General features: G+C 38.6%; 2 protein-coding genes across 2 annotated transcripts in view; one reads left to right on the top strand and one right to left on the bottom strand.

Moving 5' to 3' along the window:
* RGS20 (regulator of G protein signaling 20) overlaps window positions 1–6,735 on the bottom strand; it is a 7,415-nt gene extending 680 nt beyond the window's left edge. The window contains exons 1-3 of the mRNA XM_070749162.1: window positions 6,590–6,735; window positions 1,407–1,475; window positions 513–747 (exon numbers count right to left, since the gene is read on the bottom strand). Of these exons, the coding sequence (XP_070605263.1) occupies window positions 513–747; window positions 1,407–1,475; window positions 6,590–6,735 (450 nt within the window). The remainder of the gene's footprint in view (window positions 1–512; window positions 748–1,406; window positions 1,476–6,589) is intronic.
* A 15,399-nt stretch (window positions 6,736–22,134) lies between these two features.
* ATP6V1H (ATPase H+ transporting V1 subunit H) lies at window positions 22,135–51,689 on the top strand. Its single transcript, XM_070747749.1, has 14 exons — window positions 22,135–22,515; window positions 26,771–26,893; window positions 28,526–28,628; window positions 30,498–30,587; window positions 31,933–32,046; window positions 32,136–32,240; window positions 33,715–33,756; window positions 36,055–36,152; window positions 36,755–36,947; window positions 41,226–41,404; window positions 44,658–44,783; window positions 46,472–46,573; window positions 48,021–48,134; window positions 51,358–51,689. Exons 2-14 carry the CDS (start codon window positions 26,790–26,792, stop codon window positions 51,416–51,418), a joined length of 1,431 nt encoding a protein of 476 aa, XP_070603850.1. The 5' UTR covers window positions 22,135–22,515; window positions 26,771–26,789; the 3' UTR covers window positions 51,419–51,689.
* The last annotated feature ends 20,400 nt before the right edge of the window (window positions 51,690–72,089 follow it).

Below are 72,089 nucleotides of genomic sequence, written 5' to 3'. Positions count from 1 at the left end.
CTGAGCAACAGCTGCCTTCAAATATCTGCCAGCGAAAACTGATCTCCGAACAGCCACCCATAACTGCACTGGGCTATGCAGCTGGACTTCATTAGCAATGGATAAATTAAATCTTTTGGAAACTTATTCTACGAGAGTGAACCATGTCAGTCTTCTAGAAAGATAAGTTCCAATTTTACACCTGTCCCCTACTTATGGACTTATCCCTATCATCCTCAGTGGTATGCTTAAAGACAATTTATTCTTTTATATATATATTCTAAGTTTTTTAACATTTTAGTATTGCAGTTTATTTCCCAAGAAGACCACTTCTTTAAATCACCTCATAAGAATAAATGTTTAAATGTTATACAATAAATCACTTTAAAACTATCAAACTTTAAAAATCTGAGCAATCTTGCAACAGTTTTAATCTTTAAAATATGCCATCTGAACAAGAACAGCTTGGAACAGTTCATGATATATCTTGGGTTGAATCATGTAAAATCAAGGGAATTACAATTGAAACAAACCTCTCTTGGAGAAAGAATAGAAACGTAATCTTCATATATTCGCCTGACTTTTTCTTCAATTACATTCTTGTTGGATTCCTGTTTTAAGTCCTCACAAGCCAGCCAGAAAAGCATGTTTTCTTCACTGTATTCTGACCGAAGGAATTCACTGAAAGCATTTCGACCTGAAGGTGTTGCCATCAGTTTGTCAAAGGAATGTCTCCAAGCAGTTGCTTCTTCTAAAGATGGCGTTGAGCTATACATAAAATAAATGAATGAAAAATAATAAACACTGTTACTACGGTATGGGAGGAAAATGTGGAATTTAAGAGGTTTGATGCATTACTAAATCTGAAATTTGAAGCAATTTACTTAAAAAAATACAAAAAATGCACAAAGGTGGTGAATGATACCTTGTTATTAATACTCTGTCAATAAAATACTCCATAAGTACTTTTTCTATCAGTTATCTTATAGTAGTATGTTTATTACTGAACTGATCAGTACAATTATCTACAATATATTTACTCAGCATAACCAGTACTTTCATGTTCTTTCTTATATGCTGCTATCCTGTAGCTGCAGTATTAAGGAGCAAAAGCAACTGTCTGGGATTTTTTTTCATTTTTTCATAAAGTAAAAATGGAAAAAGAAATTCTTGCATTAATTTTTCATATATTTTCATAGCACATGCTAACTAGATTCATTTTATAAGTGAACGTGTTGCATGACAGTGATCTCATGGCAACCAGAATATGCTAAACTGGTATGAGAAAGGTAATGACTTTATCCAATGTCATATTGTCTAAATATTGTTTAAATAAACTACAACTTCCATCATTCCCAATATACATGCTATCTAAGAGATACTAGTGCTTTAAATGCACTAAAATGACTTTACCAATTAATCCTTACCCTTGTTCACAGTATGGAATAATTTCTGGTCCAATTTCTGGTTGCCCGTCTTGATTTCTAACAGTAAGACTGTAATAAAACAGAGTTTGGTGAAACTGAAATAAAAAATTGCTATTTTAAATTTACTACTAGGGTTGATACCTAAATATAGATTATAATTTAATTCCCCCAGTATAAGAATTCCACCAGGATACCATGCAATTTCTTCTAAATTTGATGTGTTTAATTATAAGGCATCTCATTTTTAATATCTTAGAAAAATATTTGTTTATATAATATATCAGCTGGCTTGCTTTAGTTTAAAAATATGGGACAGAAGAGAAAATAATATTTTTAGCAAATGTGATTTCTTCTAGAAAATCTGTTGTATGAAGGAGGGTAAGAACGGTAAAATATTACACATAGATTTATCTGAAACAAATTAGCACTTTAATGTTCCGATGTCCAACTACTCAAGGTCGTTTATTCTTTTATTGTCATTTGCTCTTATGTCAGAAAGGTCCCTGTTTTATAATTTTAATAGACTGCTTCATATGCTTCGTAGTTTGAACTCATGAAAATCTGCAAAGAAGCTTTTGCATTGGAGAGAACTGCTCTACTTTGCATTGAAATAAATTTTATATTTGATTTAGAATTGGATAAATTTTCAATGGAATATACCTGTGATGGTGAACTTATGGCACGCAGGAATTCAAAAGCATGCAAATGTGAGTAGACTAATAGGTACCACTTTGGTGGGAAGGTAACAGTGTTCCATGCATCTATGGTAAATTTCCATGCTAGCTACATGCCCATGGTAAATCTTCAGAGAACGCTGGCTCAGAGATAGGGTCAGACATGACTGGACAGAAAAACCTTTACTTTTAATTATCTTATCATATTTTAGTTTTTCAAACTTGTAATGGATTTAAGTGAAGAAAACAGCATATGATGCTGGACATGTCTTTCACTGTTGGTCCATTCAGATTCCTTTCTCTTTTTTCTTTAAAACAATTCAATCAGGGAATTCAAACTTCAGGTCCTATTGCAACTGAGAATCTAATGGGTATTTATACACTTGATGGTTGGATAAAGGTTGATTTCCTATAGCATTTAGCATTTAGATTTATATACCACTTCACAGCGCCTTACAGCCCTATAACCAGTTTGCAGAGAGTAAGCATATTGCCTTCAACAATCTGGGTCCTCATTCTACTGATCTTGGAAGGGTGGAAGACTGAGTCAACCTTGAGCTTACTGAGATTCGATCTGCCAAACTGCTGGCAGCCAGTGATGAGCAGAGGTAGCTTGCAGCACTGCACTCTAATCACTGCGCAACTGAGGCTATAGTAGAAGTTATGACGCTTACTTCAAGCATTGTAAACTGATGGGTATCATCTGAGATGCTCTTAAATCCATCCACAAATACAGGTTAATGGAATAATGGAATTTTAAAAATGTAGAAACATTTCCTCAAGAGTTTAAAGGACCATATATCTACTCACTAGACCAGGGGTCGCAGCCTTAAACACTGAAAGAACCATTTGGACCCATTTTCTACAGAAAGGAAAACATCAGGAGCCACAAAACCTGGGTGGACATGGTCAACTCGACATCACTCATTCCCACCCAGTCACATGACTGTCTCCATCTGTCTCTGTGTCTCATGTCTCTCTCTTTCCTTCCTTCCTGCCCTCCCTCCCACTTTTTCTTTTTCCCTGTTGTGTCTCTCTCTTTCTTTCCCTCCCTCTTTCTCTCTTCCTTCTCTCTGTCTGTCTCTCTCTCTGTGTCTCTCTCTCTGACTCTCCCTCACTATTTCCATTTCCATTTCTCTTTCTCACTTTTCTCTCTTTCTTTTGCTTTCTCTGTCTCTCTCTTACTCTCTTTTCCCCTTTCTCTCTTTTTTATTTCATTCTGTCTCTCTTTTTTATTTCATTCTCTCTCTCTTTTTCTATGTCTCTATCTCTGCCTGCCTATCTCTCTCTCTTCTCCCTGTATATCTCTCTGTCTGTCTCTTCCCCTCTCTTTCTCTGTGTATCCCTCTCTCTCTCCCTCTCTTTCTTTCTCTCTTTAAATCTTTTTTCTCCCTGTCTCTCTTTCTCTCTCCCTTTCCCTCCTCTCTCTCCCCCTTCTCTCTCGGTGTGTCTCTCTTTCTCTCTCTCTCTTTGTCTCTTCCTCTTCCACTCTCACTTCTCCATTATCCAACTCCCACACCCAGGGAATAATTGTAAGGAAATTTGGCCACGTTTTCTGTCTTTGGAAAGACAAAAATAAACCTTGCATTGCAAAAGGAGTGACTGTCAGGTTGTTACATCACAGCACCATGAGATGGCCACCTTAGATCGCCGCATGCACTTCAGAGAAGCATCATCTCAATCAACAGTACACACACACAGGCACGCATATGCATCCTGTAACTGTGTCCAATGTGGCCAGGAAATATAGTCCCCAGGCACCCTGAAAGATGCTTGGCAGGCAAATTATAGGGAAACCTCCCCGCCATCACCAAGGTAGCATCTGTTGAATCCTTGCAAAACTGGGAAAAGGCAGAGAGGGGAGCAGACAGAGCTGCATTTATCTATCTGTCTTTCTGTCTCTCTCTCTCTGTCACTGCCCAACTGCAGCAAGAAATGGTGGGTGGTTAGTGCTGTGGACACATGACCTGCTCTCCACCACAAGACACTGGGCTGCCCCATGCTGCACCATAGCCAATGTCACTGCCATTGCCAGAGGCAAGTGGTGAGGGTCACATTGTGGTTCCGTATCGTAATGGGCTCCAGGAGGAGCAGGGGACCCCCATTTCTCCCATTCTCCCGGAAACTTCAGATCGTGCAGAATGCAGCTACGAGAGCAATCATGGGCTTTCCCAAATATGCCCATGTCACACCAACACTCCGCAGTCTGCATTGGTTGCCGATCAATTTCCGGGCACAATTCAAAGTTTTGGTTATGACCTATAAAGCCCTTCATGGCATCGAACCAGAATATCTCCGAGACCGCCTTCTGCTGCACGAATCCCAGCGACCGATTAGGTCCCACAGAGTGGGCCTTCTCCAGGTCCCGTCAACTAAACAATGTCGGTTGGCGGGCCCCAGGGGAGGAGCCTTCTCTGTGGCAGCCCCGACTCTCTGGAACCAGCTCCCCCCAGAGATTAGAACTGCCCCTACCCTCCTTGCCTTTCGTAAATTCCTCAAAACCCACCTTTGTCGTCAGGCATGGGGGAATTGAGATATCTCCCCCGGGCCTATATAATTTATGTATGGTATGTTTGTAGGTATGTCTGCTTAAAAATGGGGTTTTTTAACTATTTTAAATTTTAAATTGTATATTATTAGATTTGTTATGAATTGTTTTATTGTGTTGTGAGCCGCCCCGAGTCCACGAAAAGGGGCGGCATACAAATCTAATAAATAAATAAATAAATAAATTGTGAAACATGCTAACTTTCATTGTGCTGCGCATGGCAGGCAGGCCATGGAGGTGGCAGCAGCAGCGGCATTAAGAGCCATAGCAGAGGGGTGAAAAAGCTGCATGCAGCTTCAGAGGCAGGGTTGGGCTGCTGCCCGGACCCAGGAGGGGGCACGCAGTGGGTAGTGAAAATGGAGCTCCACCCCAGAGCATCTAATTTGCACTGAGAGATGTTGAAAGAAAATACAGGGCATCCTGCATAAGCCATGCCCACAGTTTGGTAGTAAAGATTTTCGTATCCCTTCACTGCATATATGGCATATATACATAGAATTAAATAGTATATTTTAGATGTTCAGTAGTAGTAAATAGATAAGGAAATTGTATCTCTTTGAGACAAGGAGAGGCCAGGCACCCTAACCCTAACCCAAACCCTTGACGTGAGAGACGTCAAGTTGGCCTTTAAGCCAGGCAAATGATCTTTAAGTGACCCCCGGTCACATGATCGTCAAGTCACTCCCACCTGGTCACATGGCCTGCATGCCACACCCACAAAACAATCCACACCCACAGTGTGGTAATAATTTTTTTTGCAGCCCTTTACTGTTCAGAGCCATAGATTGCCAACACTAGACTGTTATTCTCAGATTTATGGGAGAATTAACTGACCTTTTAAAGTTTTTCTGCAAATATGGAACCAGTGATAAAAACAACTTTCAAGACCATTGAGCAATCTAAGTATTATTATAAATATAATGTTCGCTGTTGATTCTGACATTCGGGCATTACATGGACTGGGCTATTCTTAACGTTGATATGAATAAAAGTTCTGACTTACAATTTATTGGCTAACACGTCTACGGAGAGGGGCGGCATATAAATCCAATAAATAAATAAATAAAATAAATCATAAATAAAATAAAATGGTCACTCAGAACTAAGACAATTATTCACAAAATATGTTAACTCAGACATATCAGCACATTAGTGATATGTCATTATGAGCCATGGTGACTCAGTAGTTAGAGTGCAGTACTACAGGCTACTTCTGCTGCCTGCCTGCAATTTGGCAGTTCAAATCTCACCAGGCTCAAGGTTGACTCAGCCTTCCATCCTTCTGAGGACGGTAAAATGTGGATCCAAATCGTTGGGGGCAATATGCTGACTCTGCAAACTGCTTAGAGAGGGCTGTAAAGCATTGTAAAGCGATGTAGAATTCTAGGTGCTATAGCTATTACTTTAGATTACTGATTCTATGTTAAAGAGATGTAGTGGTGCAGTGGTTAGAATGCAGTATTGCAGGCTAATTCTGCTGACTGCCAACTAACCCTAACCCTATACACATTGCATACACATTTATATTTATTGCAATAATTGCAGGGGTGAGAAGTTAGGATTCCTAATCTCTCACTTTCTGAGTTCAGTACCTATTGTGCTTAAAGAAAACAAAGTGATTTCACAATTCACATGCTATGAATAATCTGATTTAACCCTGAATCCTATTATTGGTCCATTTGGCCACTATATAGATCTAGAGTGTATTCGTCAATTAAATTATCCTGTTTGGAAAATTAAATGGGAAACACGTAATATATGAATAGCATCAATCTTGCATCTTTGTGCAACTCCACAAACAGCATGATTTTGTTTTCATCTACACACAGCTGTTGCCTAGCTTACTCTAGGTATCTTCCTTCCCTGCTAATCTGATTACCCAAGGGACCTATGTCTATGTTCCTATGGAAACTAGCCGTCATCCTCCCTCTGGCCGAATTGAATATATTTTAAAGACATACCAAGAGAAACTGCAACAGCAGCACCAACAGAAGCAGCAGGGATTGGAGCCACGAATCTCCACCCCAGACTGGGCAAGTAGAGAGTGTGGTATCTCCTGAGATGAAGAGGTCTGCCTTTTGCGCATTTCCACCTGCTCTGATCCCATGAGCTGCAAAATAGAATGTTAGGAAATAGATTAAACATGCCAGAAAAAAGCTGTATGCTGGGTTGTTGATAGCTGCCATGCTGCAATGGCAACCAATGGTTTTTCTAATTGCTGTTCGAAATGCAAAGAGATCTATGTCTTAACCTTATGTCTTAACCTAATCCTACGTAGCTTCTGCTCTGGCAGTCTCACACTATTTACCAGAGCTTACAAAACTTTCGCCAGACCCATCCTCGAATACAGCTCATCTGTTTCAAACCCATGCCGCATCTCGGACATTAACACCCTCAAAAATGTCCAAAGATACTTCACCAGAAGAGCGCTTCACTCCTCCACTCGAAACAGAATACCCTACAAAACTAGATTTATAATCCTGGGTCTAGAAAGCTTAGAACTATGAGTTAAGTATTGCCCACAATATCATATGTTGCAACGTCCTGCCTGTCAACGTCCTGCCTGTCAACGACTACTTCAGCTTCAACCACAACAACACAAGAGCACACAACAGATTCAAACTTAATATTAATCGCTCCAAATTTGACTGTAAAAAATACGACTAACCCTAACCCCCAACATTTTGCCCTTAGACTATCCACGGTTGACCTCACCAGATTCCTAAGAGGTCAGTAAGGAGTGTGCATAAGTGGACTGGTATGCCTTCCCTCCCCTATCCTATTGTCTCTCCTATATCTCCTATATCTTTCATTCTATTCATATATCCTTTCTCTATTCTTTCATTGATATATTTTATTCCTATATCTTATTCCTATATCCTTTATCTTTATTCCTATATTTTATTCCTATATCTGTTCTATTCTTTTTCTGATATATTTTACTACGAGTATATCCTCTATAACCTTCATTGTGCATTGGACAAAATAAAACAAACAAACAAACAAACAAACAAACAAACAAACAAACAAACAAACAAACAAACAAACAAACAGAAAACTATAGGCTTCCTCATGTCCCTGACAGCTGCTTTGTTGTTCAGCAAAAATCCTGTGCCTCAGACAGGAACAGGCCTTGTTGAATCTGAAAAGCATATTTTCAGGATTGGCAAGAAGATTAACCTAGTCATTGTTTCAAAAACCTTATTCAGCGTGTTTAACAAAGGAAAGCTATAATAAAGCAGATGGACTTGAATGATTTAAGGATCCACATTATTGGTTTTTCTGTTTTAGAACGTTTCTCTCCCCATCCCAGCCCATCCTGGTGTCTTTTCACATCCTTGAAATGTATTGAAAAAGGAGGTATTTTTTGTGGAAGTAAACAGATAACACTTTCTGTCCAGGTTGGGGTTCCTACCTTTCCCCACTTCTAGAACGTTCCTGGAAACTGGCGCAGGCACACGCACATTCATAGGATGGGCAGGTCATGTGACATTCAGCTTCTGCACATGCGCCAGAAGCCAAATCTTGTGTGAGATGCGCACATGAGTGAGATTTCAGCAATTTTCGCTGATATATTTGCTTCCATGCATGCGTCACCTCGAGGCTTGACTACTGTAACGCTCTCTACATGGGGCTACCCCTGAAAACTGTTCGTAAACTTCAGATTGTGCAGAATGCAGCTGTGAGAGCAATCATGGGCTTCCCTAGGTATGCCCATGTTACACCAACACTCCGCAGTCTGCATTGGTTGCCAATCAGTTTCCGGTCACAATTCAAAGTGTTAGTTATGACCTATAAAGCCCTTCATGGCATCGGACCAGAATATCTCCGGGAGCGCCTTCTGCCGCACGAATCCCAGCGACCAGTTAGGTCCCACAGAGTTGGCCTTCTCCGGGTCCCGTTGACTAAACAATGTCGTTTGGTGGGGCCCAGGGGAAGAGCCTTCTCTGTGGCGGCCCCGATCCTCTGGAACCAACTCCCACCAGAGATCAGAATTGCCTCCACCCTCTTCACCTTTTGTAAGCTCCTTAAAACCCACCTTTGTCATCAGGCATGGGGGAACTGAGATATTCCCTTCCCCCTAGGCCTATACAATTTATGCATGGTATGTTTGCGTGTATGTTTGGGGTTTTTTAAATAAATAAATAAACCAACTAAAATAATGATAATACAATGTCACAAACTGGTCATTATGGTCCCAATGGTTATTGATAAACTGGGTGCCAGCCATACCCAAAAATTTAATACTGCACTTAAAAAATTTGAGCATTAACAAAATTTCCATCTGTCAGTTACAAAATGCCATCCTGTTTAGATCCACACATATTAAACCAATATGTCATAACCCTGTATGTTCCCGGGAAGAACTTGATATGTACAAAGGCCAACACTTGCTAAAGAATTGAAAGCTGTAACTTCGCATTATTGCGTATACAATTCCTATTTTTATTTTTCTTTGTATTTAATACATTGATAAAACAATAAAAGCCATGAGATTAAAAAAATAGCTAATCTAACCACAAAGTGTTTATGTATTACAGTGGAACCCCGACATAAGAGCTGCTCTACTTAAGAGCAACTCGAGATAAGAGCTGGGAGGGGAGAGATATTTTTGTTCTACTTACAAGCCCAAATTCGAGATACAAGCGCCAAGGAGCTGTCTCCTGAAGCCAAACGCTAACTTCCGCGTTCGGCTTCAGGAGACAGCTGCGAAGCGGCGCGCGTGTTTTAAAAGGTTGCAGCCGGCCTGGGGGGCTCGGGGGGGTGCTTGCAGCTTTCTTTCTTGCTCTTTTTCTTTCTCTCTTTTACCTTCCCTTCCTCTATTTCTTCTTTTCTTTCTCCTTCCCACCTTCTTCCCTCCCTCCCTCCCTTCACTCATTCCTCTCTTACTCTCCCCTTTCATAAGTTTCCTTGCTTCCTTCCTCTGTTCCTGTCCCTTCCCCCTTTCTTTCTTTCTTTCTTTCTTTCTTGCTCTTTTTCTTTCTCTCTTTTACCTTCCCTTCCTCTATTTCTTCTTTTCTTTCTCCTTCCCACTTTCTTCCCTCCCTCCCTCCCTTCACTCATTCCTCTCTTACTCTCCCCTTTCGTAAGTTTCCTTGCTTCCTTCCTCTGTTCCTGTCCCTTCCCTCTTTCCTTCCTTCCTTCCCACCCTCCGTCCATTCATTCACCCATTCCTCTCTTGATCGCTTAAAGCCGGTCCCTGGTGCAAAAAGGGTTGGGGACCTCTGTCCTACAGGATTGGGTGGCAGAGAAGTTGAACATATGTAAATTTAAAAGTTTAAGAAAGTTTACAAGTTAAGTGAAAGAAACTTCATTATTCATTTATATGTACATGTACATTTCTTCATTAAAAACATGTCTTTCTGCATAATTTAGACTAACTTTGTGAGTTTTTTGAGGGCTGGAACCAATTAAAATTATTTACATTAATTCCTATGGGGAAAAGTCGTTCGAGATAAGAGCTGCTCGACTTAAGAGCCCAGGTCCGGAACGAATTAAACTCGTATCTCGAGGTACCACTGTATATGCAAGTATATATTGACTTTTAAAAGCACCCACTGATCTAAATTAAAGTATTTCTGAGAGTCCTTTATAAAAAAAATTTCTCCCTGCCTCTTGAGATCAAAAGGATCATCTTCACAGGAGTTTAGAAAATAATTATCCCAAACACTCATTTTCCCAAACCCAAATAATCCTTCATCCCTAAGGAGATAGCTAGGTAGAACATTAAAACAGTAGTAGCACTGAAAATCAGAACTATTCAGTTACTAAGTATTTAAATAAATATTTAAAAATAATCTTTCTGAACTGTAATTTCATCCAGACATTACTATCAGTTATCCATCCCGCAAACGCCTCTTTCCTAGTGTCTTTGCCCACATCAGCAATCACCTTAGTCAGCTTGCAAAACTGAGAAACAAAGAGGCTGATTTAATTAAAGAAAAAAGACTCCATCTCTTCAAGAAGAGGGTAGGTCCTAAATTTGGGGATTTATGAAATCAACCAGCCAGGCTCCTTTTTTAAAATTTTGCATTATATTATGCATATGTTCATGGACTCCTATGTACCTTAAAAATATGTATCGCTCTATTTCATTATTCGTCACTGAAGCTAGTTTCAAAATTATTTTAGGCTTTTACGCCGGCAATAAAAAGCTTGCTAACTTTTTGAAACTACTTGTAAAAACTCCAGCTCTTTTCGCTAGTTCGGAATTGCGCCCTCTGGCGTTAAACTGCAAAACAATTGGCTGACTGAAGGCGTGCACTATACCTTGCGTTCGTTTACTTTTTGCCTCTTAAAAAATAGTATATGCTCTCTGTTTTTTTAAGGATTGCGGTAATTTCCATCAATGAAAACCGAATTAATATATCGTATACCGAGATTCAGCGGGAACAGAGCTCACTGACGAGCAGAAATCAAAACTTCTGGTACTTTTGGAAGCAAAACTTCTTACAGGGCTAAGCACCCAGATTCTTGTCTGAGAGGGCAGACTGTATCTACTGCGGCAGGGGTTTTTTGGTGGGGTGGGGGCTTGGAAGACAAAAACAAGCGCACTTTCTCATCCACCCACCAACCCCTTTCGGATATTTCTTACGTACAAATACAGGTGTTTTTTCACCCGGTTTGTATTGTACAATTCTGTTCCAACCTGTGTTCGCTTTTTCCTCAATTCCGAATGAACCATATGAAGCTTTTTTGATGTGAACCTTGCCTGGCATTTTCCCCAGATTAACGTCCTCTTGGAGTTGGCATTGCAAAACTCCCCTCTCCCACCTTGCTTCCAACAAGTTTCCTAAGCAAACCAAAACAACCGCAAACGTCAACCTTGCAACACCACCTCCCCTACTTCCCCCGGCTTTCTAAGGGGAGAGACCTTCTGACTGAACATGCTGGTCTTCTTTCCCGCGTGGCTTCCCGCGTCCAATGGGTCTCTTTCTGAGTTTCATCAAGAATCTAGGAGTGGGAAGCTTTCGCATTCCTAGCTGGAAAAGTCAGAATCGTCCTTAAGCGTTGAGTCCCAGCGTGTTTGCACGCCAAGAGCAAAGGGGTGGACGCCATTCCGACTGCTTTCCGCAACCCGTGCTCTGGTGGTGCCTGAAGTACTTACCACAGCTTTCCTTCGATCTCCGGAGCCAGGTGGAAAGCCTCGGCTGGTCACTATCACTTGCACACTCGCGATAGATTTATTTCCCGACTCTTCCCGCTCAAAACCCCTCCGCCGTTTTCCCCTCAATTACCAAACTTCTCCAGTCCTTTCCCGTCTTCCGTATTTTTTTGCTGCCCGAAAGCGAAAAGATTCGCTAGTAACGTGGCGAGTTGAAGGCTTTGAGGAGCCCTTTACGGAGGAAGCGTCCCTTGCTGCCTTTCCGAGGTTCAGCACCTCGGACAGTTCCCGAAAAGGCGCTCAATTGAACGGGCGGTTGGCTTGCCCTTCTCCCGTCCCCCTCACCTCCGCCCTCCAGTGGCCGGCCCCATGAATTGGTGGAAACAGCCCGCAGCCATGTGAGTGTTTAAATGCTAGCTGGGTTAGTTGACAGGTGAAATAATAAACATCTGCTACAACACAGAAAGGGAAAACAAGCCTGAAGAGAAGGGCGGGAGAGGGAGCGACAGAGTTTCTGCTCAGGTCTCCCTCTGGGAAAATTATTAGAGGAATAAACAAGAGTGTTTGTTGGAAGAAAAAAAGATAAGAGTGGCCTAACCCGATGCCTTCCCAGTCATACAATCCTAATCCGGTGCCCTCCTAGACTTACAATCCTAGGTTTAGAAAGCTCAGAACTACGTCGCCTTAAACACGACCTAGACATAGCCCTTATAATCATCTGCTACAATGTCCTTCCTATCAATGACTACTTCAGCTTCAACCACAACAACACATGACCACACAACAGATACAAACTTAAAAGTAAACCGCTCTAAACTCGACTGCAGGAAATACAACTTTGGTAACCGAGCAGTTGATGCATGGAACTCACTACCAGACTCTTATCACTTAACCCTCCAAACTTTACTGGGTAGACTATCCACTGTTGACCTCTCTCGATTCCTAAGAGGTCAGTAAAGGGCATGCATAAGTGCACCAGAGTGCCTTCCGTCCCCCGTCCTAATGTTTATCTTTTACTAGTATCATGTATATAAATATTATTATATCTTTGTATACTACCAATACGTACTTGACAAATAAACAAACAAACAAACAAACAAACAAATAAGTAAATAAATAAGTAAATAAGTAAATAAGTAAATAAGTAAATAAGTAAATAAGTAAATAAGTAAATAAGTAAATAAATAAGTAAATAAATAAATAAATAAATAAATAAATAAGTGTGCTGAGCTACCACCGCTTTGCTTTCAGGCTAAGCCTGACTGATGGTATTGGTAGTCCAAAGCATCCAGCCAGCACTGGATAAGTCTGATGGAGGTTCACCATCCTTTAACAACTATATCTCCTTCAGTTGCAATGGGGAAGCTAGTTAAAGAAGCTGTTTGTGTTTTACTGAGAACATATTTCCTTCCTGAACCTTAGCGCTGAAAGAAACAATGGCACCACCACAGACTTTAAAGGATTTTCCACCTGATCAATCTAGACTAGAGGGATCAATCTCAGTCGAGGGCAGAAATGCCTAAAGGAAATTCTTTCCTTAGATTTCCCAGTGGTGAAGCGGTGGGATACAGAGCTTCTTGATGACTTCTGCTTCCTTCTTTTCTGTTTCACGCGGCCACTCCTTGCCCCTTCTGAAGAAAGCAGTGGTGCAACGTCCTCTCCCAGACACTGAAATTGTTCAGGTGCAGCAATAACCTTGGCCTCACTTCCTTCTGCTTCTCAGGAGCTCAATTCAGGACCCTTCTAGTTACCTGGAAAACAGAGAGCCTTCACATTCGACAGATGTGAGTCAGGTGGCTGTCTTGATTGCAGAATTCAGAGAGAGTCCCCAGCCATTCCCAGTTCTCTCCCCTACCACAAATCCTACTAAATTGCTGTAAGTGAGAACTTCTTAAGTGAAGAAATGGAGTTTTCTAGTTCAAGCAGGATTAATTTTTAAATGCTGTTCCCTTATAACAATAGCTTGGCATCAAAAGGAATGATAGAAACTCTAAGAATGTGAAGAATGCCCCTCCTAAAACTCAAATGATAAAAGCCCTGCTCGATCAGGGCTAGGCCCAGCCAGCCAGCATTTCATTGGTTGCGTCTAGCAAGTCTGTATTTCAGAGATCAACACAACCCCCCCTCTTATAATGTTGTTTCCATGCATCTTCTATGTAAAATGGACTATGTAAAATGGAATGTCGAATTCCACAGCTGAAACACAGCATAAACGTAACACGTATTTAACCAGGTTATGAAAGAGCCAGATAGTGTGTCCTGTGAATAAGACCCGGTTAATGAACCCAGATTATTAAACTTTAGGGAGTTCAGTCAGCCCAGAAGAGGATTTAACTAATTTAATATACATTGCTAAAAAAAATAAAGGGAACCCTTAAACAACACAATATAACTCCAAGTAAATCAAACTTCTGTGAAATCAAACTGTCCACTTAGGAAGCAACACTGGTTGACAATCAATTTCACATGCTGTTGTGCACATTCAACTTTGTACAGAACAAAGTATTCAATGAGAATATTTCATTCATATCTAGGGTGTGTCATTTGAGTGTTGCCTTTATTTTTTTGAGCAGTATATTTTATAACCCTTGCAAGTACCCTTGCACTTACACTGTGTGTAAAAGTAAGCAAAAACAGATCTGCAACATTGGCAGCTGTCCATTGCAAAACTTAATTTAGATAATTTTGCTCCTGCAAGAAAGAAAAAGAAGGAAAGAAAACATTAAGGAAGAAAAGAAGGGAGGGAGGGAGAGAGGGGGAGAGCATGGGAGGGAAGAGAGGAGAGGAGAAAAAGGAAGGAAGGAAGGAAGGAAGGAGGGAGGGAGGGAAGGAGGGGAGGGAGGGAGGGAGGAAGGAGGGAAGGAGGGAGGGGAGAGAGGAAGGAAGGCAGGAAGGAAGAAGGAAGGAAGGAAGGAAGGAAGGAAGGAGGGAGGGAGGGGAGGGGAGGGGAGGGAGGAAGGAAGGAAGGAGGGAGGGAGGGGAGGGGGGAAGGAAGGAAGGAAAGAAGGAAGGGTCTTCTACATTATTGTATTGTTTCATGCCCTGACAGTGCATCGAAGTGAGTAAATTATATAATGGAGAGTATTGCTGGATCAAGAGTACTGTGCAAGCATGGGCTATTGTACATATCCCTTGAGAACTACAGTAAAAACAAAATAACAAACTCAATTAGTACACTGTTTAGATGTAGCCATTTGGGAATATATTTAGTTGATAAAATTCTTCCTCTCCATTCTGACTTTTCATGGCCCTTGTAGCAATAAGAAATAGATGCTTTTTAAAAAGGTATTGTAGATATTGTTCTTCCAACTTATTTTTTCTGAAGAAATTAACAACCTACTTGGAGTTACAGGTGTGCATTATAAAACTATATTAACAAGACCTGAGCTACAGTGGAATATTAATAATGACACTTCTAATACCAGCCCTACTGTCAATGTGGAGGAAATTACTGGAAACTATTTCTAACATTTACAGAACAGATTAAACTACGTGACTATATATGACTACACTTCAGTTTTTGCTCTGAAATTATAGTCCAATGTACATATAAGTTATATAAATGTTTAAAATTCAATAGCATTTAGAAATGTTTAAAATTCAGACCTTCCTTCCTTCCTTTTCTCTATCCAAAAATATTTACTTATTTGTTAATCAAGGGAGGAAGAATCAGCTTTAAGATGGAATAAATAAAGAGAAAGTAATCTTTCCAGGAATTAGAAAATCATTTAAATTTTTTTGAAAGATTAAAAAGTTTTATAAACCAAATTTATTCTCTATTGTAATAAACAGCAAGAGATCATCTGCAGAAAACATTCCTAATGAGCTTTTCCACATAGAGATTGCTTAGAAAGTAGTAGACCCATCTGGTTCTATGGAGTCACCTTTCTTTAATATTTTTTAAATTTTATTTAACATCTTTACATCACAAATATACAATTTCATTTTTTCAATAATAATAGAATACTCTTATACATATTATCTGTTTCATTAAAACAATTGTTATTATTTTTATACCATCGAGACTGCTTTGCTTCCTACAACCCCTTCTCCTTCTTTTCCTCCCTCTACTCTTACTTTCCCTCCCTCCCATCTTTCTGAAGATCCCTTCTCTCTCCTTCTGCTGTTCTCTTCCCTTCTCTCCTATCTTCTTTTCTCCTATTTAGCTTCATCTCCCTTTCTTCTTTTCTCCAATTCCTTTTACTCTTTCTCTTGTTGTGTTTTTTTATTCAAATAAATCTCGGGATCGTCTTCCAGCAGTCTCGATTCACTATTTATTTAACACCTCTTTTCTAGTTCTTTCACATTTTTCACTTATTAACATATTCTATTTTTAATGTATATTTGTCTAGTATACTTTTTCTATATTTCCCTTCCTCTCCATTCTTCCATTTCAAGTATGTCATCTGGGTTTCTCTTTCATGTTATTTCCCCTCTAATCATTCATATATTTTCCAACCATTAATAAAATCTTCCCCATGTCTTTTAATACAACAATTCCTCTTTATCTTTTTGTCTAAGTGTTAATCTGTTATTTTCTGTGCAATCTAAAACATTTTTATTATCTATATTTCTTGGAGTCACTTGATGCAAGATTCTTATTCTGGTAGCAAAAGTTGATATGATTATGCAAACAAGAGCAGATCTACTATCATCTGCTCATTTACCTGCCCCATGTTTTGAGATTTGAAACCAGAAAAAAAAACAAATGTTATAGTATGAAGGAGGATAAGATTCACTAGGGACATCTGCCCAAAAGCTTTCTAAAACCTAGAACTAGTAGTGTACACATCATAATGTATACTAAAACACTGCCACTATCTTGAACTTGAAAAACATATTTTGCTCAAAGCATCAGCAAATGTTGAGAATTTTGAATTTTCTCTTCTGATGGGATGAAATTGGGAAAAAATATTGCCATGGAACCTTAGTAATAAGTGTTGAAAAGCTATTAAAGTTTGCCATCACACCTTAACATCCTAAAAATATAGTTCTTGATTTCTCAGACATATTTACCTATGGTTTTCCTAATTGAATCAATTTTCTGGGCTTGTATATAACACACTGAACAACAAATTAGCATATAATTGAGCTCATATATTACACCAATGTTGAAATGTGTTTGGTCTGTTTGTGATTCAGGGTGCCACATAGGAAAAGCTATTGAGCTAGATGGATAATCTGGATTGTGTTCATTTGCTTTAGTATGGTATATGAATTCTGATATATTATGACATAAAATATAATTATATTAATATTGATTATCCAAATGCAATGATTCATTATGTACGGTGATTTTATATTTTACAAATACAAAATCTCCAGCAGGTGTCACTATAAACTGAATGTTAAAAAAGATCATTACCGAAAGCTATATTTGTTTTAAAAGGTGGTGTTGCCCAAAAATGTTTTTTTTCCATAAGATACTTTAACTTTATCATCATCATCATCATCATCATCATCATCATCATCATCATCATCATCAAATAATTATAACCTAGAATGGGGCAATAGAGAAGAATTGATATGGAACACAAATTAGCATTTGAGCTAACAAACAGCCTTATACTATGATCCCCAACTCATTGAAAAAAAATGTAAAAGTATTCACATTTTCTCTAGAAAATATTTTAAAACTCAATCCATTTCACAGGGGAAAAAACTGAAGAAGGAATGCTTTGGAGAAAAGTTGGAAAATGGAATACGCATGTAAGTATATCTACCTTTCATACATACAGATGAAGCATAGCTACCTTTCATACATACTACTTCTAACAATAAACTCAGTTCACTTATATTGGTTCATTTATATTGGTATAAAGCAGGACACAAAAACCAATAAAATAAGTTTCCTATCTGGACCAGAGATATAATAGAACATTTCTACTGGTCTCTGCGTCAACTGATTATGATTTTTAGCAATTTTTCTGTTGAATCAATTGTGTAATTTATAATACAGTTTTGCAGTCATCTTTTTTTTTTTTATTACCGAAATTGATTAATTCCATCACCTCCATTTTATGAGTAAACTATTGGAAAAACTTCAAGGTCACAATAGCATTACTTTAATTAATTATGTTTCTTTCTTTGGAACTTTTTCTTTTCTTGAGAAATAGGGAAACTTTAGTATTCTCACCATGATTTTCTTCTGCAATTGTGTTCTGTGTTCTAAAGGAAATGTGTTTGGTGTTCTATGAACTCTCCATGTTGATAGCAAGGGTGGGTTCTGGTTTTTTTCATTGCTGGTTTGCATATGGCACACCATGAATATGCACAAATTGCGCGCCATGGGCACACAAGCAGTGGTCAAAACACAGCTTCTGTGTGTTCTGTCGGGCTCTCTGGTAGACTCCTCCCAAAAATTCACAGGTACAAATTTTAGACAAACACACGTTTGAAAATTCAAAAAAATGTTCTTTATAATGAAAATTCACTTAAACCAAGCCTTCTTTTGGTATAGCAAAGAACACTCATCTCTAAACAAACTGGTAATTTGTACAAGTCCCTTATCAGTTCTGTGATACTTAGCTTGCAGCTGTGAGGCAATTCACAGTCCTTCTTCTTTCACAAAGTTTCAAAGTGGGGGAAAAAAAGTTTAGTTTCAAAGTGGGGAAAAATCAGCACACAAAAGGTCAAAGTCAGTAAAGCAGTCACGAAACACAACGATCAGATAATTCTCCACAATGGCCAAACCCTCACTAATTACCACAGCCCCACCCAACCACAGGTGGCCTCATTTTCTTTGATAATAATCTTTCAGTTGTTGCTGCCTATGCATCGCTCTCCGCATGGGTGGCTGTATCATTAACTCTTGTTCTGAATCCAAGGAGGAGATAGATAATTGATCTCCTTCTGAGCTGTCTGCCACACTCTCCTCCTCCCTGTCACTCATGTCTTCTTGGTCAGAGGAGCCATCAGCAGATTTCACCGGGGGCAAAACAGGCCTGCAGCATGTGGATGTCTCCCCCACATCCACAGTCCTTGGGGCAGGAGCTGGGCCAGAGCTAACCACAACACTGTGCAAGCTCAGAAGCAAAAATCAGAATGGCGCCACCTGTGGTGCCACTGAAAGACCCAGTTTGGGGGCTTGACAGGCCTGGGTCACTGCTGGTTCTAGTGACCCAGGCCACCAAGTTACTATAGAATTGGTCCGAACTGGTCTGAACTGGTAAGAACCCATCTCTGATTGATAGGTCATAGAAAGGCAAATCTATGAATTTGTCATGTGTGACCATCTCAGCTGGCTTCTGACAAGCTTCTGACAAGCAAAGTCAATTGGTAAAGCTAGATTCACTTAATGACTGCATGATTTACTTAAAAACCATGGCAAAAAGGTTATAAATCAGGCATGATTCATTTAAAAGCTGCCTTGCTTACCAATGGAAATTCTGTTCTAGTTGGAATCGTAATGAATTTTAAATGTTGTTCACTTAAGAAAATTAAATATAGGATAATATAGCATTGATCTGCATTATTAGATTGTAGTACACATCAGTGCAGGCTACTGTTTCCTGAGGGCAGAAATACACAACATTGTTTTCTATCTTCTCCCCAGCCCAACAAGAAGGCAACAAGGCAACAGTCACCTTATTTATAGTCCTTGCTTGCTTGCAAATTCACTGTGGATACACCAAATTATGTCAAAAGTAAAGAGGAATTAATAGCCAACTCCTACAAAAGTTCATTAATGGAAACCACATTGTTCTCAAAGACCTGGCCATAAAAGGAAAACTTTCTCAGCAGAAATGGAAGGAATGGGGAAGCAGGGAAATATATAAATCAGGGGCTGTGGTAAGTCTAGTCTGTATAAAACACTGGTAGCAAAGTAGTGGAAGGAAATTCTGTCCTAGTTGTGTCAAAAGTGAAATTACGAAAGTGATCATTTTAGAAATCCAACCTCATTTCCACCCAGTTTATGAATATCATTCAAGCAATTTAAGGTTGCAGGCAGAAAAGTCCATAGTCCTGCATAGTCCTAAGAGCAATAATATTAATTATAAATAGCTTAAGCAAATAGCCTTATGTTAGTGGAAAAGTGATCCCATATAATGAGAAATCTATTTGGATGATGTGAGAAAGGACAGTCTTTTCAATGGCTGAGGGTATTTTTATTTAATAATAAAATACTTTTTTAAGTATTTTATTATTAAGCTAAATAAACAAAATCTTACAGACTAAATAAACAAAATCTTACAGACAACCCTCACTCTGTAAAAGACCTTGGAATACTCATATCAAATGACCTAAGTGCCAAAGCCCACTGCAACAACATCGCCAAAAAGGCTTCCAGAGTTGTTAACCTGAGTCCTATATAGCTTCTGTTCCGGCAATCTCACACTACTAAGCAGAGCATACAAAACTTTCACCAGACCCATTTTTGAATACAGCTCATCAGTCTGGAACCCACATCGCATTTCAGACATAAACACTCTAGAAAATGTCCAGAGATACTTTACCAGAGGAGCTTTTCACTCCTCCATTCGCAACTGTATACCTTATGAAACTAGGCTAACAATCTTTGGCTTAGAAAGTTTAGAACTACATTGTGATCTAAGCATATCCCATAAAATCATATGCTGAAAAATGTTCTCCCAGTCAACGACTACTTCAGCGTCAACCGCAACAACACACGAGCACACAACAGATACAAACTTAATGTAAACCGCTCCAAACTTGATTACCGGAAATACGACTTCAGCAACCGAGTAGTTGATGATGGAATTCATTACCAGACTCTGTAGTATCATCTCCTAACCCCCAAAACTTTACCCTTAGACTTTCCACTGTTGACCTCTCCCGATTCCTAAGAGGTCAGTAAGGGGTGTGCATAAATGCACCAGCGTGCCTTCCGTCCCCTGTCCTTACTGTTTCTTTATTTTCTACCTATTGTATGTATTTGAATATTAAGACATTTACTTGTACCTTGTATATTAATATTATATGACTAAATAAGTAAGTAAGTAAGTAAGTAAGTAAGTAAATAAATAAATCATACATACATACATACATACATACATACATACATACATACATACATACATACAGTGTTTTCCATTTCACATTATAGGGAAATTACATTGTGAGTTTTCAGCAATTTTGGTCAGAGGGAATCTCAAGAGTTGAAGAATGGAGACTTGCGCTTGTGTGTGACTAGGACCCCTCCCTTGTGAGTTGTAAATCCCATCACTACCAGTTCACATTCACGTGCGTATGTATGTATGTGTGCATGTGGTGGAGTCTGTTCACCGAATCCGGCCAAACTGGGAGCAACCCACCACTGGCTGACCCTGATTTACATGTAACAGGTAGATTTAGTAGGCTGTTAAGCTTGCCTTGAATAGTTCTTTGTTACCTTTCTATCCTACATAGTGTGAGCTATAAGCACTCAAATGCAGCTTGCTATAATTAAATTAATAGCAGGGAAGCATACTTTTCTCAGTGAGGCTTTCCTTTTTAACAAGAATAGATTAATTGGCTTCATACAACCGGCCTATTTAGACTGTAGAGATACATAATTTTTCCAGCATAAAGATGAGAATAGAAACAGGGTAAATATGATCTTAAATGGTAGTTAATTACATTCTTTTATGACATAGCCACTTCAGCCTGTTGGCAATTCTTTCATAATTGCATTTATGACAAATTAATGACCTTTAGTTTCATTCAGCTGTATAATCCAATAATTGCTGTCAGACTTTCAGATTTGATGTTGCACATGTATAATCCTTGTTAGCTCGGCTTGTGAAACTGAATGAGTGCATTTAAGCATATTTATTGTAAGAGAACTTACTTGGACAGTTTTTCCTGGAACTTTAATTCAACGAATAGCCAATGATGCCAGTCAGCCATGCTGGGACTGCTGGGAGGTTCGAATACTGCAATGCTCTCTACATGGGGCTCCCTCTGAAAAGTGTTTGGAATTGTGCAGAATGCGGCCGCGAGACCTATCATGGGCTTTCCCAGATATGCCCCTGTTTCATCAACACTCCGCCGCTTGCACTGGCTGTCGATCAGTTTCTGGTCACAATTCAAAGCCCTACATGGCATCGGACCAGAATAGAATTTCATGGGCCAACTGTTTTTGGACATGCAAGGAATTACAATAGGAAATTCAAAAGGAATTTTGAATGGGAATCTGTCTGTCTGTCTGTCTGTCTGTCTGTCTGTCTGTCTGTCTGTCTGTCTGTCTGTCTCTATCCATCCATCCATCCATCCATCCATCCATCCATCCATCCATCCATCCATCCATCCATCCATCCATCCATCCATCCATTTATCTATCTAACACCCAACTTCTTCCGGACTCTTTCAAATCCAAATGGAAGTCCAGTAAGGGAATAAATAAATTTGTAATTGTACTTAAAACTCGTACACTTTTAAAACCACCCCCACTTTCTTACTCTTTAAAAAATCTTTAATATAAATGAGAGATATACTGTATATCTATTCTATTCTGTTCTGTTCTATTCCAATGGATGCTGGGAGTTGTGGTTCACAATACTGTATACTGTAGCCCGAAAGAGGAGGGTTACGCCAATTTGCCTTGCGTGCCTAACGCGCGCCGATCTCGGAAGTGCTTTAGCGGAACTCGGGCCGCTCTCGGGGACTCTTGTCGGCATCCGTAGCTCGTTGAGCCGGGCTGTCAGCTGAACTCTGTCATATGACCGGGAGTGTCTCGGTTCTCCTTTCTCCGCTCGGAAAGGGGGGCTGACTGGGAACTGTTCGTCGTCGCGTCTGCTGATCCCGGGGCTTCCTTGGCTGATCCCGGCTTGGCGAGAAGAGGTGAGGCGTCCTATAGCTCTTCCTCCCCTCCAGGGCCGCCCCAGCGTGGCGGAGCAGAGTTGCTTTCCTTGCACCCGTACAAGGGAAGCTTAAGAGTCAGCGGGCAGCGGAAACGGCGAGAAGGCGGCTCTGCAGTCTTTCTATCTCGCTCGCACATACGCATTGCTCTGTGCTGTGAAACTCGGTAGAAGAAGGAAAAGCAAACGGCTTTTTCTCCTCGCTCCCATTGTAGCCGTCCCCAAAATGGCCCTGCAGAGACTCCCCAATTCAATGCCTTGCCTCAAGTGCCGACTCTTTATTTAGGCTTTCTTTTGGGAAGGTCACCCAAGGCGGCGATTCTTTGCCACCTTGCTGCTCTCAGAGGTGGCTTTTGTCCCCCCTCCCTTGCTCTATTTTTAGGAAGAATAATTTATGAATGTGATTTTCGTGATTTCTCTGCTTGCTTAATATTCAGACAGTGGCTCTCCCACAGAAAGAATTAGTTAAATGGGTCAGATGCTTTTGGCCAATATACTGGGTACATGTAATAAAGTCAAAATGGCTTGTTCCACATAGGCTGCTCAATAATAAAGGCAACACCTTAAAAAACACAGAATATAACTTCAAGTAAATCAAACTTCTGTGAAATCAAACTGTCCACTTAGGAAGCAGCACTGATTGACAGTCAATTTCACGTGCTGTTGTGCAAATGGAATAGTTGTGCAAATGAAATATTCAATGAGAATGTTTCATTCATTCAGCTCTAGGATGTGTTATTTGAGTGTTCCCTTTATTTTTTTGAGCAGTATATTTTAGTTTCCTGGATCTTTGTGTCCTCCAGTTTGCTGAATTGCTATTGTTCATTACATCAGTTTGTTAAATATAGGAGTGTACTTCTTGCATTTCTTGGGGAGACACAGATTTGTAGGACAATATAGCTGAGGTTGCCTAGATTCTTCTGAACAAATCATAGACCAGATCATTCCTGCAGCTGCTTTTCTCTGAATTAAACTTTGCTTTTGCTAGCATCCCTTTAACGAAAAAGACAGTAATACTGTAGTTGTTTCATCCAATAACAGATGTGTATTTGCAGGGGAAAGGAAGGAAGGATTAAACTGGTTTTTGCATGTGGTTAAATTACTCTAATACAGTTTCAGCTGGTTTGGTCAGGTAGAGTTGGCTAGTATTCATCAACATCCTGCCCCAGTCATGACTTGATGCAATGAAAACTAAATAGGTGTTTTGGCATCAGAAATTCAGAGTAGGCCAGAAACTGAGGAGAAAATGAAATGGTGAAGGTCATTGGGGTAATGATGTTTAGCTGTACTTCTGCTTTTTTATGTTAACCTTCACAGTTGATATTACATTGGGACATTAAATACAATTTGCCCCCTTTTTAAAAAATAAGCTGTGTTCCGTGATTAGTTTCACTTAATTTCGGAAAATCATTTGTAGAAAGTTTTAGTTTGAAATGCAAATTTTAAAATATGAAACAATATGAAGAGATCCAACAGCTGGTTTCCAGATGGAATTGGATTTGGAAATTGAGTTAAGATTCTTTTTTTTTTCATAAGGGATCTCTGTTTAATAAAAAACAGGAATTGTATTTTGGAAACATATGTGTAATGATCTGTAATAATGACATGGTATTCTTCACATTATTTGGTTTGTTGAAGTAAGTTATTACATGCAATTTACAGAAATTTAACCAAGAAAAATTAACCACAATAAAGTACATTATAAATAATAAAAACAATACCATCCCAATTTACAGCTATTAAAAACATAATTTAAACAAGCCATACTAATTATGTATCTAATTATTTCAGAGGGAGTGCATTTTTGTACAAATAGTTTAACTCCAATTGGAATTACTGTATGATAGAAAACAAAAATGGTTCTTATTAAAATGCTCAGAAAATTGGTGCCACTACATTAGGTCTGGTTTTCTTCCTATTGAATGAGATGGGACTCTATGCTCAAAAATAATATATTTTCTATAACAAACATTATAATATGAAGCTTTGTTAATTTAGGTTAATAATACAGCATGAATACAGGATGATTCATTTTATGAGGTGTGTAACATTTTTATAGTTATAAGAACTTTTGAAAGTAGCTCAAAAGTTGAATAATTGAATTAAATAGATTTTCTGGTTTGCTTTACCTCAGCCAAGTAATTGTTTAATTTTCATAATTTAAATAGTAAAAATATAAAATTCTTTGTTTGAAGCACATAACATGGCACTTTCCCTTTTAATATATTTAAATTCTATGGCATATATATTTTAATATAAATAACAAAACCTTTTCAAAAATTTTATTATGTATTACAGTATATTAAGTAAAACTAAAGCAGAGAAAGAGAGAGTTATGATTATGATTGCTGTAATTGTTTCAGAGACAGTTTAATAGATAAACAAATTAGCATAAATATTGTTATTTATTAAGTTTCTCAAATCAAGACATTACAGTAGATTGAGGGATCCTTGGTGCTCTCTGAGTTTGCGTGTTTTCTTGCAAATGTTTCATTATCCAAGCTAGGTAACAAATATAAATAAAGAGTGCTTTGCTTTCAGTTTATATTCTGGTGTCTTGCCTGTCAGTGTTGCGGGGGAGGTCTTAGAGCAGTGATGGGGAACCTTTTTTCCCCTCGGGTGCTAAAAGCACGTGTGCACACACACTAACACCTCTGTGTGAGTGCCTACACCCATAATTCAATGCCCAGGAGGGAGAAAATTGCCCCTCCTGCCTCTCTGGAGGCCTTCTGGAGGCCAGAAACAGACATTTCCCAACTTTTGGTTGTCCTGATAGGTCTGTTTCCCACTCTCGGCAGACTCTAGAGCAGGGATGGGCAATTAATTTTGTCATGAGGCCGCATGAGAAATTGGGATGGTTTTAGAGGGCCGGACTAATATAATTAACTCAGTTCTACCCAACACTGTATATATGCTATCTCTATTAAAGAAAGAAAGAAAGAAAGAAAGAAAGAAAGAGAGAGAGAGAGAGGGAGGAAGGGAGGAAGAAAGAAAGAAAGAAAGAAAGAAAGAAAGAAAGAAAGAAAGAAAGAAAGAATGAATGAATCTTTGGGGCAACCATGACCTTGAATAGCTGAGTCTACAAAAACTTAAGGTTAAGCAACCCAACACTTGGGCGAGCATCACCTGCAGAGACCTGCGCTCCTATTCCAAGGCAAAAAGTCCTCCCTCTCCTGGCCACCTTTTCACCTCTTCATCTGGTTCCTCCCCGCAGCTTCCTGCTTTGAAGAGAAGGGACCGGCCAGTGATTAAGTATACCGGGGAGTGCGGGAGGTTGGTGGATCGACGTCGTGGCAGAGCCGGCCGTTCCTCTCCTCCTCTCCCCTCCATGAAGCAGCGCCGCTTCTCTCTCTTGGTGGCTCCTGCAAACATGAAGTCGCCACGCCTTAAACAGGCTTCACGCTCTGGGAGTGAAGCTTCAGTCGTGCAAAGGGCCCGGGGGGTGGGGTTGGGGCAAGCGCTGCAGAAGGGACAAAGCAGCTCTGCCCCCAGGGACGCGGCAGGCCACCAGCACACCGAGGGGAGGTGGCATTGGTGGCGAGGAGGTGGGCGGTAGCTGGGAAACAGGTGGGAAAAGTTGGCCGGAGAAAAGTTCTCCCGGCCTTAAAACGCCCCCAAGTGGTCCCTGCGGTGCCCGAGCATCTGCAACTTCTGCCCAGGTGGCGACCTTCACAGACCAGTCACAGATAGCGGGCGGGCCAGCCACAGACAGCGGGCGGGCCGGATGCATCCCGCGGACCGCCCCTTGCCCAGGTCTGCTCTGGAGCCTGGGGAGGGCAAAAACACCCTCCACCATTCCCCTAAGACCCTCTGGAAGCTGAAGATGCCCTCCCAGAGCCTTCGTGCAAGCCAAAAATCAGCTGGCCAGTGTGTACATGTGTGCTGGACCTGAGATAGAGCAATGGCTTGCGTGCCAGCAGATATGGCTCTGTGTGCCACCTGTGGCACCCGTGCCATAGGTTCGCCATCACTGTCTTAGAGATTCTTTGATTGAGGCGGTTTACTGTTGTCTCTGGTAGTTTCCCGATTGGTGTATTATTGTTTACTTGTTTTTTGATTGTTGATTTGAAGAAAATATACTTCAGACCAACAATGAAGTAAACAATACCCCAATCTGCCAAAGAACCAATGAAATTCAGCTTTTCAGATCAAGGGAGGTAAACTACTTTCAGTGTTCGTGTATTGACTGAAACTCGTGTATTGACTGAAACTCATCTTTATTTTTGTTTCCTTAATAGATTTTAAATTACATTAATTATGGATATTCGGGGTGCTGTTGATGCTGCTGTCCCCACCAATATCATTGCTGCTAAAGCAGCTGAAGTTCGGGCTAATAAAGTAAATTGGCAGTTGTATCTACAGTAAGTTTTGAACTGGGCATAAATGGTTATAAGTGTCATATTTTTCTAAAATAGTTACATTATATGTAGATGTACTGGAAACTAGAGCACTGTTTAAGAGTTGGAAAAATCTTGAGTCAGTGGATATTGGGAAAAATGATTTGTCATTTATTAGTAATAAGATATTTCAATGTAGTATATATTATTGTGAACCACACTTCTGGTAACACATTAAAGAAATTGGCAGTTGTAGCTAAAACCAGGTTTTCAGAATAGCAGATTGTTCATTTACTTCATTTTAATCAATTATATATTCAGAAAGATATATAGTGTTTCTGGCTACCAATATTTTTTCGGCAGATAGCTATATCCTTTTTCAAAGCTTCTCATCCCACTATTTTCTTAGGTTAATATATTGTTGCTTCATAGCAAAACATGTTTCTAATATTGCCTTCATTCTTCTTGAAGATACTTAAAAGTTAAAGAAACGCTTATTGAGATAAATAGATGGACAATATTTTTTTATATCTGCTCACTTGTGCCATGGCTAAGACATGGATTGTGTCAATCTGTTTATTTAATTCTACCAAAATATTGGCTAGGCCAGTGATGGTGAACCTTTTTTTTAATCGGGTGCTGAAGGAGCGTGCGTGCATGCTATCGCTCATGCGCAAGTACTCATACCCATAATTCAGTGCATTAGGAGGACGAAAATAGCCCCCCTCTTGGAGGCCCTCTGGAAACAGCCTGTTTTCCAACTTCTGGTGGGCTCAGTAGGCTCGTGTTTTGCTCCCCCCCCCGGCTCCAAAGGCTTCCCCATCCTCCCCAGAGGCTCTCTGGAAACAAAAAATGCCCTCCCAGAGCCTCTGTGTGAGCCAAAATCAGCTGGCCAGCACACACATGCGTGTTGGAGCTGACCTAGGGCAACAGCTCACGTGCCAGCAGATATGGCTCCGCATGCCACCTGTGGCACCCATGACATAGGTTCGCCATCACTGGGCTTGGCTATATCCGTCCTGCCTCTGACTAATACTATTCCTTCTGGTATTTTTGTATCCTAAAGTAAGAATTTATATGATCTTTTGATAAAAGTGTCCAATCCAAATCATTTAATTTATTTTTGTCTGGTTATCAGTGTCTAGTCAGTTTATTTTATGTTTTAATATATTTGGCAATTAATAATTGTTTGTTTATATACCACAAAATTGATGTTGTATCTACAGAAGATAGACAGAACATGGTTTACATAAAGGACACATGTATATTTTTAAACAGTAAAAAAAGCACTCATTCTTGTCCAAGGATAAACAGTTATTGAAACTACCGTAAGTTTCTAAGAATGGAACGGAACAGAACAGAACAAACAGAACAGAACAGAATAGAATAGAATTCTTTATTGGCCAAGTGTGATTAATTACACAAGGAATTTGTCTTGGTGCATATAAGTGGTAAATACTTTTAAATACGAGATATAAAACTTTCCTTTATGAGGTGATATTTTGTCGCCAAGACTGCCAACTCAATTCATCATTTCCTATTTAAGTTTGGGAATATAAATGATTTTAGCAGCAATTATGGGAATTCTGGGACAAAAATAAACGAAGGCTACAAATCGGAAGTGCTAAAAAAATATTCTTTTTAAAATTTTTGCAGGGGGCTAATGATTTCAGGAGAAGACTGTGAATTCATTCAAAAATTTGAACAAAAACGCACTCCAGAAGAAAAGCAAGAATTAATACAAACAGAAGGCAATCAAGTAATACAGTTTCTTTGGAACAAATAATTATTCAGTGTTATGAACTGTTTGGGTTGTATTTTTTTTGTTTATTTGTTATTCTATTTTTGGGGGGTTTGGAAAGGTTTGTAGATCTGTTCTTATATGCTGTAGTCACAATTTTTCAAACATTAATAGTGACAAAGCTAAGTTATTTTGACAGTTTAAAAATAGTGTATGTCCCTGACAGTGTATGTCCCTGACAGATAATCCATATTGTTACCATGTTTCCCTGAAAATACATCTTACATTTTTTGGAACCCTGAAATAAGAGCCGCCCTGAGTCTATGGAGAGCGGCGGCATACAAATCTAATAATAAATAATAATAATTTTATTTTCTTTTATTATTTTATTTATGTAATTATTATACTATACTGTACTATGCTATACTATATTTTACTTTATTTATTTTATTATATTTTGTTATAATAATTCTAACAACTGTGCTACCATGGCTCTTAATTAAATAATTTTATTAAATATTATTTTATGTTAGAAACAAATTATCCCAACTCAAGGCAGCATTCTTGAGTTTGAAACTCTTCACTACGTCTATACTTTTTTTATATAAGACTATAATAATAATAATAATAATAATAATAATAATAATAATAATAATAATAATTTATTAGATTTGTATGCCACCCCTCTCCGAAGACTCGGGGCGGCTCACAACAAACGATAAAACAATATATATAGGCACAAATCTAATATTAAGGGGAAAAAACTAAAAACCCTATCATAATTAAAAACCAAACAGCACATACATACCAAACATAAATTATAATAAGCCTGGGGGAAAGGTGTCTCAAATCCCCCATGCCTGGCGGTATAAGTGGGTCTTAAGTAGTTTACGGAAGACAAGGAGGGTGGGAGCAGTTCTAATCTCCGGGGGGAGTTGATTCCAGAGGGCCGGGGCCGCCACAGAGAAGGCTCTTCCCCTGGGGCCCGCCAGACGACATTGTTTAGTCGACGGGACCCGGAAAAGGCCAACTCTGTGGGACCTTCTCGGCCGCTGGGATTCGTGCGGTAGCTTTTCTGAATCTGAAATGTAACGTTTTGTTCATCCCTTAAGTATACAGTTATTTCTTGCAAAGGAATCTAGAGGGATATTTTCTTTTCCCTTTCCCCCCACCTTAGTGAAACATTTATGAATATTCTAAAAAAGCTTATGGAGGGCAGCATAAGTGAGAGAATGTCAAAAATATTTCTTTGCATGCGTGTCCATGTATTCATAGCCCTATTAAATTATTTTATTATATTCTCCACCAGCAAAAATCCATACTGTTTGAAGAAATGTTCATGTTAATATAATTGTGTGTGTAGATGCAATCTTGTTTTTCTTAATGCTCAGCTGTCATAGGGACTGAGAAAGAGGCAAGCTTCCAGAGCAGTGGGTTACAAATAATTTTGTTTATTTTTTCCAGAGTTACTTTCGAAAATTAAGTTGCCCTTTTAGCATAATTCCATTTGGTTAATGTGATTTAACATACATAATTTACTTCAGGGGCAGATCTTTGCTATTCCTCATGTAAATCACAGCAAATATTAGTTTCTCTGAATCTGAATTAGAAGTAACAAAATATATGCAGCGTCTATTTTTCTATATTGAAGAGAAGAATGGATCTCTTGTTGCTCCTCCATATGAAATCCAATTGTTTTAGTGATAACTGAGTGAATGGAATTTTGCAATAATAATATGCTTGATGAAAGCATTCTAGCAAATCAATACATGTGAATATTCTGAACCAACAATTTAAGATAGTTTTCATGTTCACTGTACAGCCTATGCTTGCAGAAGTGCAAAGCAAAATGAGAATGAAAACGTCTAAAATATTTTTTTTCCCTAGTGTGCTAAAACATTCATAAGTCTGATGACTCATATCTCCAAGGAACAGACAGTTCAGTACATTTTAACTATGGTTGATGATATGCTGCAGGTACGTTCATTAACTATTTTCATGATTAACCAATTGATGTGCAGGTTTCTTATTGCAGTTTAGCTGGCTTTTTACTTTATCTCCTCTTTCCCAGTAATGCTGTGTAAATTACATTTCCTGTGAGTAGGATCCCTTAGAAAATACTTCAGTCATTTTTTACAATGTAGCGTTTATATCTTGAAATTTCTGAAAGCAAATAATGCATCAATTTATCTACTTACAAAATGCACCAGAGAAAGTTGAATCTGTTTGTTAAGCTGCTTCTCGGTAATCAGGAATTTCACCATCCTATATAATAAAGAGTAGTCAACCTATTATCCTTCAGATATTATGGACTATGGCCTGCTATCCCATCCAGCTGACAGTTTTGGCTAATATCTGTCAGAGCTGCTTCAGAATTATTTGGGTCTGGGAGCTTTGATTGGTGAAAAATACAGAGTATTGACTGCTAACTGGTACGCAGTGAAGGGCTATCAAAAATTTTATTACCACACGTGGGTGTGGCTTATGCAGACGCCCTGTTTTTTCTTTCAACATCTTTCAGTGCAAATTGGGTGCTCTGGGGTGGAGCTCCATTTTTGCTACCCCACTGCGTTCCCCCCCCCCCCGGTCCGGGCAGTAGCCCACCCCTGCTGGTATGCCATACTTACATTAAAAAAAAATTATTGCCAGTTGCTTTCTAGGCATAATATAACATCAAGGTTATCTGGAAATAGTAAATACTCTCAAACACACCTTTATTTTTGATACACGTGCCCAGAAATACTAAATTCCTTTTGTTTTATCAATTCCTTCTCTCTGCTTGAATCCTATAAAACATCCTATAATGTTTACTTAGTGTCTTTATAGCATCTGAATTAATAAATGATCTTTTTATTCTTAGGTATTATTCCAATGAAGTTTATATCTTACACTTTAACTTAAAATATTTTTGCAGTGTGACTTTGCTAAATATCGCAGTCATTTGCATTTTTAATGTTGTGTAATTTTATCAAAACATTAAATTGGGGAGGGACTGATTTTCGATCAAACATTTTTGCATGCTTCACTGTAGATCATTTTAAGTGCTGTAATAATGGATACTTTGTAACAGCCGGGGAATCGAATGGCAAATGGACTGCAAGAAGTGTTGTTAATGGTGCATTATCATCGACTTTGATCTAGTTTACGCTTATCACCTAACCATAGCACTAATGCAGGATGAATATAAAAATGTAATTCTATATATGTGTTACATGCATTGCTTATCTTGCTGGAACCATTTTGAAATAAATATTATATAAGTATCAGTTATGATTCTTCCAGACTGGTATCAATAATACATTTATACCTTTCCTTTCAACAGGAGAACCATCAGCGGGTTAGTATTTTCTTTGACTATGCAAAGAGGGACAAGAATACTGCATGGTCTTATTTCCTGCCAATGTTGAATCGTCAGGATCTTTTCACTGTGCATATGGTAAACTTTCAATCATTAAAAATGAAATTTTCAAAATAGTATATTCTTCTAGAAAGAACTAAAATTCTGTTTTCTGTATTATTTCTCAGGCTGCCAGAATTATTGCTAAACTAGCAGCTTGGGGACGGGAGCTGATGGAAGGCAGTGACTTAAATTATTACTTCAACTGGATTAAAACTCAGCTTAGTTCACAGGTATATCTATATCTATATCCTGTATATATTCATTTATTTATTTTGTCAAGCATGTATTAGATAATATATACTGCTCAAAAAAATAAAATAAAGGGAACACTCAAATAACACATCCTAGATCTGAATGAATGAAATATTCTCATTGAATTCTTTGTTCTGCACAAAGTTGAATGTGCACAACGGCATGTAAAATTGATTGTCAATCAGTGTTGCTTACTAAGTGGACAGTTTCATTTCACAGAGGTTTGATTTACTTGGAGTTATATTGTGTTGTTTAAGGGTTCCCTTTATTTTTTTTTGAGCAGTGTATATAAGTATAAACATGATTTGAATACACAAAATGAATATGAATAAAAGGGAACATTAGTGATGATGGTGCGCTTATGCACACCCCTTAGAGACCTGTTAGGAATGGGGTGAGGTCAACAGTAAACAGTCTAAGGTTAAAAGTTTGGGAGTTTGGGGATGAAACCACAGAGTTAGGTAGTGCATTCTAGGCATTGACCAGTCTGTTGCTGACGTCGTATTTTTTGTAATCAAGTTTGGAGCAGTTCACTTTAAATTTGTATCTGTTGTGTATATGTAGTCATCCTTAAAATACCTATAAGAATATCGGTAAATTAAAATAGTCTTAACAGAAGTTGGTAAATATGGGATGTATGGACATATCCTTGTTGCTGATCTTCTCCTGAAAAGTGTATGAAACTAATGTATTTGAGTACCACCAGGTAGCATCATACAACTAGGAAATTTCCCATCAGCTTTTATGCCAAGAAAAGTTACTGCATGTATTACAACATAGAACTTATGATCAAGTGTTCCAGTGGTTAGAATACTGTACTCCAAGCTACTTCTGCTGACTGCCGGCTGCCAGCAGTTTGGCAGTTTGACAGTTCGATTCCCATCAGCTCAAGGTTAACTCAGCCTTCCATCTTTCCAAGGTCTGAAAAATGAGAACCTGGATTGTGTTGGGGCTGTATGATGACTCTGTAAACTGCTTAAAGAGGGTTGTAAAGCACTGTGAAGCAGTATATAAGTTTAAGTGCTATTGTTATTATATTTTACTACAACTGCAAACGCCATAGAAACCTATAAACTTCTGTTTATTGATTAATGAAACAAAGCAGAAGATTCCAGTATGAAGTATCTAAATATGTTCTTGAAGTTTCTGAACTTGACTGAATGGGTATTTTTGTGGATATTTTCAGGTTAGAAAGACCATACATGAGAATGAAATATATCCAGTTATTTTTATGAGTCTTTAGAACATAAATTGTGTTTGTACTTGATGCAAATATTGGAATTGCTTCTTTAGATACTTTTCTTTTTCTTTCCTTTCTATTATTTTTCTTTTACCCTTTTCTTTTTTCTTTTCCTACTTTTTCCTTTATGTTTCTGTAGTGTTTAAAATCTATGTAAATTTCCTTTAAATAAAAATAATTCTGAGAATATACCTTTATTTGTTTTATGCCAGAAACTACGTGGTACTGGAAGTGCTAATGAACATGGAACTGATGTAAGTATATATTTATTCAAGAATCTAGGCTGAATCTCGGCTAATTTTTGTTCTTTTTGGTAGCAATAGAAGCTAGTTTGATTTCAGTAGTATATACTAAAATATTTTTTAGTAGACACCTCTTGAAATAATACTTATTTGAATTCTCTTTGAATTTTCTTTTTATTCTAAAATCTTACATTCAAGAATCCGAGACGTCATCTTACTGAAGTGTCTATTAAAAATGTGCCTAACAGAGACCCGTCAGTCAGAATTTGCGAAACAGGGCTTTTAGCCTAGTGAAGTGATGGCGAACCTTTTTTCCCTCGGGTGCCAAAAAAGCATGCATGTACACTATCACATCATGTGCGAGTGGCCACACTCATAATTCACTGCCTAGGGAGGGCGAAAATAGCTTCCCCTGCCCTCTAGAGGTCCTCTGGAGGCCAGAAATGGCCTGTTTCTCAACAACTGGAGGGCCCAGTAGGCTCATGTTTTGCCCTCCCCAGGCTCCAAAGGCTTCCCTGGAGCCGGGAGAGGGTAAAAATGCCCACCCCCAGGGGCCCACCCCCCTGGAGGCTCTCTGGAAGCCAACAGCAGCCTCACAGAGCCTCTATGTGAGCCAAAAATCAGTTGGCCAGCACACACATGCATGTTGGAGCTGAGCTAGGGCAACAGCTTGCGTGCCAGCAGATATGGCTCCGTGTGCCACCTGTGGGTACCCATGCTATAGGTTTGCCATCACTGGCCTAGAGAATCTAAGGATCCAATGTAGTAGCATTACGTTTAGCATTGAGGTACTTAACAAATTGTGTCTAGATTATTCTAGCTCCTGAGTCAGTTTTGTGGAAGAGGAAGATGTGTGGATGATTAAAGGATGGTATGTTGTAATGACAAGTGGGACCCAGTTGAAATCATCAGACTAGAAGACAGGCTGTAGCAAATGGTAAACTGCTTTGGTACTGACTTATGTGTAGATAGTCATAAGGGAAGAAGGAACAGTATTGGTAACCATTAGTGAGCAAGCAGCTATAGTGAGGATAGCAGTCTAACCAAAGAGTCCCTGCTTGGCTTTCAAGCATTGAACATGGCATCTCTGGAGAGGCAGCACTTGGTACATTTTGCAATCAAATGCAAAATGAATTAATAGAGGGGCCTTCATTGGCTCTGCTGTTCCATGAAAAGCTTTAAGCTTATCCTTCTATAGGTCATATTTGATAAACCTGGGAAAACTCAACAGTTTGGGTACACATGTTCTTTTCGTTAGTCCTCATAAAGGGATTGGCATAATTAGCTACCTTGTGTATATTTTTGACCCTAAATATGATTAATTAAAAGGAGTAGAAGCTGGAATTTTGATGGATTATTCAATAACTTGCTGTCTCTTTTTGGGTGTGCATAGATGAAGAAACATAAGTTTATCTATTTACCAGATTTTTTTTAATACAGTACAGTTCTCATTTGTGTAATATTGTAAGGCTGATTGGCTGTTTTTAGACACTATAGCTTCATTTTTAAGTGTCCATTCAGAAAATATATATACATGACTACTCATTAGACGTTCTTTGGAAACCAGTCACCTCTGTGAAGTAGCTATGCAAGAACATGCAAGCTTAAATTCAGAACAGATCTGGGATTATTTATTTGACTGGATTCAATCTTGGAAAGGATCTAATGCACTTACTTCTGATGAGGTTCTTCTGAAATCATAATCTGATTTGGTTTAACTGCTTTGTGGCACCAGATTTTTGTTTATTATTCTCTTTATATAAATATATGAAAGATTGAAGTAATCCACATTCATTACTGGTTTGGGGTACTTCTTGCTTTTTAAAGCAAGGAATATTTTAATCAGCACAGAATGTGTTTTCAGTGTTGTTACTCTATTAATCATTTTGAAAAGATCAGACTTACACTCCATATAAGATAAATAGGGTATTTTAAAAATAAATCTTATAAATGTATTTGGATAGTTTTTAGGAATCTGTGGAAAAACAAGACAATGTTGTTAACATGCATTGCCAATTGGTACTGTAGAAGCCCTTAGTCAAAAAAGATACTGCAACTTACTTAAGAATATAGCATTGGCAAAGGTAACTGTGCATTTAACCAATAAAAAACTTAATGCATTTGGTGAATTAGAATGAACATTTTGTTTTGTTTTTTAAATTGAACTTTCTCCAGCCTGAAAGTAGCAATGAACATTTCTACTCTTGGGCTAGCTTCTGTTTCCAGGATCAGTGAATAATTGGAGACTTCTTACTTAAGAAATCCTATTATGTACATATCTTTAGGGAAGTATATTCTTCTTTCACGTAGAGCTCACAATATGTCCAATGTGTTGCTGGGTGTTTGCAGTTGATGCTCAGAGTCAATGAATACCGTTTTGCATGGGTAGAATCAGATGGAGTAAACTGGTGAGTATTTGCAAGAAACCCCCCCCCCCCCCCCCCCCCAAGTGTCTTCTGTTTTAGTGGACTGTCTTCTTGGAGCATATTTAGGTGTCTGATTTAGAAAATATCATTGTAATGCATTTTTAAAGAGACATTCTCTGTGGCTAAGCAAAATATTGTACTTAAAGAATAATGGGGACTACTTATTATATTACGGACAGGAACACTGGCATGATGGATTATAAACCTAAATGTGCACAGTAAACTTGCATTAAATTTCATTGAACACTGAGGAGTTGCTGCAGGACATTTAAGTTAGACGAAAACATTCCCATGTTGAATGTTCAATCAAGGCACTCCATTAGTGCAATTCCGCAGTGAAATTAATAAAAGTTGTGGCTTTCAGGAGAACATGTAAAATTACCCATAAAAAATACAGATGCCACCCATGGTCATTGCTGATTTAAGAGGTTTACAAGATCTCTAAAAATTAGCCTCTACATAATTTTCCCCTACTTTTCTTTTTGAAAAAGAGAAATCAGCTTTTCAAGATCTTGGGAATAAGGGCAAAATAGAGACTGATTCGATAGAAACTGTATTTTCTATATGTCTTTTCCCCCCTCCAGTATAATGGGAGTGTTGAGTAACAAGTGTGGCTTCCAACTTCAGTATCAGATGATTTTCTCTGTCTGGCTCTTGGCCTTCAGTCCCCAAATGTGTGAACACTTGCGGCGTTACAATATTGTTCCTGTTTTATCTGACATCCTTCAAGAGTCTGTAAAAGAGAAAGTAACCAGGATCATTTTGGCAGCATTTCGGGTGAGTGGATGAAGCACATTGACTAGATGAAACTGGCTGCAATGTGTGTATGTGTATGTGTATATGTGTGTATATGTATATGTATATGTAAACCTCCTCCCTTTTCCAACACTTCAAAAACTACAGGACATGAAACTGATTTTTTTGACAGTACTAAATTAATTTTCAAAACAGAACACTACAGCAAAAGAATAATCATGGAAGCCATCGAGATAGAAAAACATCCCCAAAATATGAACAAGCGCCTCCCGCCTACCAGACATCTGGAAACCAGCCCTCAAACGTATCCCGGCCATAGAAACTGAAACCAGACTCAAAACACACATTGCAAAACAATCAAGTAGCCTGCAAGCTCCAACTACTCAGGATATCACGCCTAATCCACAATCATTAACTAATCAGCATACCTCAGTTACATTAACGACCCCAGGTGTTACCCCACTGACTCACCAGGAAGTTTCTACATAGCAGGCAATTGCTGAGCCATCAAACCACACCCAGCCATCAGTATTTATAGAAGGAAGGCAGCTCAGGTCTCGCTGTGTTCGCCCTAGAACAAGGACAGAAACACCAGCCTGAAGATGACGAGTGGGACCTCGTCGAAACGTTGCCAGAAATTTCTAAATCCTACATGGGAAGAAACCCAAATATACCAAGACCGTCATACCTGTACCCATGAAAATCTACGAAAACAAATATGTATATGTATGTATACATATATTTATCTCGAATCATCCTGGTATACCCAAATATGGGAGGAGCATACAGCTTCCTTTTTGTCTCTCGGCCCTTCTAGGGGATATATCCAAGGCAGTTAAACTTTTTTTTATAGCTGACCATCTACAATCTATATGTGTAACATATTATTGCTGATAATAAAAAGGAAGGGAGATTAGTATAGATCTACAGTATTTTGATCTTATTATGCTTTCATCAGCTAGCCATACTCTTATTGGGCTTTGAACCTGCAGAGTCTGCCTTATAAGGCAGCAGCTTTAGCCTCTAGAAGGTTAAATGCAGACTCTGCAGGTTCAAATCCCAGTAAGGGATTTGGATGAAGTGTTGGATGAAGGTGGTGCCGTGGATATTGCCTACCTGGACTTCAGCCTACCTGGACTTCAGCAAAGCCTTTGATACGGTTCCACATAAAGAGCTGATAGATAAATTAGTGAAGATTGGACTTAATCCCTGGATAGTTCAATGGATTTGCAGCTGGCTGAAGCGTAGACATCAGAGAGTTATTGTTAACGGCGAGTATTCTGAGCAGAGTCAGGTTACAAGCGGTGTGCCACAAGGGTCTGTTCTGGGTCCTATTCTTTTTAATATGTTTGTGAGTGACATAGGGGAAGGTTTGGTAGGGAAGGTTTGCCTATTTGCCGATGACTCTAAAGTGTGCAATAGGGTTGATATTCCTGGGGGCGTCTGTAATATGGTAAATGATTTAGCTTTACTAGATAAATGGTCAAAGCAATGGAAACTGCAGTTTAATGTTTCCAAATGTAAAATAATGCACTTGGGGAAAAGGAATCCTCAATCTGAGTATTGTATTGGCAGTTCTGTGTTAGCAAATACTTCAAAAGAAAAGGATTTAGGGGTAGTGATTTCTGACAGTCTCAAAATGGGTGAACAGTGCAGTCAGGCGGTAGGGAAAGCAAGTAGGATGCTTGGCTGCATAGCTAGAGGTATAACAAGCAGGAAGAGGGAGATTATGATCCCGCTATATAGAATGCTGGTGAGACCACATTTGGAATACTATGTTCAGTTCTGGAGACCTCACCTACAAAAAGATATTGACAAAATTGAACGGGTCCAAAGACGGGCTACAAGAATGGTGGAAGGTCTTAAGCATAAAACGTATCAGGAAAGACTTAATGAACTCAATCTGTATAGTCTGGAGGACAGAAGGAAAAGGGGGACATGATCGAAACATTTAAATATATTAAAGGGTTAAACCAGGTCCAGGAGGGAAGTGTTTTTAAAAGGAAAGTGAACACAAGAACAAGGGGACACAATCTGAAGTTAGTTGGGGGAAAGATCAAAAGCAACATGAGAAAATATTATTTTACTGAAAGAGTAGTAGATCCTTGGAACAAACTTCCAGCAGACGTTGTAGATAAATCCACAGTAACTGAATTTAAACATGCCTGGGATAAACATATATCCATCCTAAGATAAAATACAGAAAATAGTGTAAGGGCAGACTAGATGGACCAGGAGGTCTTTTTCTGCCGTCAGACTTCTATGTTTCTATGTTTCTAAGGGTATGGCTAGCTGATAAGAGCAAAATAAGCTCGAAATAGATCAATACTAGTGTCCCTTCCTTTTCATTATCAGCAATAATATATTACACACACACACATTGTAGCTTGGTGTTGTGTGACTGTTTTCTTGTCAAGCAAGAGTTGTCAACCAATTCATATCAAGGCCCTATGCCTGAGTGGAGGCTGTTTGTTGGCAATATTTATTTGGGAACAGAGTGTCCCAATAGGGGAACTATTTGAGATGAATTGTGCCATAGCCTTGAATTGAACTTACTGTACATTGCCTATTTTTTAAAAAGAGAGAGATGCAGTATTAAACTGCATGGTAAATGTCATGTCCGCCAAAACATTTTTCCTTAATATTTTCAGATTTTAAAGTTGTGAAGCCAAGTATGCCTTTATCTGGAAGACTTGTGCACCTACCATTTGGTGCTTATGAATCACGTGCTCTTAAATGCAAATCCACTGTACTCCCACCCTCAGAATCTCCTTCCCTTCATGCAACTTTCACAGGCAAGGAAGCTTCTTTAGAGTAGAAATTGTGGGCGTTCCAGTAGCTGTAGAAGGAAAAGGAATCTCCATTTCCAATTGAGTTTTATAGCGAAAATCCACTGAGCACTGTTTTCTCTAAATCGTTTTGTAGAAACTGAGGGTCTGAGCAAATGTTGTTAATGGTGATGTATTGATTATGTGCTATCAAGTTAGTGGTAAGTCTTAGGAACCCCTTAAAAGCATTTCCCCCTGATGATCTGTTCCTAGGTTTATTGGATTTATATGCCGCCCCTCTCCGCAAACTCGGGGCGGAGACTGTCAGAAATCACTACCCCTAAATCCTTTTCTTTTGAAGTATTTGCTAACACAGAACTGCCAATACAATACTCAGATTGAGGATTCCTTTTCCCCAAGTGCATTATTTCACATTTGGAAACATTAAACTGCAGTTTCCATTGCTTTGACCATTTATCTAGTAAAGCTAAATCATTTACCATATTACAGACGCCTCCAGGAATATCAACCCTATTGCACACTTTAGAGTCATCGGCAAATAGGCAAACCTTCCCTACCAAACCTTCCCCTATGTCACTCACAAACATATTAAAAAGAATAGGACCCAGAACAGACCCTTGTGGCACACCGCTTGTAACCTGACTCTGCTCAGAATACTCGCCGTTAACAATAACTCTCTGATGTCTACGCTTCAGCCAGCTGCAAATCCATTGAACTTGGTCCTTCACATTTTCTAATGATGCACCCATTGCAATTGTAACTTAATCCATTCACTTTGTTACTGGTCATTCTCCTATCTTTTCTTTCATCTTTGCCAGCATTAGAGTCTTTCTCAGAGAAGAGTATACTTCACATAATGTATCAGAAGTAGGATAACAATAACAACAGCAACAACAACAACAACAATAATAATAATAATAATTATTATTATTATTATTATTATTATTTATTGGATTTGTATGCTGCCCTTCTCCGTAGACTCCGGGCGCTAACAACAATGATAAAACAGCATGTGACAATCCAATAATAAAACAACTAAAAACCCTTATTATAAAACCAAACATACACACAAACATACCATGCATAACTTGTAATGGCCTAGGGGGAAGGAATATCTCAACTCCCCCATGCCTGGCGGTATAAATGAGTCTTGAGTAGTTTACGAAAGACAGGGAGGGTGGGGGCAATTCTAATCTCCGGGGGGAGTTGGTTCCAGAGGGCCGAGGCCGCCACAGAAAAGGCTCTTCCCCTGCGGCCCGCCAAACAACATTGTTTAGTCAACAGGACCCGGATAATTTGAGCTTGGTCAAATTGGACTTTTATTTGTTTCCTTGGCTGTTATGGTATCATTTTAAGTTAAAAAACATAATTTTTTTCTTGTAAGGGTAACTGGAGGGAACAGCTTACTGATATTATAAATATTAAAATACATGGGCACAAATTACAGAACAATGTATTTTTTCATTTATGATAGATGGCATTTTAAAAATTCCTTATATTTTCCCCTTAGAATTTTCTAGAAAAATCCACTGAGAGAGAAACCCGTCAAGAATATGCTCTTGCCATGATCCAATGCAAAGTACTGAAGCAATTAGAAAATTTGGAGCAACAGAAATATGACGATGAAGATATAAGTGAGGATATAAAATTTCTGTTGGAAAAACTTGGAGAGAGTGTCCAGGATCTCAGGTAAAATTTGAATTTAGAATCTTAAAAATGGCATAATAAGAATGTTGGTCAGACTTCAGTTAAAACTCTTTTCCTCACAAGACCATTGATTATGACCAAATACAAGTTGAGACATTAAGTAAATAGTTAATCTCAAAGTGCTGTTTCTAAAAACTTTCCAGGAAATCATTTAATCCTTAAAAAAACTCTTTTAATAAATTATGTCCTTAGATGATTTGTTGAATTCAAAAAAGTTATAAAAACTATCTGGTGGTCACAGCTACCACAATTAGGCTTTCAATTGCATCCCTCATTATAACAAAAACTCAAAATAATGTAGAATTAATACAGATTATTAATATTATTAACACAGATAACTCTTCTTAAATTTAAATTATGATTTTATGGTTCAGATACCTGGATACTGAGGGAATTTCATAGAGCTTATAACTCTACATTTTGAAGCATAAGGCAAATTTCCAAGAGAGAACAGTCTCTTTGAACAGGTGTTCCCAACCTCCGAACTGCAACCCACTACCAAACATGTCTATTCTATTCTATTCTATTCTATTCTATTCTATTCTATTCTCAACAATATTACCACCACTTTAAAAGTGAAATTGTAAAATCAATAAACTCTAGGAGAAACAGCTTTAACAGGATAGCAATTTTTTCTTTGGTATTAGGAACAGCAAACATTTTTTTATCACTTTAAAATAGAGATTTTAAAAAAGTGGGCCAACTGATATAAAGGAAAAGCATTTGGAATACACAATTACATTTTAATCACATGGAATAATATTGGCAGTCTTCCTATTATACTGATATCAAACTAGTCCATAAACAGAAAGGGAATACATATCACTGATCCAAGATTGTCACTCTGGGAGCATGCTGTCTTTACAATATTGAAGAGTTTTGGGGTTTTATTGCTGGCCACCATGCTTGGTGATTCCATAATTATTTATATATGTTCAATATTTATGCTATATAATTTAAGAGTATACTTATAAGTTTAAATTGTAATTATCTTTGTAATATCGTATCAACTATCCTTGTGGTGTGACCAGAACAATCTAGAACTGAACACACTCAAAACCGTAGAAATGGTGGTAGACTTTAAGAGAAACCCTTCCACCCTTCCACCTCTCACAATACTAGACAACACAGTATCAACAGTAGAGACCTTCAAATTTCTAGGTTCTATCATATCTCAATACCTAAAATGGTCACCTAACATCAAAAACATCATCAAAAAAGCACAACAAAGAATGTTCTTTCTGCACCAGCTCAGGAAGCTCAAACTGCCCAAGGAGCTGCTGATTCAGTTCTACAGAGGAATCATTGAGTCTGTCATCTGCACCTCTATAACTGTCTGGTTTGGTGCTGCAACCCAACAGGACCGACACAGACTTCAGAGGATAATCAGAATTGCAGAAAAAACAATTGCTGCCAATCTGCCTTCCATTGAGGACCTGTATACTGCACGAGTCAAAAAGAGGGCAGGTAAAATATTTACTGACCTCTCACATCCTGAACACAAATTGTTTCAACTCCTACCCTCAAAACGTTGCTACAGAGCACTGCACACCAAGACAACTAGACACAAGAACAGTTTTTTCCCGAACGCCATCACTCTACTAAACAAATACAGTGATCCCCCGGGTATCGCGATCCCGATCATTGCAAACGGCTATATGGCGATTTTTCAACCCGGAAGTAAAAACACCATCTGCGCATGCGCACCCTTTTTTCTATGGCCATGCATGCGTAGATGGCGCCGAGCAGATCAGCTGCTGGGCGGCTTCCCTGGGTCTTCCCCCTCTTGCTGGCGGGAGGGCGAGCGGCGGGCATCAGCGAGGAGTTTCCCCACCGCCCACGCAAACTCCTCGCTGCTGCCGGGCCCGCCGCTTGTCTTGTCCGCCCGCTGCTTGTCCGCCGCCTGCCTGCCCGCTGCTCGCCCGCCCTTCGCCCGCCCACGCCGTTCGCTCGCGCCGCTTCCCAGCTGAGTCCTGAAGCCAGAAGGCAAAGGCGAACTTCCGCGTTTGGCTTCGGGACTGAGCTGGGAAGCGGCGCTGGGGTTTCCCCACCGCCCACGCAAACTCCTCGCTGCCGCTCGCCCGCCCTTCGCCCGCCCACGCCGTTCGCTCGCGCCGCTTCCCAGCTGAGTCCTGAAGCGAACTTCCGCGTTTGGCTTCAGGACTCAGCTGGGAAGCGGCGCGAGCGAACGGCGTGGGTGGGCGAAGGGCGGGCGAGCGGCAGCGAGGAGTTTGCGTGGGCGGTGGGGAGACCCCAGCGCCGCTTCCCAGCTGAGTCCCAAAGCCAAACGTGGAAGTTCGCCTTTGCCTTCTGGTTTCAGGACTCAGCTGGGAAGCGGCGCGAGCGAACGCCGTGGGCGGGCGAAGGGCGGGTGATCGGCAGGCGAGCGGCGGGCGCGCGGGCAGGCAGGCGGCGGACAAGCGGCGGGCGGACAAGACAAGCGGCGGGCGCGGCAGCAGCGAAGAGTTTGCGTGGGCGGCGGGGAAACCCCAATCTTCGGCTCCTCGCTGCTGCGGCGGAAGTAAAAACACCATCTGCGCATGCGCAGATGGTGTTTTTACTTCCGCACCGCTACTTCGCGAAAAACCGATCATTGCGAGGGGTCCTGGAACGGAACCCTCGCAATAATCGGGGGACCACTGTAATTCCCTCAACACTGTCAGACTTTCTACTAAATCTGCACTTCTATTCTACTAGTTTTTCTCATCATTCCTATCACCAATTTCCTCCCATGTTGACTGTATGACTGTAACTTGTTGCGTATATCCTAAGATTTTTATTAATATTGCTTCTTCATTGCTTATTTGACCCCTATGACAATCATTAAGTGTTGTACCACATGATTCTTGACAAATGTATATTTTATTTTATGTACGTTGAGAGCATATGCACCAAGACAAATTCCTTGTATGTCCAATCACACTTGGCCAATAAAAATTCTATTCTATTCTATTCTATATGAAACCAAAATAGGACTATAGTGACTGATGAATAAATCATTTGAGTAAGTATTCCTGTGCCCATTTTACACTTTCAGGACAATGGAGTTGACAGCAATACTTTTAAAACATTTTCTAGAGTGCCCAGTAAACATGACAAAATGTTTTGTTGAATTAATCTGGTAGTTAAGATTAGGAATGTGCAGCTATTGAACTCCAGTGAAAAAAGCAACAGGGCATCATAGATTGTTCTCAAGGATCTTTTGTTCCTAAATTCATCTTCGATTTTTCTGCAGTTCTTTTGATGAATATAGTTCAGAGCTTAAGTCGGGAAGACTGGAATGGAGTCCTGTTCACAAATCTGAGAAATTCTGGAGGGAGAATGCTGTAAGATTAAATGAAAAGAATTACGAACTGTTGAAGTACGTTCCCAGATTCTCTCCTTTCCCCCCATTTTTTCATTAACAATTGAAATGTATGTGTTGCTTAGAATAATGAAAATTGCATTAAAAATCTCTAGGCCAGGGGTCTCCAACCTTGGCCACTTTAAGACTTGTGGACTTCAACCCCCAGAGTTCTGGGGATTGAAATCCACAAGTCTTAAAGTGGCCAGGGTTGGAGATCCATGCTTTAGGCCAGGGATAGGCAGAGTTTGCTCTTCTATGACGTGGACTTCAATTCCCAGAATTCCTGAGCTAGCATGATTGGCTCAGGAATGCTGGGAGTTGAAGTCCGCGAATCATAGAACTTTGCCTTCCCCTGCTCTATGTAGTATGAAATATAAATTTCACTTCAGAGAAATACTTCATCTTTAAACAAAATATGGAGGGTGATTCTTTAGATTGTAGTCCTTCTCCCTATTGTTTCTTTGGCATTCCTACTGGAACCCTTTTGTTTTAAAAGCATGTATTTGTGATTGTAAAATAGCGAATTACATTTTTATTATTTTAAAATGTAGGCTACAAAAAAGGATATTAGCTTATAATGAGCTGATTATGACAGGGAACAAATGTTTGTACTTCATTTCTACTAAGTGGAAGCATCACTTTGATCTCCAGAGAAGCAAACATATACTGTATAGATGTAAACATGTTCAACTCTTATTTTCTGGAAACATATGGAGACTATTGAAAATTGCGGAATGAGCTAGTGTAAGGTTTATGGAGTCTTCATGCAAATAACATTAAAATTAAAAATCAACATCAAGTGTATGTATGTTTCATCTAAATAGAGCACATCTCTACAGTGAAGCCAAAATATTTTAGATATTTATATTATCCATTCAACTGGTATGTTCCTATAGCTATCAGTGATTTTTTTAAAAAAAACTTATAATTTGGACTTCTGGCTTTGAAACCTAATTTGGATGCATATTAAATCAATAGGTTTATTTGTGCATGAGTCACATTGACAACTTTTAAGAATGCCTTTGTTCAGAAATCGACTGAAGAGTATGCTTCATTATTTGTAATCAAAATAATAAAATAATTAAAACATATTTTCATGGTATATTTTAATAAGATAATTTATACTTTTCATATGGTTAGTGAAGTTGTAAGTTGACAGGGACTTTTTAGAAATAAATATTTCTAAATTATTATTATTATTGTTATTATTAATAATAATTAATTAATTAATTAATTAATTAATTAAATTTATATGCTGCCTCTCTCCAGCATAGAAAAACATTATACATTGAAACATAATTAATTAAAATTAAAATTAAAAATTACATTTAAAAAACTAAAAAGCATATTAACATACTCACATATCCATTCAAACAAACCCGTTATACATTTATTGGCCAGGAGGGGGCAACACAAATCTCTGGGGGAAGTTGATTTCAAAGGGCCGTGGCTCTCACAGAAGGCTGTTCCCCTAGGTCCCACCAAATGACATTGTTTAGTTGATGGGACCTGTAGAAGGCCACCTCTGTGGGACCTAACCGGTTGCTGGGACTCATGCGGCAGGAAGCGGTCCCGTAAGTAATCTGGTCCTATGCCATGTAGGATGCCTATATGCATATTTGGATGCATATTTTAATATTTTAAACATTCTACTATTTTGTAAAAAATTTAAACCTTACTATGTAAATAAAATTGTATTGTAGAATTTTGACAAAACTTTTGGAAGTATCAGATGATCCTCAGGTTTTGGCTGTTGCTGCTCATGATGTGGGAGAATACGTTCGACACTATCCTCGAGGAAAACGGTAAGCAAAAATATACTCCTTAAATCTGCTTCAGGTTATTCGTAGTAGTTATTTCAATTTTACATGGACATTTTTATATGGTTGTGTGCAATTATAAAATGCCTGCAACAGCAGTCCTATTAATCATGTTAAGCTTTTAAATTATGGGTGTCAAACTCAAGGCCTGCTTAGGGTGCGTAGATCTGGTTCAGAAATAGCAAAGAACCGGCCTGCGGTACCTCTGCCAGTAAAAACAGAGCTTGGTAGGGTTGTGTACAGCTCCATTTTCACTTAGAGAAGCTGCAGGACGGTCCTCCAGTCCCGCCCAACGCCACCACCGCTTTCCATTGGCATGAGTGATGTCAAGCTAGCCACACTCATTCTGGTCACACCCATCCAGCCTCCTGAGGTCAACCACAACCTTGATGCGGCCCTCAATGAAATCAAGTTTGACACCTCTGTTTAAAATAGATGAATTTACTTGGCTTATTTGAGGATGTAAAAATAACCTAAATGTCCCATTGGAAAATGAAGTTAATACTGCTTTTTTTTTAAGGAAATTCTATCTATCTATCTATCTATCTATCTATCTATCTATCTATCTATCTATCTATCTATCTATCTATTCAATTTTTATGCCGCCCTTCTCCTTAGACTCAGAGCGGCTTACAACATGTTAGCAATAGCACTTTTTAACAGAGCTAGGCTACTGCCCCCACAATCTGGGTCCTCATTTTACCCACCTCGGAAGGATGGAAGGCTGAGTCAACCTTGAGCCGGTGATGAGATTTGAACCGCTGACCTTCAGATCTACAGTCAACTTAAGTGGCCTGCAGTACAGCACTCTAACTGCTGCGCCACCCGGGCTCATATGAGAATCCATTAACATATTCATCTAATCTCTTGATTATCTTTAAACATTCTTGTTACTCTGTTCATATTTCCATCTAATCTCTTGATTATCTTTAAACATTCTTGTTACTCTGTTCATATTTCCTACTGCTTCTAGAAGCACTGACAGTGAATTCAAAACAGACTCCAGTGTTGCAATTAGCTGACATTCAGTCCCTTCAAGCAGCCATTCCAAAAGAAAATGGATGCCTAGCTTCCATGTTGCATTTAATAAATGCCAGAAAGGTGGAATGCCATTTTGACCATAAACTACTGAAGAACAACATATATTTCTATAGCCTCTGAAGTAGGATGATTTCATGCCTGCTATTACATTTCTATTTTTGTGTAAGGAAAACTAATTATATTTTTATGCTAAAGTGATGTGCATTTTGATTATTCAGAGCTGAACTGTTTTACCTTCTATTTAGAATCTGGAACAAAGGGACTCCTGTAAAAATTCATAATTTGAAATTTCTAATTGTGAGAAATCAGAAGAGGAAGTAATACCAATCATTTATCTGTCCATGTCATTCTATTCACCCCGTCATGCTTTTTTCTTTCGTTCTTTGTTTAGTGTCATTGAACAGCTTGGTGGGAAACAGCTTGTGATGAATCATATGCACCATGAAGACCAGCAAGTTCGCTACAATGCCTTACTTGCTGTGCAAAAGTTGATGGTTCATAATTGGTATGTGATGGCTAGTTTTTATTTCTGTATTGAGAAAAGTAATTTATTTTCTCATTCATTAAATCTTAATTATGAAGTATCGTAAATCTTAATAATGAAGTAGCGTAAATCTTAATTATGAAGTATCATAAATTTAAATTATGAAGTATCGTAAATTTAAATTATGAAGTATCAGTGATTAATAATGATATTCTGATTATTTTTGTTATTCACACCACAAAATGAAAGCAATATTGCTGAAATGGATTGGTGTAGCTTTTTATTGTTTCTTTTTTATATTGTTTATGGTAGTTCAGTACTTGACAAGTCAGTATTTGTGAGTCGTCAATGAATGTTTAATGAATATAACTGGATCTTTGTTGACAATTTGCTTTTATTTTTTTGGTATATTTTACTTAAATATCTTTCAAGATTTTATTCTTCTGTAATATGTTGTCCCTGAAATCTTTATGTCCCCATATATGATTGATAAAAGATAAATAGAATTTAATACACATTCTCTTTATACATCTAGTAAAATGTATTAACACAGAAATTACAAATAACTAACTTGTCTACTTTTTTTTCATACAATTTTATATGTATATTTTATTAACTGACGTTTTTAGGATATGTATTACAAAAAATCTACACCTGTCTGGCAGCTCCTAGAATTTAATAGTGTTATTGCTTATGCAACAGACACAATCAATACTACTTTATTTGGGTTCTACTTTTTCTGCAATTTTTCAGCAGCTACTTAGAATGCATGCAGCACTATGAGTGATAGAATGTTTAGCTCAACGTCAAGAAAAAAAGTTAAAACATTCATTTAAAAGTCCAGAAAGTCAGGAATACAATGGAATTGAGATTGAGGCATTATTAACTGAATCTCATTACTGAGGCAAGGTTCTTTATAAATTAAGATTAATTTTATCATCTCTTAACTATTACAAATGGTCGTGCTTCCTCTGTGAAACTTTGGCTATGGGACTTTTCTCATAATAATTCGTATAGCATCATAAAGATTGATTATTTATTTATTTAAAACATTTATCTAGCCATTCTTCTTCTAACTAATTCTGGGGGGGTCCCCAATCAAAAATTAAGACAACATATAAAGCCATATTAAAACTATACAACTAAACACATTAAAATATTAAAAAGAAATAGCATTACATATATATATAATCCTTTTATTTAAAAGTAAAATAAAACTGATGTAATTAAATGTATAGTGTTTATGAACTATATAGTGTATTAATTTTCATTTTGTTTTTGAAATTAATAGTATAATAATATGAAGCTGCATAAAATAATAGACCTAAAATGTTCTTTCAACTTGCTCTCCAAGTTGATTTAACAATGCTCAGTTGTACTTTCTTTCCATTAATAAATGCTGTCTTCTTCTGGTCTTTTGCTACAGATCTGTATGTTCAGTGGCCTTATTTTTACTTTAACTTTCTGGTGCATCATACAATATAACTGAGCTGGTGTATGTGTGCAGAGGAAAAGACTTATTTTCTTGCAGAATCTAAATAAGAGTTGATCACAATTACATTGCTCTGACTAAAAATTCAGTTCTTCCCCTGCCTGTCTTGTTGCAAATTTCTTTATTCAAGATTTTTAATTGAATGGCACATTCCAGACCCCCCCTCCGACCCCCCTTTTAAATTCAGAAGCACAATGACAGCACAAAGAAGTGCTTGTGTTTGGTTTGATTGATTCTCCGATGTTAACATAATTTCATAAAAATTCTGACTCTTAAAATTCTACAACTTGTTAATCTACTTCTTTCTTAACTGTGAAATATTAAGTACCCAACCTTTAGGGATTACTAGGCTTGAAAAGATGAATGCCAATCAATGTGATGCAATAGTTACAATATTAAAGAAGGTTTGGTGAAACCTAGTCTGAAGTCCACCTTTAGGTATGGCAACTGGATAATTTTGATCCAGGGTCTCTTTTTCAGTCCAACTTCTACCAAGGGACTGAATGAAGTAAGATCCCCATATATGTATCCCTGTCTGCTTAGAACTTTTTAGATACACAGATGTTGTGGAATAGTGTAGCAGAGACAAGGAGAGGATCAGATTACCTTAATTTTACTCTAAAGAAATGCTGGTTTTCCTAGAAAAGTTGCTGCATTATTAAAAAAAAACACAGTTGTTCTGCCTGACTGGGCTCAGGCAATGCGTAACAGTCCAAGTAAAAGAAATCTAAACACACACGTGCTCTTCTAATCAGCAAACTTGTATTAAACAAACAAAAAAGGGTTACTCAAAACAGTCCTTAGTGTCAGGAAACAATGATAGTGCAAGGCTTACTTCAGCCACATACAAAAACACAGAAAAAAGCAAACAAAGACAACCTGGAATGAGCAAAGACGTTTCAGGAGTTCTTTTGAATCTTTGGAGCAAACAGCACGTCCCAGAGGTTTCACCTCCCATGTGTCTGAAAAAGCTGGGTTGAAAACTCCAAAGGCACAGAACAGAAACTTCAGAGCAGGAACCACAAATTAACACAGATAAACAGCCACAGTTTGCCTTGTGCCTCTGTTCCCTTTTATACCTTTAGCCCTCATTAAGGGAACCACACCCAGCCCTCAGTATAAGAACCACACCCAACCCAGGTGCTACTCTGATGACTTGTAATAATCCTTCAATTGATCCCTCCTTTGCATTGCTCTTCTGCTACGCATGTCTATGAATTGTTCGGCAGAAGAATCCAAGGATGAAAGACTGTCTGAGGGACTGCATGCCAAATCCCTTGGGCTGTCTGCTGAGTCCTGCGAACCAGTGGCCTCATCCTCCTGGCTGTCTGCCACGTCTTCCTGGCTGTCAGCCAGGCTTTCGCACTCACTTTGTGCCGCATCTCTCCCATCTGTGGGAGCAACGGCTGGCCCAGGCCCAAACACAACAACAGTGACTTATGTTGCACCATTTTTCCAACGATTACTGTATGATCTACAATAAAATTTAAAGATATCATACAGTCAGTGCTCATCTAATATAAACAAGCATGGATTCTGTTATTTGGCTTCCTTATTTAAAATTCAAATGTGAATATGCTCTCAAAAGTAGAACCTCTGAGCTATGAAAGGATTGACTGGCCTTCAGACAGTAAATTGCATACTTGTTTTTCGTTTCCTCTTGTTCTTCATTCTTTTCTGGAAAACTCCATTTAAGTATTGTCTTTTCCTAATTTTTTCTCTTCTCTTTTCCATGTTGTTTTTTTTTTGTAGGGAATATCTTGGAAAACAGCTACAGTCAGAACAGCCTCAAACAGCTGCAGCACGAAGCTGAGCCTCAACTCTCTTTGATGAGATAATCATAATTGCTACAAGTACCTTTCAAGTACACAGAAAAAAATAATGTAGTTGAAATCTCTTTAGCTGTCTGCTACTGTGAGCTTTCCTTCCAATAAATCTTCTGATCTTGTTGCCTGAAAGGCCTTGTCTTGTAAATCATTCCATTTGCTAGCAGGAATACAACAGCATATCCATGATAGCTAATATGTAATGTCTTTATTTTATGTATTTATTGTCTTAAAAATAAAAATAATAATTATTCTGTATTGTTTTTTATTGTTCTTTATTGGCTGCAAATCAGGTTCACTTTGAAAAGTAATTGGGTTTTTTTCTTATTCTTATTGGTTTCTTTATTGAAAGTATTTTTATCTTTGCCACCAATTATGGGTTTAGATACAATTTTAGGGAGAGGAGATGGAAAACCTGGTAGATTTGTCATTTAGCACAGTGAATGGAATTGACTTGCTTGCCATTCCCATATCCTTTCTGGCTGGCTCCTTTTCATGAATAAGTTGATGATTTAGTTAGGAGGTATGTTGTATGCACAAAGGCCCTGCTGTCAACTTCCTTCCATGCCCAGAGAGAAAGCTCTTTCCATGTTCCATGGATACAAATGTAATACATTCAACAAAAATGATTCAATGAGACTTGCATGTTTATATACATAATTTTTAATACAGGTGTTTTATGTATATAAATGTCTAAACAGAAGTTGCTTTCAAAAATATATGGAGATACAGTACTTGAGTCCATTTGATTCAGTGTATAGGCCCATGTAGCTTTCATGGCAGCAATAGAATATTTGCCATGCTGCCATGAAAACTATATGGGCCTATCCACTGAATCACAAGGACTCAAGTCTCTCCACATGTTTGTTTAAAAAGCAACCTCTGTTTAGACATTTAGATACATAAAACCTGTTTGAAAAACTGTGAGTTTACTGTTACTGCCCTTTTAAAAAAAACTTCCTAGTCTAGTTGCAAACTAATCTAGCATTTCCTGAGGATACTTCCATCAAAGTATTAATTAGCTCCAATTTTAATTAGTATTTGGGGAATAATTTATCTGTTGTGACCTGTTTTGAGCATATCGTTACTGGATGTTATTTAGTTACAATATAAATATATTGTCGGTCCATATTTTTTTTAAAAAAATATGAGTTGCTTATGGATTAGCTATATTTTGTGATTCATAGTTTTCTGAATATGGCCTATTAACTAACTTCAGCTGGAGAAACAAAGTAAAGAAATATTTATTTTTAGTAGCATATATTAGGCCAGAAAAATCAGCATAGAAAGCCACAGTTTTGACACTTTGGAATTGGAGAAAATATAAAGAAAAGGGCATGTTTAAATTTCTGCCATTAGCACCATTCAGCTTATTTCTCCAATGACTCAGTGATTCATGTGATTCTCATAACATTCTTTTAGGTTAAAGAACAGTGATTAACAAATCTTAGAAGAGATAAAAGTATATTTCTTTGGAGATCATGTTACACACTAGGATAGTATCTGTATCCATCCTTTCAAAATTCACATTAAACATTCATAAGTAATTTTAAAAAGTGATGGTGAAGTAAAAATTTTAAAGTGCAGAAGACATTTCCATAATGTAGAACATAAATTTGTTACAAGATAAAATGTTAATGTCAGAAAATTGGAGAAATATCTTCTAACTGGTTCAACCACGTTAAAATGTCATAAAAATGAGGTATATCATTTTGGGGTGATTATTAGATTTTCTGTTAGCTTATCTGTATAGAGAAGAATTTCAACACAAGTGTATGTTTACTCTACTGGGTAGATAAATATTTTTTAGGGTAATCTGAAAACCACAGCAAGGTAGGTGGATTTGATAATAGTGGCAAAAGGTACCTTGAGGAGAGACTTGAAGGGGTAGATGAGGGACAGATAGGCAGATCTATTTACTGGTATGTTGTCCCTAAAACTTAGTGGCACTTAGTGCTATTGCTATTGTTCGGTCATCTGGTTGCTTCTGACTTTTTGTCACTTGATTGGGCATCATTTCATCTGATTGTCAAGTAATTACTATTTATTGATGATGAATGCTGGATAATTGAGAAAACTAAAGAATACCAAACCGGAGTCAGGATGAATCCCAGAATATTTCATTGGCCTCGTGAGAAATATATAGAGGCCAGGAAACCACAGTGGACAGAATATGGTGAAAGAGAATTTAGGTTGGCAAATGAGTGCAATAAAGGTATACTTTCCCCTTTTTGAAGAATGTGGATTGGATAAGTATGGTTTTAAAATGGTGAAAGAAATATCAGTAATCAGTAATCATTATGCTGAGGACATTATTCTGTTGGAATGCAAATGTTCTGAACCCTTTAGTAATAAATGTCAAAGAGTACAGTTTTTTTTAAAAGACTAAAATTAAAGACTAATGAGCACAATAGAAGAATGAGCATTAGGAATGACAATCCTAAAAGCCAGAAGATAGCTTCTGGCTTTTAGGATCAACCATCAACAGTAAGGGAAGAAGCAGTCAAGAAATATGTCTTACATTAGCACTTGATAAGAGAACTGATGAAGGCCCTGGAAAATATATTTAAATGTCACAACATGCTTAGGGCTACAAAGATCATAATTCTGCAAGCCATTTTATTCTGTATAACACTCTACAGAAACAAAAATTGGACTTTGAAGAAGATAGGATAGGAAGAGTATTGAAGCTTTTGAATTTTTTTGTTGGAGAAGAGTGTCAAACGAAACCAAGAATTCACATTTGAGGCACAAATGACCAGGCTTAAATTATCCTACTTCAGACCTACTTCAGACACACACACACACAAAGACACGACTTCGCATGACTAACATTTGAAAAAAATCAAGTGTTTCTAAAAAAACATGTTTTGCTTTTTTAATATGGAAAAGGTTTATTTATATAGGCTATTACAAAATATTAATATATTTTTAAAAAATCAGTGTTCCTGATCTTTTTCCTAGCAATAAAGCCTTCTACAGAAGGAAAATCCTTTTGGTTTTTTTTTAAATTCAATAATCATATTGTTTATATAATCTAAACCTATAGCCTATACTTCTAGTCCTTGATCTTTAAACTGGGTCTTATTCACTATTAGCAATAATTATAGCTGTATCATTTAAACATATCTTATTAATTTATTTTAAAATCCAAGTATATTCTGATTGCTCTTTTCCAATTCCTTCTTTTCTTCCTTGTCTTCTTGTTTATTGATTTCATCTTTATTGCCATTATTATTCTCTAATTCATCATTATCATTATCATGATCCTCTAGTTCTTTTTCTTTAACCACTCCAAATCCCCAAAAAATTCTTTTCAAATCTTCTCAGATACCTTTTATAACTACATGAGTCTCTTTAAAAATTGTCACCAATTCTTCATGATCACGTGTCTCCATACCCTTGGTGTCAAAATTTACCATTTTTGCAACTAGTCCAGCTGCTAACAATTGTTGTTTCACAGTCTTTTAAAATTGTCTTCTTTTTAAAAAGCTGCAGTCTGTTACAGGAATTAGAATGTTCAAACTCCAAATCCCTCTAATCTTTCAATATTGAAATTCAAGTAAATCCAAGCTGTCTTTTAGTACAATAACAAGTTAATCATAGTTCTGAATTTTGCAAGTATCAAAGTTGTTTTTCTTATTCAAGGTTGGTAGCTGTCAACGTTGATTAAAATATTCCACATTGCAATCGGTCCTCCAACCAATAGGTGGCACTGAGTGCTCTCCAAATTTAATTCCCGCTTCCAATGTTCATCCGTATTTTAAATCATTTCTATCCAAATAATATTCTTATTCCAGCTTCTTTGTGAGGCTTTTAAACTATCACAACAAATTTAACAAAATTCTTATTCCCCAAAAGTTGGGCATCAATTTCAATTCCACTTTTTTTAAAAAAATCTCTTTGTTCCAAATTGGCTTGATAGCTGCTTTCCAGATACCCTGTTGTTTTGTTAAGTTTTCTCAAACAGTCGGCAACAGTCACCAATTTCTATTTTTTTCTATCTTTTCCAGCACATAATCTTATATCTTCCTTCCCAGGTGCCTTCAATCTTCAAATAAATGATCCATCTGTTTGTGACCACTACAGCTAGGACAACGAGTTGTTTCCCAGACACCGCTGGTCAGGAACTCTTGTTGGCTCCCGGGGGGGAAGGGTTGCCACCCTATTTAGGAAATCTGACAGTGTCTTCCTTCTTCACCACTCCTCCAGGATGGTTCTGACCTGGTTCCAAATGAACTAGGTCCACCAAGCGGCATGGTATCTGGATTCCCTGTGAAGCACGGGAAGTTCCATGTTTCCGTGGTGTTTGGCCATGCCCTTTCCCACAGTATTGAATTCTAACTACTGTACCATCATGGCTCATAGGTTCTAGGAAAATAAGTTCTATAACACAAGTGGCTATTTGGAAGCAGGCTCCTCTCTGATTCATTACGATATAAGAACAACAAGAGAGATAGCACAACGAGACTTGCAAGATTTTGTTATTGCAGTCTACGTCAATATAACTCTTATCTTCCAATGATTTGGTGTACCCTGCCGAAACTCCTCTTTACTCTTTTACCCTCCTTTGCTTACACAGTTCTGAATGACCAATTTTCTTTTATGCCCTATATCTGCTTTAACTAGGTCAGCAAGAAAAATGTTCCAATCAAATTATTATTATTATTATTATTATTATTATTATTTATTCGATTTGTATGCCGCCCCTCTCCGAAGACTCGGGGCGGCTCACAACATGTAACAACAAATCATAAATAATCCAACAGTTTTTAAAATGTTTAAAGATTTAAAAGACCCCATATACTAACAGACATACACACACGCATACCATATATAAATTAAACATGCCCAGGGGGAGATGTTTCAATTCCCCCATGCCTGACGACAAAGGTGGGTTTTAAGGAGTTTACGGAAGGCAGGAAGAGTAGGGGCAATCCTAATCTCCGGGGGGAGTTGGTTCCATAGGGCCGGTGCCGCCACAGAGAAGGCTCTTCCCCTGGGGCCCGCCAACCGACATTGTTTAGTTGACGGGACCCGGAGAAGGCCCACTCTGTGGGACCTAATCGGTCGCTGGGATTCGTGCGGCAGTAGGCGGTCTCGGAGATATTCTGGTCCAGTGCCATGAAGGGCTTTAAAGGTCATAACCAACCAAATACTGTGGCCAATCAACATCATTCAGGAACTATAAATTGCAGGAAAAGTCTTCAGCAACTTGGAATGGCTTTGGAATGTACTGTCTCAAAAAACAATGAATTATAGCCTTTTTTCCATATGAATGTAAAGTATTTATAAAGAACCCAAAATGAAGAGAATAGGAGATGGGTCTTTATCACAACAATACAGCATACTGAGAATATAATAAACCCACCCCACTCCCTTATTTTACTACTGAATTTTATTTTTATAAAGAAGAATGCACTAAAAATTTGCTCAGTGCAGAAATTTATTTAGATTTAAAACCTTAATAATAGAATGACGTTAAATTATTCTGAGTCTTAGTGTACAATGATGCAGTCAGCCTGACTGGTTTCAGTATATTCAGATAAGTAACGTACAAAAAATACCCAGAATACTGTCTGAATTTTAAAATCTTACATAGGTAGTCCTTGACTTATGACTTTATGTAATTTATGTAAGGCAGTTGTTAAGTAAATTTTGCCAAAGCCTTACTTACCAGCCCATGGTGACCAAGGCCTCAGCCAAATCTCCCACCTTTGCTGCAGGTGATAGTGGTTGGGGTTTTGCTGCAGGTGATAGTGGCACCAATAAGTGAGAAGACAATCCTAGAGTCATCTAATGTGATTCTTGATATAGGTTAGGCCAGTGTTTCCCAACCATGGTAACTTGAAGATATCTGGACTTCAACTCCCAGAATTCCCCAGCCAGCTGGGGAATTCTGGGAGTTGAAGTCCAGATATCTTCAAGTCGCCAAGGTTGGGAAACACTGGGCTAGGTCACTGATACTCAGGAAAGATTCATTGTTGCCATCAGGCCATAATACTCTTGTGCTCTATACTCTATGCCACTAGGTGGCAGATTACTATTATAGTAATGCAAGCTATGACTTTTCTATACAACTACAACAAGCAAGACTTTCTTTTCTCTTTTGCAAAATCCTAAGTGCAAATAAGGTGAGAGCTTACGTAAGGTCAGAGCTTAATACATACTTCACATGTTTTGACCCTTTTCATTATTGAAACAAGGTTCAAGCAGGCTCCGAGTCTCTTAAGGAACACTTACTTGAAATTAACCTTCCCAATTTTAGTTCAAGTTGCTCCCTAAAACAGAAGAATAGGCTTACAACTGATTCCATATCTTCAAGTAAGCAATCTGAATATTTAACTCTTGGGGATATAAACTGCACATGAACCTGAGTAAGTGAACATAGAGTTGGGTATTAAATATAATTCATTTTTATGCAGAGCAAGCTGAGTTTGAAGGCCAGGAATGTTTTTAGTAGTTATTTAAGCATGATAGAATAAAATAGAATAATAGAATTGTAAGGGACCTTCCACTTCCTGAGACTGGAAACCCTATACCACTTCAGACAAATGGTTATCCAACATCATCTGAAAAACATCCAGTGTTGGAGCATTCATAAATTCTGGAGGCTAGTTGCTCCACTGATCAATTGTTCTAATTGTCAGGAAATTTCTCCTTAGTTCTAAGTTGCTTCTCTTCTTGATCAATTTTGACCCATTGCTTCTTGTCCTGCCATCAGCTGTTTCACTCCTCCTTCTTTGTGGCAGCCCCTGAGATATTGGAACACTGCTCTCATGTACCGCCTAGTCCTTCTTTTCATTAAACCAAGACACACCCAGTTCCTGCAACCATTCTTCATACGTTTTAGCCTCCAGTCCCCTAATAATCTTTGTTGCTCTTCCCTGCATTTTTTACAGAGTCTCAACATCTTTTTTACATTGTGATGACCAAAACTGAATGCAGTATTTCAAGGGTAGCCTTACCAAGGCATTATAAAATGGCATTAACACTTCACGTGAAATTGAAATCTGTTTATGCAGCCAAGAACTGTGTTGGCTTTTTTGGCAGCTACTGCACACTGCTGGCTCCTAGATCCTAGATCCTTGGCAGCTACTGCACACTGCTAGGACTCCTAGATCCTTCTCACAGTTATTACTATTGAGCAAGGTACCACATACAGTGTACTGTACTTGTGCATTTTGTTTTTCTTGCCTAAATGTAGAACCTTACTTTTTTCACCATTGAATTTCATTTTGTTAGAGAGTGCCCAATGTTCAAATATATCAAGATCCTTCTGTAACTTGAGCCCATCTTCTGGAGTATTGGCTATTCCTACCGACTTGGTGTCATCTGCAAATTTGATGAGTTCCCCATCTATTCCCTCATCCAAGTTGTTGATGAAAACATTGAAGAGGACTGGGACCAAAACAGAGCCTTGGAGTACTCCACTACATACTTACCTCCATGTAGATGTAGTCCCATTGAGGACTACATGTTGAATGCTGTTGATCAGCCAGTTAAAAATCCATCTGGTGGTGATGCTGTCTAACCCACATTTTAAAAGCTTTTTCTAGTAGTAGGTTATGGTCTACTTTATCCAATGCCTTACTAAAATCCAAATAAATCATATCAACAATATTCTTCTGGCTCACTAATTTTGTCACTTTGTCAAAGAATGCAATAAGATTAGTCTGCCATAATCGGTTTTTGACAAACCCATGATCTGTTTTTGACAAATCCATGATGAAATGCGGATTGATGTGCAAAGAAAATTTCATGTTATTTAAAAGATCAATATGTTTTTCATCAGGACAAACTGCACTGAAATTACACATTACTATGCAAGATGTACATTGTTAAAACATGACTGAGATCAATAATTAAATCTGGTTAAATCAGCAGCAATGTAGGCAGAAACAGTTTACATTATTATTTCTTTTTTTAAAAAGAAATTGCTACCACTTAAATACAGGTGTTTTTTTTCAGGAGTAGAAAAGCTTTGTCTACTGCATTGTTTCTTTGGGGCATGGCACAGTAGTGCAAAAATAAGTGTAGCATTCTGTTGCTTCCTTTTGGGTGGGAGGCTATTATTGTTAACCATTTTCCTTTGTCAGTTTTCAATACTAAAGTCTTTTTAAAGATCTGTATACACTGTTGATTGTTCCCCTATTTTTGTGAAGAAATGTTGTCAGATGCTACTGCTGTGCTAGTGGCATTATTCTGATTGATCACTATAGAATAGTCTGCAGGTCAAATTTGTGTTCAATTTGTATGCTTTGTGTATTTTCTGGATGGAAGATTTGATTAGAAGATTACTGCTATTAATTCCATTGCCAATAATGAGGTAAAATGCAAATCTACTCCTATTTTCAATTAATCTAGTTTTCAGAGCTTATTCTGAACCCTGACATTAAGTGCATTGAAGTTTCAAAAGCCTTGATGTTCAAATACAAAACAGCCTAATTTAACTTTACCTCCTGGAGATAAAATCACAGCTGCGTGGTTGATTAAAACAAAACAAAACAAAACAAAGCAAAACAAAACAAAACAATGTTTTGCTAAGTTGAGAAAAGTTTAATGCAAGCGCCTCTGAAAATTGGCTATCTATATCAGCATCAGCTATAAAGTCTTTTTTATTATGATGATGGCATTTTGTTCATCAAAGACCTCTAAGGGAAATAAGTGTATCTCACCATGACACTTGGTGATACTCATCAACTACGCTATCAGCCTTGCCCTGAAAGCATACAACATTTTAAATTACTTGTCTGTATTATGATAATCAAATATTCACAGATTATAATCTAAGAAAGGCTCAATAAACCAAAGTCCTCTTTACTGCAAATGTAAGAGCAAGAAGGATCAAGCATCTAGCTGGCCATAGTATTGGACCTGTGTCACAGAGACTTTTTAAAACCATGCTTAGTTGGATTGACTCAACTCAGGACAGACACAAAAGCATTGAATCATGGATACATGGGTTCTTTATTTTTCCCTATAAGGGTTAGGAAGATGCTTCATTTTGTAAAAAGCAAATGTATAAAAATGATATTACACATAATAGAGGAAAGAATATTAATTTCAACTGAAACTATGCTGGAATTCTTTACATTGAACACAGGAAGGTCATAAGATGATTGGGGACCAAAAAGAGAAAAAAAACTTGTATTATCAGTTGACATGCGACAGACAAATAATTACCTAATCTATTTTAACCGAATTGTTGTGTTTCTTGCAAGTAACATGTTCAAGAACAGCAAATGAAGCATCTGGTTGAGACCTGGTGGTGCAATGTTTAGAATACAGTATTGAGGCAAACTTTGCACACAGTTTGTAATTCAATTCTGATAGGATTCAAGGTTGCTTAGCATCCCATCCTTCTGAGGTCAGTAAAATGAGGATCCGGATTGTTGGAGGCAATATGATGACTTGAAAACCACCCATAGAGTGCTGTAAAGCACTATGGGACAGAATATATGTTTCAGTATGTTTTGTTGAGTGTTTTTAAAATATATTGGAGCTTTTAAAGTCTTTTTAGTCATATTAATTGAATTTTTATATGTACGGTATTTGCTATGTTCTTTTGATATGTTGTGTGTTGTGAGCCACCCCAAGTCCTTGGAGAGGGGCGGCATACAAATCCAATCAATCAATCAATCAATCAATCAATAAACAAATAAATAAATAAACAAATAAAATAAGCCTAAATGTTATTGGTATTTCTATCTACTGGAAAAAATGAAGAGTTTCTGGGAAATATATTGTTTTCCCACAAAAGGATTTTTAAAGGTGAAATAACTGTTTATACTGGTAGATATAAAATAATTCTTAGAATGCATAGAATTCTAAGAATTCTTTTCTTAGAATTAGAGCTAAGGCATAATAAAAATTTATGAAATATGTAAGTGCTTTCTTTGAATACCTCTAGTATCAGGCTGGGAGTGGGGAGGAACAAAAGAGAAAAAAACTGAGAACACAGAGGAGTTTGCCATACAGCTCTGGGACAAAGGCTGAAAACATATATAAATTGACATCATGTTCTTTCTAATGCTATCGGCCTATGTATTCCATAATAGATCCATCTTAACTCTTTCACCATCTGAAAATTTATTCTGAAATATAAGTATAAATTTCTGTTTGTCTTCCTTCTTATAATTTGGGGTAAATAGTTTTGGTGATGGTGATGGGGAGAACTTCATTGTTAAAGAACAGAACATAAAAGTCCTCAGTTTTCATTTCCACAATTGATCATATGGGAAACACGGCCTTCATTTTTCTGTGACTTTTGTCAGTTTTGTTACACTTTTGTTACATTTAAATGTTTTGTCTAGATTATTACGGTTATCTAGGCCCTCAGCAGTCTGGTTTCAGGCGTGGCTACAGCATGGAAACTGCTTTGGTGGTGTTGATGGATGATCTCTGGTGGCCCGGGACAGGGGCTTGTCCTCTGTCCTGGTGCTTCTTGACCTCTCAGCAGCTTTCGATACCATCGACCATGGTATCCTTCTGCGCCGGCTGGAGGGGTTGGGAGTGGGTGGCACTGTTCTTCAGTGGTTCTCCTCCTACCTCTCCGGTCGGTGTTAGTGGGGGGTCAGAGGTCGACCTCTAGGTTTCTCCATTGTGGAGTGCCTCAGGGGTTGGTCCTCTCCCCCCTGCTATTTAATATCTACATGAAACCACTGGGTGAGATCATCCAATGGCATGGGGTGAGGTATCATCAATCTGGAGGTTCCTAACTGATGCTCAGGTTTAGATGTTAAACCTGAGTCACCTTTAGAAGGGCGGCATAGAAATCTAATAAATAAATAAAATAAAAGAGAGGCAAAGCAAATTCTCATAAACAACAAGACTCCAGATGATGGAAGGATAAAGGAAACATAGGAAGTTATGTTATTCTGCCCTTTTCCCAGTACAATCACACAGTAGAATGAACTTTGAAAGAAATCTTATGGGCATTGAGCACATATTTGCTGTTAACTGTGTTATTAAAAGGAAATCAACCTAAAGCTTTTGAAAGGTCAGAGCCCAGGAATAAAATGGGTTAGAGTTTCAATGACACTTTATGCTACAGTATTATAATCTAAGACTGGAAATTAGGCCAACAGTCCATAACTATGCAATCAAGCATTATGTACTATCAGTTGCTGGTCTTGAGTAGCAGATAAGGAAATTTAGGGAATGTGTATTTCTAATGTTATGCATCCAGTAACACCATTTTGGTATAAAACATGTAATATTGCACATCTTACTTGTTCTGCTGGGCTCTCTGGTATGAGCCTCCCGAAAATTCAAGGGCACAAATTTCAGACACACACACGTTTGAAAATTCAAAACAATGTTCTTTATCACAAAATTCAAAAGAAACAAAGCACCCTTTTTGTATTGCAAAGAGCACTCATCCCAAAACAACCTTGTAGGCTGTACAATTCCCTTAATCAGTCCTTAAATACTTAGCTAGTAGCTGTGAAGAAACGTCACAGCCCTTCTTCTTCCAACAAAGTGAGACACACACACTATGCTCTACTTTGGTTTCAAAGGCGTGAAAAATCAACAAACAAAGTCCGGAAAACAGCAACGCACGGTCCTGAAGAACTGCGATCAGATAATCTTCCACAACGGCCAAACCAACACGCTGCTATTTGTATCAGCAGCTCTAATTACTAGAGCCCCACCCAAACACAGGTGGCCTCTCTTATCTCCTGTAATATATCCTCAATTGGTCTCTTCTACGCATAACTCTGCGCATGCGTGGGTCCAAGATTTCCGCATTCGAATTGACCGAAGGTAATGGAGATTGGCTTCCTGGGCTGTGTGCCAAGCCCCCCTATTCCAAGTCACTCTCCCCTTCTTCTTCGTCCGAGGAAACTGCACTACCTGACTCTGTCGGCAATAAAACAGGCCTATGACATGTTGATGTTTCCCCTGCCTCCACCTCAACATTCCTTGGGGCAGGAGCTGGGCCAGAGCCAACCACAACATTACTATTCATAACATATACAATATGCATTATGTAATCACAGAGAAAGCATTTAAATATGTTTAAATCTAATTAGTTTACATTTAAACGTTTTGTCTAGATTATTAACAATCCTTATTTACTGATCAGTGGCAGATAAATTGTGAATCCAAAAACGTTGGTAGATGTGAAAATAGCTTTCAAACATGATAGTCTAAGAAATATTTAGATTAGTAAGAATTTTAGCCTTACCTCACGTTAAATATAAACCAAATCTTAGAAAAAAAGTCATATGAATTTAATTTCTGCCTAGCCTAAATAGTATTGATTAAATGCTGTCTGTTACTTGACTAAAATGTACAGAAATCAAAGGAAAATTTGCATATTTTAAAGCCACTGTAAAGGTGTGTAAAGTTATACAATATTTCATTTTACTGTCTTTGTGGGTTTTTTCTTTTTTTAAAAAAAATTGAAAGTTGTGGCAATCCTTGCCACAATTGTGTACGTCTATTGAAATAATTTTTCTAACGTTTTCTCATTTTGGGTCTCTTTGTCACATTTGGTAATTCTTGCAATGTTTCAAATTTCTTTGAAATTTGTATGTACATTTTTTTTAGACAAAATGGTATTTTACACTTAATAGATACAATATACAGTGGTCCCTTGACTTTTGTGGGGGATACGTTCCAAGACCGCCTGCGAAAGTCAAATTTCAATGAAGTGGAGGCGCTCCCTTCCTTCCTTTCTTCCTCCCCTCCCTCCTCCATTCCTGGTTTTACTTACTCCCAGAACCCACAGGGGCAACGGGGCAGCAAGCTGGGGGCTTTGCTGCACTCGCTGCTGATGCTCAGGATCAGGGCAGGGGAAGGAGAAGCTCAAGCCAAGAGTGATCCAGGCCAGGACTCGAAGCCGGGATTCCAGCTCAGAGGTTGGATGCTACCACTAACGGAAACGGCTTAGGTGGGTGGGGAAAGAAGATGCAGCGGCAGGCGGGAGTAAGACTCAGCTTCAAGTGGAGCGTACCAACGCTCTGAGAATTAAAGGGGAGGGATCAGGAGGCTTGGGCAGAAGCAAAGCTTTTATTTAAAGAAGCAGGATGGCTGGGGTGGGAGGTGGAGGAGGAGAGTTAATATGCACAGTATTGTACATCCGGTGGCCGCGGAAAACCCGTGGTGTTCAAAAAATCCACAGAGTATTTTTTTCATTAATATTTTTTGAAAACCCATGGTATAGACTTTCATGAAAGTCAGATCCGCAAAAGTCAAGGGACCACTGTAGTGAAAATACATGAGACTTGCTTTATTGTGATAGCTGCTTTATAGATGGTGATCTGGAACCATATATGCAATATTTCCAAGGTTCATATTAATTCTAGGATCAAAGAAAATTTATTTGAGAGTAGATGGCCAGAATCCATCATAATATAATAAAGAAGAATTCAATTTCCCTTAACATTTATTTCACTCATGCATCTTATGAGTAGATTATCAGTTTCAAGAATTTCAAAAGCCTATTTATTAATGCAGGATCAGTGGATTAATTATATAACATTAATCTATTATATTGATTCATCACACAGTCAGCCATTTGTTTCAACTGGATTTGGCATTTTTGTCCTCCTATTTAGTCTTTCCTAAAGCTCTGGGATAGGAAGATATGGATAGTGTTACAGATATTGTCAGAGGATGTAATTATTATTAATTAATGATATTATTAATTTGGATTTTTTTTCTTTCATTCTTTGCCATTAGGTTGCTTTTGCCAACACTTGTCAGTAAAAGAAATAAAACAACTCGAGTTTATGAAATAATTTTTCATTTGTTACTTTACTGAGATTTGACTTTAAATGTAATTATAGATTACTGAATTGTATTCATATTCTCTTTTTTAAAAACAGGTGTTGGAGATTTTTTTCAGGTTGTTTGTACAGGATTGTTTTAGCATGGTCGTTGTTGTGATTAGCTCTGGCCCAGCTCCTGCCCCAAGGAATGTGCAGGTGGATGTGGGGGAGACATCCACATGCTGCAGGCCTATTTTGCTCCCTATGGAATCTGCCAATGAAGCCTCCTCTGACCAAGGAAGCATGAGTGACAGGGAAGAGGGGAGTTTTGCAGACAGCCCAGGAGGAGATTAATCATCTGTATCATCCTTGGATTCTGAACAAGAATTAATGACACATCCACGCATGCGTAGAGTGATGCATAGGAGACAACAACTGAAGGATTATTACAAGAGAAAATGAGGCCACCTGTGGTTGGGTGGGGCTCCAGTAATTAGGGCTGCTGCTATAAATAGCAGCGTGTGGGTTTGGCCATTGTGAAAATGTATCTGTTCGCAGTTCTTCAGGAATCGTGTGTTGTTGTTTTCTGGACTTTGTTGATTTTTCACGCCTTTGAAACCAAAGCAGAGCAACGTGTGTGTGTTTGTGTCTCACTTCATTGGAAGAAGAAGGGGTGTGAAGTACTTAATGACTGCTTAAGGGAAATTGTACAGATTACCTGGTTGTTTTGGGACGAGTGCTTTTTGCAATACAAAAAGAGTGCTCAGTTTATTTTGAATTTTATGATAAAGAACATTGTTTTGAATTTTCAAATGTGTGTGTATCTGAAATTTGTACCCTTGAATTTTTGGGAGGCTCATGCCAGAGAGCCCGGCAGAGCAGTCGTAGAAATATCTTTTTTTCCCCATAGCAGGCTAGAAACATCTTGTATTCATAAATCAAGTAAAATGTAACGTAATTGGTAAAATATAGTACAAGACTTAGGACAAGCAAAGAACAGGTTGTTTGTTCCAAGAAGTGTTCTATTGATTAAAAATAGAAAACCCACCTGAATTTGCCCTCTTGAATCTAGTGACTGAATTGTATATAATTGTTTCAAGAAGATTTCTATTAACTATAAAAATAGAAAACTCACCTGAATTTGCTCTCTTGTATCTAGTGACTGAATTGTGTATCTGGTTACCAAGTTTCCCCCCCATGTTTTATTAAATGCAGAGTGGCATGTGGGTATCCATTTACATTTCTTTCTTTGCTGCAGTTCCTATGGAAACTGCCCCATTGGTGCTGTACATCTGAAAAGTTTTCATTATTTCTAACTTCCCAGAAGATTCATCTCCTTTTTCAAACAACCCAAATACATTTATTTATTTATTTATTGGATTTGTATGCCGCCCCTCTCCGTAGACTCGGGGCGGCTAACAACAACAATAAAAAACAGCATGTAAATCCAATACTAAAACAACTAAAAAACCCTTATTGTAAAACTAATCATACATACAAGCAAACATACCATGCATAAATTGTAAAGGCCTAGGGGGAAAGAGTATCTCAGTTCCCCCATGCCTGACAGCAGAGGTGGGTTTTAAGGAGCTTACGAAAGGCGAGGAGGGTGGGGGCAATTCTAATCTCCAGGGGGAGTTGGTTCCAGAGGGCCAGGGCCGCCACAGAGAAGGCTCTTCCCCTGGGCCCCGCCAAACAACATTGTTTAGTTGACGGGACCCGGAGAAGGCCCATTCTGTGGGACCTAACTGGTCGCTGGGATTCGTGCAGCAGAAGGCGGTCCCTGAGATAATCTGGTCCGGTGCCATGAAGGGCTTTATAGGTCATAACCAACATGTCAGAGAGTTTCCTCTTGATATTAATTTTCTTAGTGCATGTAGGTTAATTCCAATTTCTATGATTCTCTGCCTACTCAGAGTTCTCATCTTGTTCATACTGAAGAAGCTGCTTGGATTGGCAGTGAAACTTCTCAAGTCCAGTTGCCATAGCCTAACTTCCAAACTGTGATTTTTTTATGAAATTATGATAATTTAGCTTCTTGTATGTGTAATTTATGTAATTTATTTGTGTTTTAATTATTGTAATATTATTTGCTACCTAGAGTCAGTTGGATTGAGATGGGTGCCTATTGAACAAGCAAGCAAGCAGACAAATAAATAACATTGCTCCAGCCCTGTTATGAGTGGAGATTGGATGAATGGGTTGCACGTTTGGATGAATCAGGTTGATACGGTTTTTAAATATTTTATTGATTAGTTTAAATTTTAGTTTAAATTTTCTCAGTTTCTGTTGTGGTTAGTTCTGGCCCAGCTCCTGCCCCAAGGACTGTGGATATGGGGGAGGCATCCACATGCTGCAGGCCTGTTTTGCCCCCGGTGGAATCTGAAGATGAAGGCTCTTCTGACCAAGAAGACATGAGTGACAGGGAGGAGGAGAGTGTGGCAGACAGCTCAGAAGGAGATCAATTATCTAGCTCCTCCTTGGATTCAGAACAAGAGTTAATGATACAGCCACGCATGCGGAGAGCGATGCATATGCAACAACAACTGAGAGATTATTATCAAAGAAAATGAGGCCACCTGTGGTTGGGTGGGGTTGTGGTAATTAGTGAGGCTGCTATAAATAGCAGCTGTGGGTTTGGCCATTGTGGAGGATTATCTGATCTTAGTGTTTCGTGACTGCTTTACTGACTTTGACTTTTTGTGTGCTGATTTTTCCCTGAGCAAAGTGTGTTTCACTTTGTGAAAGAAGGTATGTGAATTGCCTCACAGCTGCAAGCTAAGTATCACAGGACTGATAAGGGACTTGTATAAATTACCAGTTTGTTTGGAGACGAGTGCTCTTTGCTATACCAAAAGAGGGCTTGGTTTAAGTGAATTTTCATTATAAATAACATTGTTTTGAATTTTCAAACATGTGTGTGTCTGAAATTTGTACCTGTGAATTTTTGGGAGGATTCTACCAGAGAGCCCGACAGAACAGTTTCTAACATGTTTTTTATGTATTACTTATGTTGTAAGCCGCCCTGAGTCTCAGGAGAAGGTTGGCCTAGAATTTGAACTAATAAATAAATAATAAATAAAATTCTGCACCCAAGAAGCTTACGATCCACACAATCATTACTTTTCTCAGTGGGTATCATTTCCACTTCTGTCTAAGAGGAAAAACAGTGATGGTTATGATCTATGTATATGTGAGTCTATGTTGGAAAAACAGAAGTAAAGGATCTTTTTAGTATCAAAAAATATAATGTGCAAACATTTGGGACACAGAAGAAAGGCAGAAAGAAAAAAAAACGTATAAAATGAAAAGTCAGGCATCAGTCTTACATAAAAGCTGAACACTAAGACTTGCCATCCCTGCATAGATAGAAGGGAAAATAATGGAGTAGCGACCAATCTTGCAATGGCTGAAATGACTCAATGGAGCACACCACTCTGATTCATAGCAATTTTGACTGTAATTTTTGAAACTGGCTTCAGAAACAGCCAGGGGCAGCAAGAGACAGAAGCTGATTAGGTTTGAGCATTAATCTCTAAGAGTTGAACACAGCTTAATACTAACTAACTAGTTTCCAGTTCTCCGTGGAAATGAAATATAGAGAATGATCTTATGCATGAGAACAAGACGCTATAAAAATGATTCCAATAACTTAGTGACTAGTATTAAATGAGTTGGTAGAGAAATCTGCTGTTCTTTACAGCTACCACTGTTGTAATTTTTTTTTTAAAAAAATATGATTTTAAATATGCGAATTATATACTCGCATAGAACTTATATTTGCACTTGATTGATTCTGAGTATGACTTATTTAATCCATTATTATTATCAGGTATTGATTTAAATCCTTATTTGCACTTTTCAGTTATTTGGGAGAATATAATATGGGAGCTAGTTTAGAAAATTCACTGAACACAAATACATCTCTTTACATGATCCGTAGCTGTTCTTTGTTAGGTTCCCAAATGACTTACAAAATTGAGAGATGATGTACTTACATTCCAAGAAAATACAGGTGTGATTATTTTTTAGTCTCCAGTTGAATGTCGGACCTTAGAGAGCAGAGATCTGCATGTGTATTCCACCTGTACATGTTTTCTAACCCCTACATGAGGATGTTGAAGTAGACCCAGAGACAGGGTTCAAGCAAAACGGTACTTTTTATTCAGCTCAGAGAACAAGTGACAGCTCAGCAAGGCAAGTGACAATTCAGCGAGTACCGACTGGCTCTGCTTGGAAAAGCCGCTTCTTTTATACATTTGCGGCTCCCGCCAAAGCAAGAGCCAGCCGCGTCTGAGCCAATCAGGAGCGACTTCCTGCTTTGGCTCAGACAGCGCTGGAAGACGGAACAAACTATTTACAGGAAATACAAGGTAGCCATTTCAGGATACAACACCCCTCCCCTCATAGTTGGACACATCCATCACGAAAGCCACGTGACAAAGTCGTCCAATCGGTGGGGCCTCCGTGAAGCTCGCTCTGACCTGCGCAGTTCAATTTCTCCTTCGACACCGACTGTGGAGGATGGCTCACCGCTGTTCTCCCTGCGCGGCGGACTTGGCCTGGCGGGCCCAACGAAGGCTTCGGAGGAGGAGGATGGCTCGGCATCGCTGGATGGCTCCCCTTGGCCCGATAAGTCTCTTTGCGTGTTTCTTAACTCGGGCAATGTGTTAAAGTCTGTTGAAGGGGGAGAGTCCATGTCAGCGGTTTGTGGCAATTGATTTTCTGTTCGCTTCCGAATGTGGTCTATGTGTCGTTTCCACAAACAACCATCCTCTAGTTTTACAATATAAGTCTTTGGTGCATTTTGCTTAACAACAATTCCTTTCATCCAGTTTACATTTCCATCAAAACTTTTTACATATACATTTTGTCCCAAATACATTTCTCTTTCAGGTTTTACACACATTTGATTATTATTAATACAGAACCTTGGGTTCAACCTATCTAGTGGTGACCTTAATTTCCTTCCCATTAATAACTCTGCAGGGCTTACATGTGTGTGCGAGTTAGGGGTGATGTGTTGGGTGAGTAAGAATTGGTCCAAGTTTTGTTGTACATCCCCAGGGCCTGACCTGCGCAATGCCTCCTTTGCCACACGAACGTAACGTTCTGCCAATCCATTAGCCCAAGGCGAGTAAGGCGAGATGAGGGCATGCCTGACCCCTAGGCCATCTAGGAACAATTCGAATTGCCTGGCTGTTAGCTGTGGCCCATTGTCAGACACTAAGATATCTGGGCAACCATGGGAGGCAAACAGTCTACTCAATACCTTGATGGTGGCACTTGTGGTTATGTTGTTCATTGCTATTATTTCCACCCATTTGGAGAACGCATCAACCACTATTAAGAAATACTGGGACCCCACTGGACCAGCAAAGTCAATGTGGATTCTTGACCAAGGACCAGCAGGCTGCTCCCACTCAGCCGGAGTTGTTTTGGGGGGATTAGGCCGTGATTCTTGGCATGGTTCACACTTCGAAACCCAGCTCTCAATATCAGCATCCAGACCTGGCCACCATAAATGCCCTCTTGCTAGGCTCTTCATCCTGACAATCCCAGGATGGCCCACATGTAACATTTTGAGTACCTTTTCCCTTAGGCTTTTGGGGATGATCACTCTATCTCCCCACAGCAGACAACCCTTTACATAAGATAACTCAAGTCTTTTGGTTTTGAAGTCACACAATTCAGGTTTCACAGAATCATTTTGCCATCCCTTAAGTACACAGTTTACCACTTGTTTAAGGATTTGATCTTGCTGCGTGTGTGCAGCTACCTCTTTGGCCGTGGTTAGTGGGTTATCCTCGAGTTCTATCATTAGTACATCTGTGGAAGGAGCAGGGTCCTCCACTAAGTCTGTTATGGGGCACCTGCTGAGGCCGTCTGCGTGATTGATTTCCTTCCCCCCCTTGTGGGTGAGATCATACTGGTACCCTGAGAGGAAAAGAGCCCATCTGATCAGTCTTGGAGACATAAAAGGCGGAGTGGGCTTGTTGGGGGCTAGCAGACCTAGTAAAGGCTTGTGGTCAGTGACTAATTCAAAACTTCTTCCAAAAATGTAATTGTGAAATTTCTTTACCCCTGCCACTAAAGCTAGAGCCTCTTTGTCTAACTGGCTATAATTCCTCTCTGTGCTGGTCATGGTTCTTGAGAAAACTGCTATTGGGGCCTCTGTCTTATTAGGCAGAACGTGAGCTAGGACTCCTCCTATGCCGTACGGTGAAGCGTCGCACGTGAGCCTAATGGGTAGTGAAGCACTATATTGGACTACCACACTTTTAGAAGTTAATAATTGCTTTATTTGGAAAAAAGCTTCACGTTCAGTTTCCCCCCAAGTCCAGCGGGCTTCCTTCTGGAGTAAACGATGTAGAGGCTCTGCTACTGTTGCCTTCTGCTTTAAAAAAACGGAATAAAAATTAAGGAGGCCTAAAAATGCCTGCAGCTCATTCTTATCTCGTGGCTCTGGGGCTTCCCTAATGGCTCTCAGCTTCTCTGTTGTGGGGTGGATACCTTCTTTGTCTACTTTATATCCTAGGAATTCTATACTGTTGGTTCCCCAGACACATTTGTCAGGCTTGATTCTTAAGCCTTTGTCCTGTAACCTCTTAAGTACTTCCCTTATTCTTTTGTTTACTTGTTCCTGGTTTTCCCCTGCAATTAAGATGTCATCAAAATATGGAATGGCCCCATTTACCCCTGACAATAGGCGTTCCATAATGCTCTGGAATATTCCTGGGGCTATGCTTACCCCAAACTGTAACCTCGTGCATTTGAAAGCCCCCCTGTGTGTTACAATTGTTTGTGCGTTTGCTGTTTGTTCATCGACCGGGAGTTGCTGGTAAGCTTGCGCGAGGTCGATTTTTGCAAACCTTTTCCCTTCCCCCAGGGAGTGTAGGAGTTGTTGTACCACCGGGATGGGGTAAGGGTGGTGTTG

This window comes from Erythrolamprus reginae, chromosome 3, assembly GCF_031021105.1.
Source record: "Erythrolamprus reginae isolate rEryReg1 chromosome 3, rEryReg1.hap1, whole genome shotgun sequence".
NCBI lineage: Eukaryota > Metazoa > Chordata > Lepidosauria > Squamata > Dipsadidae > Erythrolamprus > Erythrolamprus reginae.
This window is presented reverse-complemented; position numbering and strand designations above follow the sequence as displayed.

Coding starts and splice junctions, on each gene's coding strand:
- ATP6V1H (XM_070747749.1), top strand. CDS start 26,790: ATGGATATTCGGGGTGCTGTTGATGCTGCTGTCCCCACCAATATCATT. Junction 26,894..28,525: donor AATTGGCAGTTGTATCTACA/GTAAGTTTTGAA, acceptor AAATTTTTGCAG/GGGGCTAATGATTTCAGGAG. Junction 32,047..32,135: donor ATCTTTTCACTGTGCATATG/GTAAACTTTCAA, acceptor ATTATTTCTCAG/GCTGCCAGAATTATTGCTAA.